Raw genomic sequence first — 72,089 nt, 5'->3', positions numbered from 1 at the left:
ATCTTTTTCTAGACAGATAACTTACTACCCCTAGCCTTCCTGCATATTTACATTAACACATTGCAAACATGGGTCCCCAACAAAAATGTAACCCGAACACTCAGAGGTTTTAACATGTTCACACACCTCACAATTGTACTTTACCACTTTGACCCCGTGAAGGCATTGAGACACTTGGGAATGGACATGAGCCTCTGGGGACCAGGCACAGAGCGCTGTGGTTTGGGTTTAGAATGCCCGTAAAGTTCCATGTGTTGGAGGTTGGTGGTATTGGGAGCTGGTGGAAGTCTTAGGAAGTGGGGTGCAGTGGGAGGTTCTTCAGTAACTGGGGGAGTGTCCTTGAAGGAGGTGATGGGAACCCAGCTCCTCGGCCTCCCTTCTTCACTCCCACCCCTGAGCTGAGCAGTGTGTTCTGCCTCTGCTCTGTCACGGCACCTTCTGCCTCAGCCCCGAGAGCAGTGGGCCAACCACTCCAGGGCCACAGGGAACCTCTCCTCTGTGCAGCTAGATATCTCAGGTACTTGCGGTAGTGCTGGAAGCTGGCTGGCTCAGCCCCCTCACATCTGTCTCCACATTGTCGGCAGGTGTGTGTGCACCTCCACCAGCTGGGATCCTGTGGAAAGAGCACTATCTGCAGACATCTGAGTGCATGGGATGTCGGTGTTTTTCTGTACCCATCCTCCTTCCATCTCTGCTGCCACTTGCAAAGGACCCACTTCCTCACCACGTGCCACATGTAGGTACTTTAAGGAAGGCAATTTTGTCACTCATACTCAGTGAAGTAGTAGTGTGCGAGAGAGGCAGTGTGTGGGTGAGATAGAGCGAGGCGAAGCAAGGGCCCTGGAAAGGGTAGAAGCAGTGGAGAGTTGTGGAGAGTGGTGATAGAGAATGGGGGAGCAGTGTCTGAGATTGGGGTCCCTGATGACTTCATGGCTGTGGCATGCTTGGGCTGGGAAAGTTTCTGTGCAAAGGTGCAGGATGCCTAGTTGCTGTGGGAATGCCCTCCATGAGGAGGGTCTTTGAGAGAGTGATCACAGCTCCTGGGCATAAGGGAACTCTCTTGCTAAAGATCCACAATGTTACACCAGCCCTGCTGCAGGGAACCCGGCAGCATAACAGAAACCTTCAACAATGGACTTTCTTGAGAGCTACACAAATCTCCTAACATTGCAGTTGCAACTGTAGAATGTAACTGAGGAATGAGCTGCGTAATGTTGCTAACTCTGTAACTTTCATGAATACAAAGAATAATGCTTGGGTCGTCTTTAATCTGATTAATGAGACATATATAAAGAAGGGTTGCTGGTATAGTTCTTCAGGCCTGCTTCTCTATGGGGAGCAGCATTCCACTTGTACCCCACTTTATCTTCACATCGGAGTCCATTAGTCTTTATCCATCTTATGCCCCTTCGCCCTTCACTGGAACTTGCCAGATTGGCGCAACTGCTGGTGGCAGTTGGATGTAAAGAATGAGAAGCTTGAGCAGAACCATAAGGATTGAATTGTTTACAAACTGCAACAAGAAGATCAGCTTTAGCATTTCCTGTTTCCAAAGGACCTGGAAGTTTGCAAGGAGCTCTAATGTATCCAATAAAGTAAGGATATTGATGTGCTTGGAGTTTTTTGTTTTTTTTTTTTTGGTGGGGTCAGAAATAAATGAAACAATCTTTCAGATTGCATATGCTTCTATGTGCACTCCATTCCCACTGTATAAGCACTGACTCTGTAAATATTAAATTATTCATTAGCAAAATGGCTTAAAGCATTAATGAGAGCCTGAAGCCCAGCTTTTTGTGCAGATTTGTAAGAACTCAGCACCACTTCATATGAGCCAAGCTAAAGTAGCCAGTATTTCATGAACTGGAGCCATCAATAAACACAATTAGTGCCTCAGGTGTAAGGTGGAGTAGGTATAATTCTTGGAAAAATAAAATTATTTTTTGCAGCAAACTGAATAAGTCTGCTATGAGGATAATGATTATCTTCTTGGCCAGGAAAATCATCAAAAGCTATTTGCCAAGCATGTGAAGTTTGCCAAAGCCACCATTGCTGTTGAGCTGAAAAAGGCACTACGATAAGAAACAGCTCAACTCACACTAATTGCAGAACCTATTTCTTCCTTTAACAACAACCTGAGCAAAAAGATCATGGAATAATTTTAAAGTATTTTGAGGATAGTGAGAAAGATGAAGCCTTTCTATAACTTCTGAATATTGTCATATAACACTTGTAGGAGTATGAGTAGTAGCAAGCATTAAGATATCTATTTCTTTAAATTAACTCTAGTAAGCTGTGTATTTTTGATAGCAGTTTCAAAAAGCAGCTTTTACTTTAGCAGTGAGCTGTTGAGGTGAGGCCAGAGAGGGATCTTCACACAATGTAGCAAACAAAGGTCTCAGAGCAGCAGTAGATAATTGTAAGCAGGCATTAACCAAGTAATATCTCCTGTTAACTTCTGAAAATCAATTTGAAAGTTTTATGGCTGAGTCACACACCTATAATTAGGCTGTCTAAATATAAAAAGGAGAGGCCTTTAGTACTTTTAACAGATGGCAGTGATGAACCCAGCCTAATTCACTGTTAAGATTGGGAGCCATCTGGTCACAAAGTTATGAAAAGTTAATTTCTGTTTTACTATAAATTACTGAGATGTCTAAACTTGTTTGGAATGCCTGTCCTTGCCTTGAACTCATCCCTGCCTGGCTCTCCTTGACCAGATACCAACCCTCTCTAAAAACTTAGTAGGTCCTCATAAATCTTGGCTTCCCCTGACCAGATGACAGCCCTCTCTGAAACCTTAGTGGATTCTCATAAATCCTGATGTTGGGATCTGAATTTACTCTCTACCTTGAAATATCATGTCATATAGATCATTAACCTGCCATTTGTCTTTTTATTATGCTTGTCAAAATCCTGTTATCTGTAAGTTCTCAAGATACCCCCTTTTGCAACTTTTTGTGCTATAAAACCTTGTTCCTGGAGTGCTGGGGTGCTGTTCTCTGGCCCAGGGTTTTGGGTGAGACAGTCCTGGCCAGCTCTTGTGTACACAATACAAGCTTGCTTTATTTGATTTAAAATTGGAGTTTGTGGTCTTTTTTTTTTTTCTGAGTTGTTGTTCAATAGACAGTTCTAAAGTTTACAGAGAAAATAAAAAATGAAATTTAACAGAATAAAAACATATTTAGATTGTACAATACTATGAGACAATAAACATTATATTTCTAAAATCCCCAAACTTTAGTTATATATTAAGGTTTTTTAAAATTTATTTTAAGATTATATTAAATTTATAACAAAAATATATTTTGTGAACTTAACTTTAAATAAACTTTTGTGGTTTTATTAACGTGGAGTAAGGTGAGAGGCAGAGTATTAACCCAAGTGAATTTGTCTCTTGACAAACTCTAGGTAAGGTGTTTTATTTCTGAAAATAATTTCAATCTTTTTAAAAAATATTATTTTATAAGTTTTTATGTATCATTTTTTGAGTCTATGTGAATTAGTTAGCAAATTAACATTACATCTGAAATAAAAATCAAACAAATCAAGAGAGCCTCTAACACTTATGGGAAAGATGCAAAATATGTTACCATCTCCTACTGTGAACATTTAAATAAAATAGGCTTTATTTATTGTCTATGAAAATATATATTTAAGTTTAATTCTCAATGTGGAGAGTAACACAGAGTTTAATTATTTGTGACAGATTATTTTATTTAATTAAAGAGTATTTAAATCACATATATAAATTTTTATCTGAATTTGTTTTTTATAATAGACCACTGTTATAGAAAAATTTCATTTGGAAAACACCAGGTTTGTAAAATGTTATCCTAAACCTTATTTTTTAAAGAATTATATATGAATGCTTTTAGAATGCAAAGAAATCAGCTAACAGCACCATAATTACACTGGTGTTTTTATACTAACCAAGTTTAACTTTTGAAGAAAAATAAATAGAGTCTGAAAAGTAGCATAATACTCTAATAATTTATCAGAGTTGGACAAACAATAATTTCTTTAAAACATATTTTTGACTAAAACTTCACAGACATAAGAAATCATCTTGATAAGTATGAGCAATTTAATGTTTTAAAAGACCCTTATTGCTTTATTATTTAGAGGATTAAACTTGGGTTTAAATAGTACGTTAATATTTTACTTGTGTCTGGGGAAAGGATCAATATTTTATTTTTTCTCAACCCCTTTTGGAAGCTTATAAGCTTATACTATGGCTCTCCATCTTTTGATTTGGAAACAACAGTCCTAAGAGTTTGACTGCTTGTTCTTGAAATGTAACAAATGCTTGTCAAAAAAGCAGTTTTGTGATCTGTTTTTATAAGCAAGTTCCATGCCAGAGACCCTGTTCAAGGCCTCTAGCCTCATAGATATTTGTTTTTGAAAAGAAAAACAATCCTTAAATAACTTTGATTGTACTAATTATATATAACCAATTTAGTTACAAATAAGCCTTTTACAAATTAACAAACGTTTTTATCTCTTACTCAGACTTTAAATCTCTTTCCCTTGAGAAACCTTGTATTTATTTCCCTTGACAAATTTTATCTTTTTCTCCACAAATCTTATATCCCTTCATAAACCTTCTTACATCTCTTTACTAGCTGTTGATTCTTTTTAAACTTTACATTCTGAAACAATCATGATAAAATGTATGAGGTATTTCCAATTACTGCTTGCAGTAAGATAAATATTTTATGTTGTTCACAGTATTTTAATTGAAATACAGCTGAAACTTTTTCCATCCTTTGCATATAGAATTACCCCTGTTCCAGTATCAGAGGCAGAGTGTGTGAGGGAAAGAGCTGCATCAGGATCCAGGTAATGAGCATACCAGGAAGTCAATTCTTCTGGATCTAAATTTGTCCAGAGCCAAAGACACATGGAGAGGAAGAATAATTCCTGGAGTGTGAGCCGACCTTGGAAACTGAGGCAGGGTCTCTTCCCCCAGCCCACGAGTCCCTGGTGGTTCCTAACGCACAGTGACGTGATTGCTGGTGTTCAGTGCAAGTGACAATGAAAGCTGGACTTTGAGTGTTAAGGACACAGCTTTGCAGTCCATGTGCTACCCAGCCTACATTCGATAAATCATTGCTAACATGTAGGATCATGGACCTCCTCAGCACACCTCCATGCTTAGAGTAAGACTGGAATAATCTACAGGAATCACCACATAAAGAGTTTGGATACCGTTCAGCTGTTCATCATCAAAGACCAGAAAGTCCTGCAGGCACATTGTTGTCTCTCCCTGATGGGTGGGTGGGTGGGGGGCTCCTTCTGTGGGCCAGCAGCTCCGTGGGGCTCACCCTTGCAGGCACAAGCAGAAACATGTGGTATGTTCATAACACCAGCTCCCCCAAGTCCTCCCCTGAGTTCAGAGCCACCAAACCATCCTCCTTCTGGTGAGCACCATTGTTGTCTCTTTTTACACCCTTCTTCTAGGTACACAACTCTTTTAGTTATTTATAATTCCCTGACTTGACCCTGGTGAACACAGGGCCAACAGTCTCGGGGTGTTTCCCAGATGCAGGCCCCTTTTATGCATCCATGCTCTGCTGTTCCTGGATGGAAATAGAAAAACCGTGAATCAGGCGTGAAGCATGTACCTTGCATGTTTCTACACAAGTTTTAGGTGTTTATTGAGTCACTTCCATAGAACATCCTGAGCTCAGTTATGCACAGCCCCATTCCAAGCGTGGTGGACAGTGAGACTGCATCTGCTGCCACAATGAACTCTATCTACAGCCACAAGAAATGAACTTTATGTCCTGATGAACTTTATGTCCTGATTGTGAAAGGAGCCTCGAGTTTAATGAGAAATTCCTAATTTCAACACACTCTACTATCTTTTCCCTCTTTACATAAATGTTTTTTTTTCCTTTTTGAGAAATTTTTCCTATTGTAAAACCAGAAAGATGTTCTAAGTTTCTTGAAAAATTTCATTTTTTAATCTTCAAGATATTGAGCAGCAATTGTCAAGTTCATGGTCTAGTGGAGCCAGGGCTTATCCAGAGTCTGGATGTCACATGATGTGATAGGAAAGCAAAAACAGCCCCAACCCCCAAACAAAACAAAACAAATCCAACAAATTCACCAAAAGTTGAGAGCTATTGAAGCTGAATGGTGGAGGAATGAGGTTCTTTATATTTCTTTTCTGATTTTCAGGAATTCCAGAGTTTTTATTAGAATAATAAAAGAAAATAAAATTTAAATGTGAAAAAAATCCTTAAAATCAAGTTGTGGCTGTGTTTCCGAAAAAAAGGTTTGATTTGTTACATGGTATGGTTCAGGATTGGTATATCTTTCCTACAACACAGATAATGTTTGTACATCTTTTCTTTTTCTTTTCTTCCATCTCTCATTGTTGTGCCCTCTTCCTCTCTCCTAGTGTTTCGCACAGTACACCCAGGGTCCTATCTTGTTTTGAAACTCTAATGGGCATTGCATTCCTTATTAGAGTGTTTCTCTGACATCGTCCAAGTCACTGTGGTTATTCCATGTCCCAGGATTACCTTCTGTCTTTGAATCATAAGGTAAGTTTTATTAATGCTCAGCAGTAAACTAGCAAGCAGCTGAACCTTCCTGTCAATCATGCTGCAGCATTCAGAAATTTTTGGGTCTGCCATCTCAGAAGTCTCCACAAGGTGGCACTCACGGGCTTTGTCAGTCAGCTCCAACTTACAGCCCCAAGGCAATCAAGCTCTCCCCAAATCATGTCTTAATGTGGATTTTAGGGGTTCAGAGGTATTAAGAAAGAGGCTGCCTTTTGCATTCCAGGCATGGCCTGCATTTGTCTGTGACTCTGTTCCAATGTGATCTTCTTTGGTGCAATTTTTGGGGGGAGCAGCTAGCAACATTCCCAGATGTGGAATATGCTCCCTGTTTGCTTCTAGTGTTAGGGAAAGACAGCAGTTTATTTCCAGGTGCCCATGGGATGCCCAGCAAGTTCCCAGTGCTTTGCCCATTGGTCCTCTTGAACATGGCAGGATTTCCTCACCAGCCTCCTTGGGCGTGGCATCCCTATTTTCTTTAGGCAGTCCTACCTGGATTGTGCTTTATTTTCTGATATGATGTCTTCAGCATAGTACATAATTACACTGAGAACTGAATCACACTCAAAGGCCTTTCCAACCAAATTGTGGTGACAAAAGGCTGAATTCAAGCCTCTATGGCAATGTGGTCAATATTAACTGCGATCCTTCTCACCTGAAGCTGAATGATAGCCGGCTTCTGAGATCAAGGAATTACAGTGTTCTCAAGGTCCGTCCCTGAGGACCAGAGTCCTTTAGCCTTCTGGTGGCTTTGCGTGCCAAGCCACTTGGGGCACAGCACCTGCCCTGGGGTTGTAGCTTTGTTGCAGCCCCAGCACCTTGCTGTGTATTTGCATGGGCCATCCATGTTTTGTACGCATTCTATAGAGAATGTGTTGCTACAGGACTCTAGCTTCTAACAAGACATTAATTAAAACGCAAGCCATGCCCCACCCACCAGGTATCTTGTACTACACCAATGGCCATCTTGATTCATTAGCCAGACCATCTCCCATGGTGACTCAAGGTCACATTTCTCATTATCCACTTTGTTTCTTAGGTAGTGGATGATTGAAATTAACAGCTTCCAAGGTTGCATTGAAGTCCACAATGACAACAACATGTCCACAGCCTGTTAGCCTCTTCAGCCTTCCACAGCTCTCCACCATGTCTGAGTCCACGCAGGGTCTTATTAGATCACATAGCACAAATCCCACCCACCCTGACCTCCTTGCTCTACAGGGTGATGACCTGAGATGGCAGCTGCCTCTCAGCGACCCCAGCTTCCTCTCTCCTTCTGTTTGCTTCCCATGGAGCTGAGTGGTCTGAGTTTGTAGGAAGAAAATTCAGCGTCTACACAAAAGCAGCTTTGCTCTTGCCTGTTGGATGAGGTTTCTGCTAGCTGAGCAGTTGTTTCCACCTGGTCTCAGAGAAACGCATGAAGGACATTACTGAAGTAACAAAGCCTTTCTCACCTCCATCCAAAACACTGTCTCTCTTGGGGACTTCAGGACAAGGTCTTCCACTATTTCATTTATGACCCAGTTGTCATGGTGTCTTAGTCCTTTAGCCACTGCAAGAAACAAATACTTGAGTGTAGGTGATTCATAAAGCTATTTGACTTATGCGTCGTCTGGCTGGGGGGTCCCAATAGCATGGTATTGTGGTCCCCGTGTGGACTCCTCCCTTCTCCTCCTCCTTCTCTTCTGGCCCCCTCTGCCCTTCCTGTTTCGCCTTCTCTCTTCCTCTGCCTCACCGTGCCTGCTCTGCTTTCTTTCCCCGGGTCCTTTACCCAGTTCTGCCCTTCCCTGCCGTCTTACTTTTGTTCCTGTACCTTCATTACAGCACCTTTGCATGCCTTGATGAAGGTACTATCATGGAAGGCCCTGTCTAGGGAGGGGCTGCTCCATGAGGTGAAATTCCTGGAAGTTCCTGAAAGATCAGGAACATCAGTTTTTAAGTGATAATATGGTATGAATTTGAGAGCACCGTGAATGCCAGATTGTAGATGTAAAACTGTCATCTGAGTCATCATGATTAATGCAGTCAGGTCAGTTTTATGCAGATTTGTTGGTATCAGAGATGAGCACTGGATTATTCCAAAGGACTGCTGTACCCCCTTGACCGAGAGTCAGGACGAGCAGGTGTAACACAGGGAGATACATTTTCATGGGAGGAGACGGATAGGTCACTGAGGACCGCTTGTGAGGTACAAACAGCAGCAGAGATATCTGTCACCTCTCATCTTAAAAGAAACTGCCATGATATGCCAAAGATAAAGGGCAAAGTTTATTTTTGGAAACCGAGGACAACAACCATGAAATGAACTGATCAAGTACGAGCCAAGAGTGTGTATGTGTAGGATTTACATTTTACCAACTGAAGTGGCATCTTGTACTTAGAATGTATCGGATTTCACCTTAACTAAAAAGGAGTTGTGTTTTCACGACCCTCAATGAACTGTGCTCCTCCTCTCTAGGCAAGCCTCTCTGACTCCTTCGTTGAATGGTGTCTGTATAGCTTCAGGTGGACAGGACTGCAGCCATCTGGGGTCAAAACCGCCATGGCTGCTCCCCAGTGGTCTTATTTGAGTTAACCAGTAACAAGGGACATATAGACTCAATGTGAAGGCTTTGAAAGTCTTTATTCCCTTTCTGGAACATCTGTAGTAAATCACACTTTCTGTATGTAGAAATAGGAGGGGACCCATCTGAAACCAGGCTCAGACGTTGGGTCTGATGGTGGCACAAGGTCCCCATGTGGGAATCCCTGCCGCTGTGCCTTCCCTTTCCTCTTCCTCCCCTGGCTCCACTTGTTTACTATTCTATTTTTATCGTGTTTCTATTATTTTAATTGGTGCATGTGACTTTATGTGAATCGTGGGGAGTTGGTGAATGATTCGTTGGGTTGGTCCATGGGCATGGCACCACTTGGTAGATGAGATTTCCCAGGACTTCCCCAGGCCCTTCCATCCCCCTCCCTTTCAGTCCTTCTCCTCAGCTTTACTGGCCTCCCCCTGGTCATTCTGACACTGTCCTTCCTCTGTCCCTCCCCTTTCCCTTTGGTGTCAACCTTCCCTTTGGTCTCCTTTCTCTACTCCACTGGTTTCCCTCTGTCTCCACGAAATCCCCCTTTTCCTTCCTTATTCCTCTGCAGCTCTCACCTGAGAGAAAACATTCAACTCCTGATTCACAACAAAAAATGAAAAGGGCTGGGGCTGTGGCTCATGGTAAGCACCCAGATTCAGTCCTCAGTCCCCCCTCAAAATAATAAAAAGAAAGAAAGTGGGAAAAGGTGAATTTATCTATTAATAAGGAAGACAATGACAAAGGGACAATAAGAGGGACAAAAACCAAGGAATGAGCAGACAAGCAGGTGTGAGGTCCCACACATCCAACCCCTATTTAATCACATCCCACCTTTGTCAAACCAACAAGAAATAGTGAGTAAGTTCAGAAGAAAGTGGTGAGTATGAGAGTGAAATTGTACAAATGTATCTATCTTTCCAAACACATCCATGCAGTGAGAACAAGTACACAAAATATTGTAGAATGCAAAAATAGTAAAATATAGTGAAATGATACTTGAATTATTTTAAAAGTTAAAAAATAAAAAATGGGCATATGAAGAAAAAGTTCAAAAAGATAAGAAAAAAGACAGAAAAATTCTTAGTAAGATATAAAGGACTTGTTTCTGCTGAGGGGGCCATAAGTATTGGCAGGGATGGATTTTCCCTTGTTGATTTTCAGCTCTGTAGTCCTTGGGTCAAAGCTGGGGTTGTTTTACTCACTGTGTTTGTGTTCTTCTCCTACACCCCAATCCTTTTGCCTTTGAGTGTCTAAATAAGCCAGATGTAGTAGATTTAGCTTTGTTTCTCCCATCCTAGGGTGGGGTAGATGGAAGGGTGGATTCCTGTACTAGATAAGTGTGTAGTCCTGTTCTAGAGGTGGTGCAGAATTCTAAATGAGCATCATCCAGTAGGTGGGTTTCAGTGCTGGCTGACTTTTGAACTCTGTCAGTGGGTATTTGAGTTTTGATCCATGTCCCTTTTCACTGGGTCCATGCCAGTTTGAGCTGGATGTCTGGATCGCAGTGACCACTGGTAAAACCCACTTAGGGACTTAGGGACTAACCTCCACATGTTTTCATCCACTTCTATGAATAGGAGTTATGGGATATCAGCTCTCAAGTGCACGTGCTCCAGTGTGGTCATTATAGGTGTCTCCACCATAGCTTTTAAGGGTTGCCTTATTTAAACAGAGTGTTCTCTCTCCCTCTCCTTCTTATTGGGAGCCTGTGTGGTCCAGGTACAGTTTTCTTTGCACCCATTACCTTCACTCTGCTTCAGGCACACCCGGGGGATCATCCTAGGTGACTCCTGGGTTCATTGGTGACGTTCTTTATGACTTCCTGTTCTTCTGTCTCTGCTGCTGCATAGCATTGATAAGTGGATCAGGCACAGCACCTGGCTCCTGTGATGGTGATCCAGGTTCCCAAGAAACTAACCACCCATGGGCTAAGGGATTTCAGTCAGTTTTCACACCACCACTTCCTCCACCAATTCTGGGTCCTTTCAGATCAGCCTCTCTCGATTCCTCTAGTCCCCCAGATCCATTAATAAACACAGTTTTATTCCCAATGCTTTTTGTCTCTCTCTCTCTTTAACAGAGTTCTCCCCTCCCTTTACCAGCCATTACTGCCACTTTTGCAGACAAGTTGACATGTCTCCAACATGATATTTTTAAAACTATGTTCAAAGTGTCTGACTTTCCTTTCCTCTATGGTTTCTTTTTCCGTCCAGTCTTCAGTTTCCATGAGTTCCCTTAATTACCTACCTTACTGAGGATTAGCCTTCCCTCTTTTAAAGTCTGGAGTAAGGGACTACTGGGAATTTCATCCTTCTGCTAACCTGCTTTTGCTATTGTTGGTGTTTCTCTGTGAGTTCTTTATAGAGTCTAGATATAAATCCATGTCAGAAATGTAGCCGCCAGGACCATTTTTAAAAATTATGTTTTTTTTTCATTTTCATTTTCTTTGAAGTGCAGAAGTTTTGTTTCTTTGATGATATTCTGCCAGTTCATTCTTGGTTTTATTTCTTGAAGTTTTATAAAGGAAGTGACTCTGCCTGTAAGTTGAAGGGTTGGCCCTATTTTTCTTCAAACAGCTCACAGTTTCTGATCTAATTCCTAGACATTTGATCCACATTGAGTTTGGCTTTTGTGCAGGGAGAATTTAGGGATCTTTTTCATTCTTCTACTTATGGATATTCAGTTTCCTCAGCATGATTTATTTAAAAAGCTGATTTTTTCTGCCACACATTTTTGGCCTCTTTGTCAAGAACCAGATGACCACATCTGTGTGGGTGGGTCTCTGTGTATTCTAATCCACTCATTTTCATGCCTTCTTTTATGCCAATACTACCTTATCTTTTTAAAGTATACCTCAGCAGTATACTATTAATCAAGTATTGCAATGTCCTATCCTTTCTCTAACTGATTTTTCTACTATTGGTATTTTATTCTTCCATGAATTTTAAGATTATTTTGCTAGATCTGTGCAGAAAATCGTTGGCATCAAAGGTATTTTAATGGAAAATGCATTAAAGTAATGAAGGGGTCTTTCACCTCCTTGGACAGATTTATTCCCAGGGTTTTTCTTTGTGGCTATTGTGAATGGAATTATTTTCCAAAACCAGTAGAAGACAGGAAATAATTAAGAGCAGAGCCAACATTAATGAGAGTTGAAAAAATGAAGATCAATGCAAAAAAGTGATGCTTCTTTGAAAAGATAAGCTAGATTCATAAATCAGTGGCCAAACTAACCAAAAGAAAGAGAAAGATCCATATCAACAGAACTGGAATTCAAAATAGAGATATCACCACAGATCTTTCTGAAATCCACAGGATCATTGGGGACAATTTTGAAGACCTACATTCCAATAAATTGGGAAATCTAGTACATTGCCAAATTTATAGGAACAACTGCTTAACTTTCCACTCTGCTGTACTCATATTGAACAAAGAGAATATAAAAAACCTCAAGAGACCAATATGAAGCAAGGGGTTTGGAGCAGCGATAAAATCCCTCCCAATAATAGAAAAGAAAATGCTTAGAGTAGATGGAATCTCAACTGAATTCTTCCAAAATTAAAAGAAATAAAATGGGACTTCTCATTAAATTTTTTTCCTATTAAATATAAAAGGAATCAGTTCTCAGTTTTTTTCTATAAACCCAGTATCACTGAGATTCCAAAACTGATGAAAACAAATCTAGGAAAAAAATTGCAGAACATATTTCTTATGAATAGATGAAAAGTCCTTAAGAATGTATTGGAAACCACATTCAAAACCATTAAGAAGGTTGTACATTATGACCAAGTCAGTTGCATCCCAGGTATGTGAGTTTTACTCAAATATGGAAACCAATAAATGTAATTCATCACATAAGAAGAATTAAAAATTGTAAAAGTGATGAGATCATCTCAATTGATGTAGAAAAACCTACAAGAATTCAGCATTCATTCATGCTAAAATTATTGAAAAAATACTAAAGGATAGAAGGAACTTTCTGATTATCATAGGTCAAACCCAAAGCTGACATCATATTCAATAAGAAAAATTGAATGCATTTTCTCTAAAATTGGGAATAAGAAAAAGATGTCAACTGTACCACTTCTGCTCAATATTTCATAAAATTTTAAGCAGAGCAATTAGGCAAAAGAATGAGTTTAAAACAATACTAATAAGAGAAAATAAGTTGAATTATCTCTATTTGCAAATGACATGGTACTATGTATAGAACATCCCAAAACTCCACTAAATGATTTCAAGAGCTGATAAAAAAAATCACTGAATGAATGGAATATAAAATACATATACAAAAATTAGTATCACTTCTGGTTTGTTTTTCATTTCTTTTTTTGGTTGATGGCCATTTCTGTCTAGGCAATTCCTCTTATAAATTGTCTTATTTTCACCCTATATCTATTAAAGTGTTTATATTCTCTTCTATGAGAGAAACTGTGATTTGCATATATCATCTGAAATTTTTGTAATTCCATATCTCTTTTCAATATTTAAAATTTTACTTATGAATAAAACCACATAACAGAATATTTGCCATCTTAATTTTATTTTATTTTTATTGTCATTTCACTATATAATTGATTAATCTATATTTGTATGTTTGAGAAAATATGTGATTTGAGGGTCTCCTTAAAAACCTTTCATAATAATATGTCTCATAAGCATTTTTGAATTTTAACTTTAGTCAAAATCATATTCATACAATTTGTCATTTTAATTATCACACATCTTTTTTCAATAATGTTAAATACGTTCAAATTCTTACCCAGCATATCTCTAAGTTTCTTATTCTCAAAATCAAAACAGAATACCCATGAAAACAAAACTGCTTAACTTTCCATTCTGCTGTTACCTGACAAACACTCTTACTATTCTGTTTCACTGGGTTTCATTGCTTAAGATAGCCCACGTATGTGGACACATCAGTACTTATTTTTGTAACAGACTCATTTTTCTTGGCATAATGACCTCAAGATATATCCCTATTGCAGATGTTAGAAGATTCCCTGAATTGTTACAATTGAGTAGTCGTTATTGTTTGTGTATTGCAAATTGCTTCAATTAGTGTTCAAGGAATTTTGGGTTGTTTCCACCTATTGGCTTTTAAGAATATTGCTTTAGTGAATGTGTATACACAAAGATCATTTTTTCACTATGTCACTGTCTTTATATTTGTCTGACAGTATTAAACAGGTTTGGTTACTGTAGTGTTAATATTTTGAATCTGGAAATGTGATGCCTCAAACTTTGATCCTTTTTTGAAAACTGTTGACCTCTTTGTGCTCCCTTGAGATACCACATGATTTTTATGTCACTTTTTCTATTTCTTCAATAAGTGACATTTGGTAATTTTAAGTTGAAGGCGAGGATCATTTACTGTGTTACCCAAGTTACTTTGCCTGTTTATAACATGATTTTACTAATTATTTGTAAGCCCATAGTTGAAGCGTTCAGCTCAGAAAAAAAAAATATCCTTTTACAAGTATTACTGCTCCTTGACAATAAACCTGTTGTCCCATGGGCTGTGAAGGAAGTGTGTCATGAGGTAGATGTTGTTTTCATACCTGCAGACACATTAATTTTGCATCATGTATCAAAAAACAATGATGAGTTTTAAGCCTTCTTATTTAAAAACTGCATTTTATAAAACCCTGGGTATCCTAGATAGTGAATCCTCTGATAGAAGTGGACAAAGAAAATTGGAATGCATTTACCACTCTAGATGCCATGAAGATGTTCTGTAAATTATGGGAGGCCAAAACATCAGCATTCACAGGAGTGATAAAAGTTATAACCTTCAAGGAGGACTTTAGATACATACACACACGTATAAGGGCTTTTTATGAAATCACTAAGAAGAAAATCCTGTCATTTCTCCCACCATGGGTTAACTTGGAATACAAAACATTTAGTAGAACAGGCTAAGCACAAACAAATGTCACAAGATCTCATTTTTTATGTTGAAAGAAACAACACAGCCTTATAGAAGTAGACTGCAATGGTAGCTACCTGGAGCTGAAGGTTTTGGGAGAATTTTGGACAAAAGATTCAATGCCATCTTGAAGTAGGAATAAGTGGACTAGAGGTTTTGTACTGTAGTTAACAATATGTTTTCTTTTCTTAACCTGCAGAGATGTTGCATGTGAAGTATTGGCACCAAGAAAATGCTAACCTTATGATGTAGTATGGATGTTAATTACATAGACTACTCACCCCCTGGAATAACTGTGCTTTAAAACATTAATTTTTACCCTCAGTCAAAATATAATTCACAAAGAGTCACTATTTTTAGAGCCATAATCTAAGCCCCTGCTTCATCTAGACAAGACAGGCATCAAACACCAAGCTGGATATTTTTTTTGCCTCTTAAACTTGTTGATTTTTTCTTTTTTTGAGGAATGAACTCCAGGAAATGAATTTCCCTCTTTAAACTGCTTTTATTGTGTCCCATAGATTCCGGTATGTTGTGTCTGTATTGTCGTTTATCTATAGAAATTTTTTGATTTCCTCCTTTATATCTTCTGTAACCCATTGATCATTCAGTAACATATTGTTCATTTTCCAGGTGATGCAGGATTTTTCCTTCCTTCTTTTATTATTGATTTCCAGTTTCATTCCATTATGGTCAGATATGGTGCATGGTATTATCTCCACACCTTTATATTTACTGAGAGTCGCCCTATGGCATAATATATGGTCTATCTTTGAGTAGGATCCATGTGCTGCTGAGAAGAATGTGTATCCACTTGATGATGGTTGATATATTCTATATATGTCGGTTAAGTCTAGGTTATTGATTGCATTATTGAGTTTTATAGTTTCTTTGTTCAGCTTTTGTCTAGAGGATCTGTCCAATGGCGAGAGTGGTGTGTTGAAGTCCCCCATAATTATTGCGTTGTGGTCTATTTGACTCTTGAACTTGAGGAGAGTTTGTTTTATGAACTCTGCAGCACCATTGTTTGGTGCATACAAATTGATAATTGTTATGTCTTGATGGTGGATGGTTCCTTTTAACAGTATATAGTGTCCTTCTTTATCCCTTTTGATTACCTTAGGTTTGAAGTTGACTTTATTCGATATGAGAATGGCCACTCCTGCTTGCTTCCGAGGGCCATGTGAGTGGTATGATTTTTCCCAACCTTTCACCTTCAGTCTGTGTATGTCTTTTCCTATCATATGAGTCTCCTGAAGGCAGCATATTGTTGGATTTGTTTTTTTAATCCAGGTTACTAGCCTATGTCTCTTGATTGGTGAATTTAAGGCATTAACACTTAAGGTTACAATTGAAATATGGTTTGTACTTCCAGTCATGTTTATTTATTTATTTATTTTAGATTGGCTAGTTTTCCCTCTTTGGTTATTTTTCTTCCCCTTTACTGAGATACCTCCCACTGTTAGTTTTGGGCGCTATTTTTCAATTCCTCTTCTTGTAATATTTTGTTCAAAATGCTTTGCAGTGCTGGTTTTCTGGCTGCGAATTCTTTTAGCTTTTGTTTATCATGAAATATTTTAATTTCATTGTCAAATCTGAAGCTTAGTTTTGCTGGATACAGTATTCTTGGTTGGAATTCATTATTTTTCAGTGTTTGAAATACGTTGTTCCAGGATCTTCTCGCTTTCAAAGTCTGTGATGAAAAATCAGTCGTGAACCTAATTGGTTTACCCCTAAATGTAATCTGCCTCCTTTCTCTCGTAGCTTTTAGTATTCTCTCCTTGTCCTGTATGTTAGCTATCTTCATAATTATGTGTCTTGGAGTTGGTCTATTATGGTTTTGGATGTTTGGGGTCCTGTAAGCTTCCAGGATTTGGCAATCCATTCCATCTTTCATCTCTGGGAAGTTTTCTAGTATTATCTCATTTAGTATGCTATCCACTCCTTTGTACTGATTCTCTGTGCCTTCTTCTATCCCAATGACTCTCAAATTTGGTCTTTTGATGAGATCCCATATCTCTTGGATAGATTGCTCGTGAGATTTCAGCATCTTTTCTGTGTTGACTATATTCTTTTCAAGTTGATAAACTTTGTCTTCATTATCTGATGTTCTGACTTCTACTTGATCTAGTCTGTTTGTAATATTCTCATTAGCGCTTTTAATCTGATTTACGGTTTCTTGCATTTCTATGATTACAACTTGATTTTTTTCAACACCTCTATCTCCTGATAAAGCTCATTCTTTGCAGATTGAATTTGTGAGGTTAGTTCCTCTTCAAAATATACTTTCAATGCTTGGATTTGCTGTCTCATGTCTTCTCTAATATTCCGTTCCATCTGAATTAGGTATGCCTTGATTTCTTTCCCTGTCCATGTTTCTGATTCTTCTAGGTCCTCCTGTATATTTAGGTTGTCCTGCATTGTTTGTAACCCTTTTTTCCCTTGTTTTTTCATATTGTTCATGTTGCTTTCCAGCTCTGTTTGACTGCTTTGTAACTGCTTTCTCCTATACATTTGTTTTGGCTTTGTATATCTATGTTGTCTCTCTTTTGTGGTGGGAGATTATGCCTAGAAATGTTGGGCTTTGTTGTGCTTTAAAGCTGATTCATTCAATTCATATAAGGCTTCTAGGTTCTGTATGCATCTAATGATTTGCTGTTTGTTCTTAGACTATATGTTTAGGTTGGGTGCTCTGGTGGTACGATGGTTAGTATGTCTTGGCTACTTTAGAAGATTGCTCCACTGAAGGTGGATACTACCAGGCAATTGGATCAGGGTGTTGGTAGTAGCTAGGTATTTAGGAGTCTTATAGACAGCCTCGAGACATTCACCTATTTGCATTTAGACAATTACACACAATGGAAGATGTAATGCTTGGGATGAGAGTTGGGGGGTAGGGGAATGAAGGTGCTGTTAAAAAGAAAAAAGGATAGAGGGAGAGATAGATTAGAGGGGAATGAAAAGAACAATAAAACTTGAAATGGGATAGAAAGAGAGAAGGAAAAGGGGGGAAAGGAACAGGGAGAGAAGAAGGAGAGAAAAAAATATATCGACAACAGCAACAACAACAACAACAACAAAAATTAAAGTCTTAGAGATCCACCTTCTTCTCTTCCAGTAGGTGGAGCTGTGCCCTCCAAGCAGAGCGTCTGCTCTCTACCTGCGGAGAGCTATCTCTGTAGGGCGTCTCCTGGGGGTCTCTCAGACTTGTCAGTCCAGAGCCATTTCACTTCTCCAGCTCTTAACCCCCTTCCTCCTGTCAGCCTGCCAGCCAGGTCCTGTTCCCCAGAAGTGATTCTCCAGAGATCTAGTTACACTTGCAGCCCCACCGCATGTCCCTTTTAAGCCCCAGTACTGTGGTAAACTGGCGGCTAAGACCTTGGGGGTCAATGCTGGTGATATGGGGGTCTTGGGGTCTGGGATCCCCTCTGCTTCCCTACGGACACGACCCCTGAGAAGTCGATGAAGTTTCCTGGCTGCTTGTATCAGTATGGGGAGTCACGCACCTGCTAAAGTGGATTCTGCTGGGAAGGAATTCCGCCGGCTGAACTCCGATGACGTCACCTCTCTGCTATGGCGGGCCCCAGGCTCCTTGCTGGAGTGTCCGAGGGGAGGGGTGGGACTGGTCCAGCCCGGTTCGCCTCAGCTCCTGGCTCATGGAGGCTTGGCTAAAGACTTCTTCCTGCCAAACTGTGTCTCAGCGTCTAGCAGGACCCAGTCACGTTGGCTGCAGGTGGGTGGACGGATCTGCAGCTGTGCCCGCGGTGCGTGGAATATGGCTGGTGGATCTGGAACTCCGCGTCTAGTAGCAGGGTCCCGCTCGTCCGGGTCACAAAGACACTTCAAAAAAATCCTAGTAGCTCCCGGGCGGTCTCTCTTCAGTGGAATTTTGCTAGGAGAATCTCCGTTGGTAGAATCCAAGAGTTATCCTTGCGACTTTATGACCCCATCACTGGGAGTGCATTAAAAGCGCAGCTTCTCTGCCCGCCGCCATGTTGGATACATAAGTGAGCACTTGCATTCCTAGGGTCCTTGCACCGTGGCGTAGGCGGGGTCCGTGTAGGCCAGCAGGAATAGTGGGCGCCCCCTCTCTTGCTGAGCCCTGCTAGTCCCCTTCCGCGCTCTTCTGGTGGGCCGCATTTGGCCCCTCGGCTGTTAGGACTGTTAGCCGTGGGGGCAAGATACGGGGCGTGCTGAGGATGGGAGAGGTGTACTGGCCCCTCTGCGGGCTGCGGACCCCCGACCCCCACCTTTAACTCAGTGCATCCTCTCTCAGCAGCAGCACCACCTCTGCCGCTGAGCACTCGAAATTCTCTTAAACTTGTTTTCAGGATGTCATGCTAGAGTTTTGTTGTCTGTCCACTTGAAAGTTATTGCTATCATTTTTCTTCAGGTTGCATAAACTTCCCCACTGGGTCTGTCTCTGTTGCTGTAAGAATCAGTTTCCTTCAGTTTTAGGACCTGTCATTCAAATATACCACTCTTCCCCTAAGCACACCATGTTAGGGCAAGAATCTTCAGGGAACCTTCCAGAAAGCTCCAAGTGCACACATGTTCCAATGTTCTCTGTCTCCTGAAGAACAGGAATGAGTGGAAATGTTCTCCTAATTGTGCCATGCAGATCTTAGCAGGAGGAGGCTCTACTGTGGAAATGTCACGCTCTCCTTCCCTGTTCTACATGGCTTTTATTGATGCTGTTATCCACTGCAAACCTGTAATATCAACTGTCCCTTTGAGTTTTCAAAAAGGAAATGATGCATATGTCCTTTTTCTCCACATCTTCCATAGCATTTTGTAAATTTTCACTTATGTAGTAGTCATTCTACATGTTAAATAGGGATGTCAATTTAGTTTTGAGTTGAGTTTGAAATCCATTCTCTTGGCACTTTGCAAGAAGGAAATGTACACTTATAGTATAATATCTCTGTTCAACTTGTTCTTAGTTTCAAGGTGACATTGTATATCCTTTTCCCAAAGATGTTGAGCACTTTTTTTCCATAAATTTATTTGTAGCTTACTTCCTTTCATTTTAAAAAATGTCTATTCATACTATGGGATCATTTATTGAGTCAATTTAGATTAAATCTGAAGAGTTTTGTGTTCTTTATATATTCAGGAAATTAGTTCTGTTTCTCAAGAATAGCTAGCAATGACTTTTTTCTCTGTGTTTTCATCACTCCATGGATTTTTTCCTTTGCTGTGTAGAAGCTCTCTGACTGCAGTGGTTTATACCTTTGGACAAATTCTGCTTTTGTGCCAGGGAGATTCTTGTCCTATCTAGAAATCATCCCTGGGTGAATAGTTTCATCACTTTCCTCCATGATTTCTTCTATTGCATTCAAATATTCTTGTCCTCCCTCCAGGTCTTAGACCTGCTTTTTCTCTCTTTCTTTCATTTATTTATTCCAGCACTTGGGATTGGACCCAGGGCTTCAGCACACCAGACAAGCAGGCTCCTCAGAGCTCCCTTCAGTTCTCTGATTCATTTGCAGTTGACTTTTGTACAGAATGAGGGACGAGGACCTTGTTTCATGCCTCTAGATGGGACTATCCAGTGTTCCTAGAACCTGTTGATAGAAAGCTTTTCTGTGCTTTGAAGTTTGTTTTTGGAACCCTTGGCAGAAATCAACTGCCTGGAGATGTGTGGGTTTATTTTTGGATTTTCTGTCACATTGGGCTATGGTTTGTTTTTTGCCAATATTATGCTGAGTTTCAGGACTGTTTTTTTGTAGTTCTGTGAAGTGTGATGTGAGTCTTTTTACTGGAAATTGTATTCAATCTAGATTGCTTTGTTCATCGTGGCCATTTCAACAGTGTTTTCCAATCCATGAAAACAGGTTGCCTTTTGACCTTTGAAACACTTTTTCAGTTTCTTTCTTCAATGTTTTCTAATTTTCACTGTAGAGGTCATTCAAAAAGTGAAGTATCATTTTTCCTTTTATTTTTCATGATCAAAGATTTTAGTATTTCCCTGTTGTTGAGAGATTAATATAAAATACTTGCAAATTATACAGAAAATCTAAACCTCATTATCACTAAACTTCATGCAGTTGACACACAGAGAATTCTCCAAAAACACCTGCAGAATATTCCTTCCTTGGAAGTGTCAATGCACAAAGAATTAACTAAAAAATGAACAAATATTATAGTCTCTATTCTTACAGAATGTGATTTCTGACCAAAGTTAAATCGCTTTACAAATTAAGAATGAGATCTAAAAATAAAATGAAATTAAAAAATAATTTATACACTTCTAATTAACACAAAAAAATTACAGAAAAATTTGAAAGTCAAAGTAAATAATGCAAAATGTATTAAAATTTGGGAGACACAGATGAAGTATTTCTTTTTCTTTTTCATTAATGCATTGTGATTAGACATAATAGTTGGGTTCACTTTGATATAATCATACATGGCTCTTGAGATGCTTATGAATGTAATTTTTTCTGATTTCATTTTTGTGTATAAGAAAGCTATATCTTTTCATATGTTAATTTTTATGTATTACTTTATTGAATTTAAAATTTCTAATAGACTTCTATCCAATTTCAGAAAAAATTATACATACACACACATACTAGATAAATAGAGAGTATTTTCTCATGTGGAAGCTAAAGAGAAAAAAAGAAATGAGAAATCTCAAAATAAAATGAGGAGCAGTAGAGAACAGACAGGGAATCAAGGCATAGGAAATAAGGGTGGGAAGTGGAAGCATAGGGAAAAATTGAAAACCAATCATGCTGTGTGTGTCTGTGAGCATATCTTAATGAGAGTGTGTATTGCACCAGAACTGTGGAGGACAGGGACCATGGGAAGGGGGTTCAACAGGGAAAGGAAGTAGTGGGGAAGATATTGAGACCCATCATGCCAGGCAGACACATGAATATGTCTGAAGAAACCCCACTAGTACATATAATGATAATGCACCTAGCAAGACATAATAAATGATAAGATTCAAGGAGACAGCTATGCAAATTCCCTCAATATTGCTAACAAATGTGTATGCAAATCAAACATCAGACACTGCACCTCAGAAATTTGTACAACTATTGTGCCAAACAAGAAAAAATTTTGAAGTCACTGATTTTCACCTTTATTATTGTATCTTCATATTCAAGTTTAATTTTTGTTCAATATATTTTACAAATATCAATGATAGCATAATAAGAGTCATAAGAATTACAGGAGAATTAGTACCCATATCTAAGTGTATTGTACTGATTAAATCAGAACATTTAGATTTCAGTAGAGTGCACTGAAACATCCTGTGTTCACACAGTTTCTGCTCAGAAAACATTGCATTAATGAATGTATATGTGATGCTTTTCCAAAAACACACCTCCTCTGACAAAACTGCCATCTCCATCATTTTGTGAACTTTTCATCCCAACAAAAAAACGTGGTATTTAGGATGGTGACTAGAGGTCTTCAACGGGAAACAGCAATGCATGTGTTTTCCTTCAGAGGATATGTTTGGGGGAGACAGACGAGGTGACCTGTGCCTGTTTCATCTAGCTTCCTGCTATTGACAATGAATCCAGTGGGTGCTAGAGCATCACTAACATGGAACTTGTTATGAAAACAATTCTCAGGCTTCATTCCAAACCTGCAGAACCACAGTGTGGGAGAGAGGGCTGTGGGCATCCCATGATTGACAGCACATGGAAGCTCTAGAGGCATGGCTTTCCTAAAGAGTCTCAGCCAGGGCTCCCATCAAGATCCCTTGTCAGGGCCAGGAAATGCGTTCAGCTGTTTCATGACCACAGATTAGTCTATGATTCTGGGTAGAATCTTCAATATTGAGATAACTAACTGTCAGGTGAAGGCAGAGAGAGCACAGGCAAAACCAGGAGGGATTCTGGCTACATTTGGGAGACGTGAGTCTAGCCTTCTTATGAAGAACAGTAAGAGGATGTGTTGTGCTTGGCTGTTCTGGGGGCAGGTCTGAACAGTGCAGAGCTCCAGTGTTACAGCAGATATTTTTGCCTTTGCAGGTAATAGAGTTCAGCTGAAGGCAGTAAGAAGAAACTCACTTTAGTTCACTAGAGGGGAACTCACTGGTGTGAGAACGGAGATGAGAGCAAAGCCTTTTCTGCTCAGTAATACCCTTTTAGGATGGTGTGGTGGGAGCAGGTGTGGGTGGTTTGCAGATGCCTTTAAAAGATTCTAAAGAGGAAGGTGTGGTTAGTCAAAGTCATCTTGCTAGGGAAGGAAACCCAGAGCAGGAGGAGGAAGAGGAAGAAATGTCAGCATCTCAGGTTAGTTGGTCCCAGGTCGGAGCCCTTTTTCAATTGTCCTGCTGTGCAGTTACATATTTATAGCTTTCTTAGCTGCTTCTGATATCCCTGCCTAATATCTGCTTCCAATTACTTGTTTTGACTTTCTTTTCATTGTAGTCAAGGTTACCTCTTCATTTATGCATTCATTTATTGCTCATCTTGCAGTGTTGGGGATTCAGCCCAGGGCCTCACATGTGTTAGCCTAGCTTTCTACCACTGAGGAGATTCCATGCCCCACGTTCACTGTTGAAACACTTCTCCCCCATACAGCAGAGCCTGCTCTCAGTCTCTCTTGATATTGCACAGCTTCTTTCTTTCAGGAGAAAGTCTCAAAATGAATTTATCAAGTGTGATATGGCAATTGCTTCTGGTAGGACAGACGCAAATGGAAATATATTGACATCAGCTCCTAGTGCGAACACAGTTGAGTCCTCATAGGTCAGTGATGAATGCATACCTAGGATGTAGGTCCATGTGGATGTGCCAGGGGTTTTGGTCTGCAAGTCTTAGAAAAATTCATGCTGAAAAGGAATGAAATTTATTGCCTAGAAGAACTCATAAATTTATGTGAAATTGGGCAATTAAGGGACTTACTCTCTCAGGTCTCAGAAGAGACCAAATATTGAAATTTGGTGAACACTTGTCCTAAACTTTACATAAAATGATGTTTTAATAGTTGATATGGATTGTGGTTTACTCTTTTAATATCAATTTGCCCACTGGTACCTTGGCAGGGGTGCTTGCCCTCTGTGTCCGTCACCCTTGACTGCATGTTGTTTGAGTCTATGTGGACTTCACCTGGTGAAGGGCTGTCTGCCACATATCTGGTCATCTTGAAAAGTGCAATAATTTTCATTAGTCCCAGGGGTGCTCTGCCATTGAGCTCCACCTCCAGCCCCTTTTAATTTTCATTTTTGACCAGGGTGTGCTGAATTGCTGAGATTGGCCTTGAACTTGCAGTTCACCTGCATCATCCTCCTGATTTGCTATGATCACAGGCATGTGTAATCACATCCAGCTAAGGATCTTTTAAAATATAACACATTTAATTATGCAGGATTCATGGGTTAAATTTTCCTTTTTTAGAATTTTATGTCTGTGTATTTTATGGGAGGGGGATGATTTCCTCACATGAGAGATTGTAAGTTTTCTCTTTATCCTTAGGAAGGATAAGGTGGAAACGGAAAGCTGACCTGCTAGCCTCACCTGGAAGCTTCTTAGCAATGTGAAGACTAGGCACAGCCATCCATCTCCTTGAAGTGTGGCCAAATTTTCAACATATCTAATGTGGAATCTGTGCATATCAATATTGGAGAACAATGCTTTTTTAAATATTTACTTTTACTTGTTCTTTTTAGTTAAACATGACAGTAGAGTCAATTTGGACATATTTACAGAAACATGGAATTTATCTTATCCTATCTAGGATCCCAGTCTTCTGGATGTAGCATGCTGTGGAGATTCCCTGTGGTGTATTCATGCATGTACATAGAAAGTTTATGTCAGATTCAATCCACTGTATTCCCTATTTCTCTACCCCCTCCCTTCCATCATTTCCTTTTGTCTAATCCACAGAACATACATCCTTTCCTCCTCTCCCCTTTTGTTATAGCTTAGCATCCACACATCTGAAAGAGTATTTGGTTTGGGGGATTTGGGGAATTTGGTCATTTCCTTAGCCCAATGGTCTCCACAGCCATCCATTTATGAGCAAATGTACATAAAGTCATTTTTTATGGATAAGTAATAATCCATTGTTCACATATACCACTCATTCTTTATCAATTTTTCAGTTTAAGGGCACCTACATTGGATGTATATGGGAGCTATTGCAAACTCAGCCACTGTAAACACTGATATGGCTGTGTCACACTGTAGTATTCAAATTTTAACTATTTGGATATATTCCAAGGATTGGAAAATCCAGGTCAAATGGCGTTTCCATTCCTCGATTTTTGAGGAATCTCCACACAGCATTCTAGAGTGTTTACACTAATTCTTAGTCTCATCAACAGTCTTTGAGTGTTCCATTTCTTAACATCCTCACCAATATGTTTTTTAACTTGTATTCTTGATAAATACAGTCTGACTGGAGTGAGGTGTAAGCTCAGTGTGGTTTTAACGTACATTTTCTAATTTCCAGAGATGTTGAACATGTTTTATGTACTTGTTGACTTCATATTTCTTCTTTTGAGAAGTGTCTATTTAGTTCCTTTGTCTATTTATTGATTGGGTTATTTGTATTTTCGATCTTAAGCTTTTGGGGTTCTTTATATTTTCTGCAAATTAATGACTTATCTGAGATTGGGTGGCAAAGTCATTTTTCCCATTATGTAGGTGCCGTGTTCACATTCTTGGTTGCATCCTTTGCTATGAAGAAGCTTTTGATTTTGATGACATCCCATTTATTGTTTCTTTTTCAAATTAACTCCATGCACTTTACAAGGCTTGTTGAGGAATTTTGTTTCTAAGCTGACATGTTGAGTGATGGTCTGCATTTTCTTCTAGTAGGTGCAGGTTTTCTAGTCGAATGCTTGTGTGTCTGATGCACTTTGAGTTGAGTTTTGTGGAGGGTGAGTGATAGGGGGTAAATTTCATGCTGCTACATATGGATTTCCAGTTTTCCCAACACCATTGTTTGAGGAGGCTTTTTAAATCTCCAATGTATGTGATTTGCACACTTGTCTAGTGTGAGATACTTGAGTTTATGTGGGTTTGTCTCTGTGACTTCTATTCTGTTTCAATGGTCTTCATCTGTTCTGGTGGTTACATCATGGTGCCTTTGTCACTATACGTCTGTAGTCTAAGGTCAGGTATTATGTTGCTTCCTGCTTAATTTTCTCTCTGAAGATTGGTTTGGTTATTCTGGGGCTGTTACTCTTCCAAATGAGTTTCATGACTGCTTTTTCTAATTCTATAAGGAATGTCATTAGGATTTGAATAGGAATTAAAATTTTGAGTAGCATTCAAAATTAAAAACTAAAAATTTTGGTAGTATTTAAAAATTAAAAATTTTTGTAGTATTTAAAAATTAATTTTTTGTTCATATGGACATTTATACTATATTAATTCTGCTTATTGAAATCATGAAAGATGTTTTCATCTTCTTAGGTCTTCAATTCCTTTCTTTATCACTCTGTGGTTTCATTGTAGAGGCTTTCACTTTTTTATTTATTTATTTATTTATTTATTTATTTTTATTGGTTGTTCAAAACATTACAAAGCTCTTGACATATCATATTTCAGACATTAGAGAGGCGTTCATTGTGTTTGTTAGATTGAGGCTATTTAAATGGAACAGTTTTCCTAATTTGTTCTTCAGTTGTTTCTTCATTGGAGTATAGCAATGCAATTGATTTATGGGTGTTATTTTTATATCCTGCCACTATGCTGGTTTTGTTTATGGGTTCTAGAAGTCTTCTGGTGAAGATTTGGGTCTTCTAAATCAAGAATCATGTCATCACAGAGATATTTGAAGCTTTTCTGTACTTACTGGTATCTCTATAATTTTTTTCTTTATTTTCCTAATTGCTCTGGCTAGAATTTCTAGGTCTATTTTGAATGAAAGTGGTGAAAGAGTGTATCTCTGCCTTATTCCAGTTTTTAGAGGGAATGACTTCTGTTTTTCTCCATTTAGAATGATGGTGGCCTAGGGTTTAATTTACATACCACTTACAATGTTGAGGTAAGATCCTACTATTCCTAGTTCTTCTAGTGTTTTGAACATGAAAGGTGGTTGGAGCACACTTCAAATTGACCATTATTTTTCTGCTTTCACAACTGATCCTGTATGATATAAAAATGTCTTTCAAGAAATATATTCCTGCGTTGATGTCTTGGTTTTATATTTGATATTTCATAAGAGCATAGGATTAAAGCTGATTTTGAAGAAATGATGCCATCTGCATTTTATGTCTTTATGTAGTGTGTTAGTGAATCTTATTACATTTAAGATTTATTTTCTAAGTTAGGTGGTCTGCTTTCCATTGCCATAACAAAATTCCTGTGACACATCAACTCAAAGGAAGGTAGATTTATTTGAGAAGATTCATGGTCTCAGTGCATGTTCAGCTCCATTGCGTGGATGCCTTTGTGGAGGCAGAACATCATGGAAGGGAGCCACAGTAGAACAGAGCAGCTCATCTCATGGACTCTGGACAGACAAATAGCAGGGAGAGTAAGGAAGGGCAAGGAATAAATACACCATTCAAAGAATCAGTTCAGGTACATTTGTCTATCTAGACCCAAACTCTTAGGTTTCCATCTCCTCCATACAGCCCATTAATTATGAATCCATCAATTTACCTGTTCCATGCTAGAGCCCCAATGATCCAGTCACCTCACCAAAACCCACTTGTGAACACTGCTGCCTTGGGTACTACGCTTGATACACTGTAGCTGATACACGTGTCATCTCACCTTGGGGTGGTAAGGAACTCTGCTGCAGGACACATGACCAAAGTATGATTTCTTCGCAGGGTGTGCTGACATTCAGGGATGTGGTCATAAGGTTCTCTGAGGAGGAGTGGAAGTGCCTAAACCCTGCTCAGCGGGCTTTGTACAAGGATGTGATGCTGGAGAACGTCAGGAACCTGGTCTTTGTGGGTGAGAACACCTCTGTTTCACAATGCTTCACCGACACATCCTCAGGGCAACTGCCTGGCTTTGCCAAACATTTCACAGGAGAGAATACTCTGTATGAAGGATCTCAGATATCGATATCCAACTAAAATTGGAAATTCCTTAATTTGAAAACATCTTATCTTACTCACTTTTGGTCATGGTCTGCAGATTTTATTCTATGTTTCTGGAACCTGGAGTAACTTAGCATATAACACTATGGCACACGTCCTGAATTTGCATTTCTACATAATAGCGGCACATGAATAGGATTCATTTTTATTTGTTCCTAATTGCATGGACTTTGATTTTCTCTCATTTAATCTCCAGTAGTTCCTCTTAACCTCCCCTCCTCTCTAGCCCCATTCCATTTTCTCTACCTTGCTCTCCTTGCCTCTGTCTTTCTATTCTTCACTAGTTGGGATTTATAGATGCACTTAAATGTGAGCTTTACTGGGCTCTATGCCTCCCTTTTCCATCTTATCATCCATTCCCTCAATCCACTTTCTCTACTCTGCTGACCTCCCTGTATTTTATGAGGTCCCTTCATTTTTTCACTTATTTTACTCTTTATTTCATCTACAAGACTGAATATTTTACTTTTGAGTTTGCATATGTCATTTTGCTTGCTTCTCTTCAGTTTCATACATGAATGCAAAATGCAATTATTTTCTTTTTAATGACTGTTAACTCCACTGTGTGTGTGTGTGTGTGTGTGTGTGTGAGAGTGTGTGTGTAAACCACATTTTTTGTCCATTCATGGACTCATAGGCATGTGGTCTGGTTACATAAACTGCTGTCATGATTTTTGTTGCTATACTGAAGTGCCGGTGTCATGATAATTGTAGGTTTGGGGTAAATATGAAGGAGTAGTCACATGGTGACTCCATTCCTTGTCTTTTCTGGATTCTACATGCTTCCAGAGTGGTCATACTTCCTTGCAATACCCTTACTCTTCTATTCTCAGTCACATCCATTATTTATCTGAATTCTTAATGATTGTCATTCTAACTGCAGTGAGTTGAAATCTCAATGTTGTTTTGGTTTCTACTTCTCCAGTAGGTAGGGATGATAATCATATTTCAGAGAATTTTTGGTTATTTGTATTTATTCTTTTGTGACACATCTCTTTGCACATTGACTCATTTATTGATTGAATAGTTTGATTTCTTGGTGAGGTTTTCTGTTCTTTTTTTACTCATTGTGTTTAATGATTTTGTCAGAATCATACTTGGCAAAACATTCTCGCATTCCCTGGTTCTCTCTTCCCACTCTTAATGATTTACTTTACTGTGCACAGAATTTTTCAATTTTTCAATTTGATTCTCTCCTACTTGGTTTTATTTTCTGAACTTTTATGAGGCTTGCAAAGAAAGTTGGAGCCTGAAGAAATAAGATAGAATTTTGAATCCGTGTTTTCTTTTAGCAGTTGCAGGATTTTGGTATAATTCCTAGATTGTTTATCAACATTGAGTTCAATTTTCTTTTGAAGTGAGAAATATAGGGATATTGTTTCACGTTTCACTTATGTATATATATTTACTGTAGCCCTTGGTTTTTAAGAAGGCTACCTTTTCTCCCTTTGTTTTTCAAAACTTTGTTAAGTATCAGATGATTAAATTTATGTGAATTTGTGTCCATATCTTCTATTTTATTCTACTGATCTAACAGAAATGTTAGATGACATTTTGGTTTTATTTCTCTGGAAATTTTTCTTAGTGTTTGGATATGGATTATGTGAAGTTTGTATGGGATTTTTGGTAGTAATGCCCTCTTCAAACATCGATTCTGCCCATCAAGAACATGGGAGGTGTTTCTCACTTCACATCTTCTGTTTCTTCCTTCAGTTGCCTTTCACATTCCTTGAGGAGGTTTGCATCTTCCTTGTTAAATTTATTTCTATGAATTACATATTTTATGAGGTTATTGTGAATGGAATAGTTTTCTTCCTTTTCCTGCAGATTCATTATTAGAGTATAGAAAAGTGTTTGATTTAATATGTAGTATTGATTTTGTTCCTGCACGTTTGCTGAATGTTTTTCATGAGTTTTACCAGGAATGAGTGCTAGATTTATTGAAATGCTTTTCCTGCATTGATTGAGATGATTCTTCTCTTCTTTTCCTTAATTCTGCTGGTGTGGTCCATTTATAGTTACTGATTTGTGCATGTTCAATCAAACACGCATCTCAGAAATAAAATACATTTGATTTTGATCTCTTTAATATGTACTTGGATGCTGTTTTCAAATATTTTATTTATTTTTTTCTATCTATGTTGATCTGGGATGCAGGCACTGAAATTGTTTTTCCTTGATTTATATTTGGTTTTGGTATCTGGGTGAAATAGGGTACATAGATTCAATTTGGTAGTGTGTCCTACATTTGTGTTTCATGGAAAACTTGAGGAGAACTTGTATTAATTCTCCTCTAAATTTGTAGATAAATTTCACTGAGAATCCATTTGATCCTGATATTTTTCTGTGTTGGAAAGCATTTAACAGCTGCTTCAATCTCATTTTTTGATATTGGTCCATTTTATATTTTCTGTGTATGTAGGGCACATTTGGGTAGGTTTTGTATGTATAAAATTTGTCAATTTCATCTAGATTTTCCTCTTTTTTGGAATGTACATATTTTCAAAAATGTTTTTAAGAATCTTATAAATTTCAGAAGTGTTTTTCATAATTCCTTTTTTTTGTAATTTTGCTGATTAGGATCTTTTATCTCTTTTAGGTTGGTTTGTCTATGGGTTTAAAATGATGTTCATCTTTACAATAAATGAACTCTTTATTGCATTAATCTTTACATTTATATGTTTATTTCCAATTTTATTAATTTTAGTTCTGAGTTTTATTATTATTTTTTCTTCTTATTTGAAAGAGTATTTTCATATTTTTGGAAGGGCTTATGTTGTCAGAGTTGATTATTTCTTTGGGGTCTTTCTAAAACTAGAGTTTGAGATGAAACTGTTTTTGCTTCTGTTGGCTGGCAGGGCCTGTGCAACCCTGAGTCTTCTGCAGCCAAGAAAGACTTACATTGTTAGCAGCTAGTCACAGTAGGAGAAGCCTGCAGAATCAACTCTTAGGGCTGTGGCTGACAAAACCTGATTCTTCTCCACTACCCCTAAGTGGCATGCGTCAGGTCTCAGTTTTGTATGACTAAATGGGGACAGTGCCCTCCATCATACAGTAGACTCCAGTAGCTTACATCAACTTCTCTCTAGCTTCTTCCCTTTAAAATTTGAAGAATAAGATGGCACGAGAAAAAAAGAAAGCAAGAGTGAAAGCAATAGGTTGTATTTGAGTGTGAAGAACAGGAGTGGACACTTGCAGGGGGCAGAGAGGATCCCAGTAGTGGTTGACCTGATTGTGCTAGCCTAGGGTTTTATTAGCTCTTGGGTCATAGTTGTTGGTACAAATTGATGCAGATCAGAGTTTGTAAAGCTCCTATGGCTGTTGGTTCACATATACTCTAATGAGAGTTTGGGAAAATATGAATACCATGGAGTTTTCTTCCAGTCTCATTCAGGTCTAACCCACTTTTGTTTTCCCACTGCTCATTGGAAAGCAGGAGGTTAACGTCCTCAGTTCATGGATATTCGGTATTGTACCTGTGCTGTTGAGTGGAGCAGGCTTCCACAGCAGAGCCAGGCCAGGCTTCCTCGGCGGGACACTCTGGTGTTGCCAGGATTGCCTCCCCCTGGTGTGTTGGTCCTCAGGCCCATGCTGGCATGACCTGCCATGGCTCCTGCTCCAACCATGGGGGCCACTGCTCTGCTGCTCTGGGATGACTTCATTCTTCACTCCTTAGGAAGTGCCCCAAGCTACCTTTAGGGAGAGGGGTAATGACCATTCTGGCTACTTCAGGCTTAAAGGGGACCTTGAAAGAGGGATGGCAGTCATGCTCTTCCTATGGAGACCTGTTTATAGGTCATCAGTAGTAGGAGAGCTTGGGTTTGGAATTTGTTAGGCCATTTCTTGCTTGGGTATATTGCATATTATGGCAGGTCAGAGGTTCATGTTGATGGCTGGAAAAGAACTGGATGCAGCATAATTGAGGCAGAGATCAGGTTAACACAACAATAAACATGGCAGTAATGCCTTTTATGTACAACACTTACACAACGGGCATCTACTAGCCAGTCCCTGCAATCCGTAAATATGGGTAACTAATTAAAGCTTAATCACGGCATAGCATACAAGTGGTTTGTGAGTGGAGGCTATTTAAGACTTTGGAAGCATTAACAGAGTTGTTAGAACACACACACACACACACACACACACACACGCAAGCAATTCAGTTTTACTGTGGACATTGAAGTCTATGGAAACATTATCAGAGTTAATGTTGTGTGTATATGTCTATGCCAATATACAATTATTATACATATATGAATATTATATATTATGTACAAATGATATGTTTTATGTATTGTTATTTGTTATAATTTATACAATATATACATATATATTTCTATGTATGTTAAACAGATAAAATATTCTTAAATATATATAATTTAGTTTTCATAATTTCTTACACATACTCCTTAGCTATATTTGCTATATCAAATAATGTCTGATTTTTAAAATAACTTAGTAAATTTCTGTTACCTGTTTGATACAAGGATTCCATTTAGCTGTGTTATGTCTGGCTCTCTTGGAGAAGTTGACCAGGAATTTCACATATGTATTATATCTTTTGGGAATTCTTTTTAGTTATATAAAACTTTAGGATATATTTTGACAGGATCACAAAGTTTGCAATATAATCTGTAAATTCAGTTTCCAAAACCTCTGCCAACTCTCTCCATTACCCACACTCATCACTTTACCTTAATGATCTTTATGCAATTTATTTATAGTTTTCTTTTTAAATTAGTGTCTTGTGGACATGCTTGATGTTGGGATTCACTGTGATATATTTATGTATGATTATATGAAATTTCAGTCATTCTAATTCTACTTTTCTCACTTTTTCTTATTCTTTTTCCTCAATGCCTTTCATTGTTTTCTAGATGATTATTTGGACTAAATAATCAATAATCATATCAGTGAGAAATACTGGGTTTACTTATGTAGCAATTTAGGAAATTTGTAGACCTCAAATTGTCTTAGAACAAACTTGGGACCCTGGCAGAGCCACTCATGATAGCTATCAGGCAATGTTGTATAATAGCCTTCCCTTTATTACCTCCCTGGTTTCCTCACTTTTGAGATCTGAGACAGTGTATGTTTCCAGTTACAGGTTACATTCCTGGGCAGGGACCAAAATATGAATGTTTTTTCCTTAATTCTTTGAGTCCTTTGATATAAGCCTCCAAGTTTCAGTTTTCAACATTGAGCAGAACAGTTTCACCAGCCTTGAAATAGGGGTACTGGGTTTGAATTTGAATCTATGTAATTTTACAGTTACCCCTTGTTTAATTAGAGTCAGTAGCCACACTGGAAGTCGGCACTATTTTCATCTGTCCCATAGGTGATGGCTTATTTTCATAATTGAGGTTGTTTTCCTAGAAGTAGTAGTACTGCTAAACATTAACAAGTTAGATGGTTATTCCAAGCCAGCAGATATAAGTCAGGTTTAAAACTGTTGAATGCATAAAAGACAGTACTGCTTACACAAGAGAATTTCTTGATAAATATGAACTAGGTATATCTGTTAACAGACATTCATGAAGAAATGTTTAGTTTAGAACTTTAGGTTACCCTTGAAAACCAAGATATCAGACAAGGCTAGATCCCTAACTCAGTTATTTCTGCCAAAGAAGCCCATTTAAACAATAAACATTGGACTTTCTATTTTTGGTATCAGGAATTAAACCAGAGGCAATTAACCACTCATCCACATACTCAGCCCTTTTCACTTTTATTTTGATTCAGAGTTTGCTAAGTTGCTTAGGGCCTCACTAAGTTGCTGAGGCTGGCTTGGAACTTGCAATCCTCTTGCCTCAGCCTCCTGAGATTCTGCAATAACAAGTGTGCCCAACCTCACCTGGGAAATTTAAACATTGAACATAGAAACTAACTTGGCATAACTGGCTGCCTACCTTGAAAAACAGGTAACTTAGTAATGTCAAAGTCATCTTTGCTTTAACCAATTTAAATTGTCATTGTTATTGACATTTTCCTTAAGTCACCTGAACTGAAAGTACTTGTATTCATTTTTAAATGTGTGAGCCAATTTTGTACCATATAAGTGATGTGTGGACTCAACCATATATGTAGACATGACATTCAATAGGAAAGTGTGCACAGATTTACATAAAACAGACAGGAAACAAAGATTTCCTAGCTTTTTACCAGGTATTTTATTTCTACTGATAATGGACAAATTATACACTGTCTATCAGAATCCTTTAGAAATTCAAATATTCAGCCACAGGTTTGTGTAGTATGACCCAGGCAGAGAGAAGGCTTTTGCAGTCTGAGATGGACACTTATCCTCCATGGTGGTCAGTTCCCTTCCCTCATCACCAGTGTTTAAGAAAAGAAAAGAAAACAACCAAAAAGCTATATTTGCTATCATAATCATAATTAGGGCCACAAAATTTGTGTTCTATTTGTTGTATAAAGGAAGAGCCAGGGTTGAGGCTTAGGCTTGGGGATAGAGCTCTTGACTAGGAGGCACAAGGCACTGGTTTGATCCCCAGAACCACATGAAAAAAACAAAAATTTTCACAAAATCGTATGTTTGTCTACAAATAAAATTTTAAAAAGGAAGACCCAGGGATGTAACAGGCTCCAAGTTTCAGTCCCAGGGGAGAGAAGTAGGTGATGATCTCTGCTATCTATATTTAACCTAGTGGGTACGGAGGCAGTGGACAAAATGTCTTGGAGCCATTACAGTCATGAGATGCAGGTTGTTTTCTTTCCTAGTGAAATCGGCAGGAATGAAAATGCAGGAAATTGGATCCTCCTCATGATTGGGAGCACTCCAGGAACAAGAACAGAGTTTGAGTACTAAAAGACACTCAGGGACTTGTGAATTCAAAATAATATTATTTGAGTGTCCTAGTAAAATAATTGGGGTGTTGGGGGGCATAAGAAACCTGGTTCTATAATGTTTGGGTGGTGCACCTGAGAGGTAGAGTGGAGAGAGACAGAAACTGCTTCACTCAGACTCTGGGGATTGGTGGTTTCAGGTTTTTCCAAGGACCTCAGGTCAGACTAAGGCTTTGTCTCAGGATCCAAGGTACCAGCACAAGAGGGCACCCTCCACTCAGGCCCAGTGAGTCAGAAAGTGAAAGAAAGCAGCAGATGCTTGAAGTGAACTGTCAGACTCTCCCATGTTTCACAGAGAGAAGCTGAAGCAGAGCTTGGCAATCACTCCTCCATCAGGGACAAAAGGGGACTTTATATGACTCTCCTTATAAGCCTGTCACAGATGCCTCTGGACCAGGGGTCCCATTAGGAACTTTTCATTGGTGGACAGGTGTCTGGTATTTTAGGTAGAAACAGAGGTTTTTCTAAAAGGATTAGAGAACTGTAGAAAAGAAGGAGACAGTTCTCTTGGTCCTTTTCACTTACCCTTTTGAAGAGGTCAGTGATGGGTTCCATAAAATGAAACCAGAGTTGGAGGTGAAACTCAATTTTCTTCTGTTTGTGGGTGGGTCCTGTGCAAGCCACAGGTCTCTGCAGCCAGGAAAGTCCCTTTTAGTGTTTGCAGCTAATCACAGATGACATGCCTGCTGTCATCTGTTCTGAAGGTAACAGGCAGTGAAGCCCAATCCTTCTCCACTACCATGAGAGGCATATTGTAGTTCTCAGTCCTGCAGCTCTAAATGGGGGGGGGGGCTCCAGTGTTGCACTAGACTCCAGAGGCTCACTACCAACTTTATTCCAGGTTCTTGTCTCCCACATTCAAAGAATGAGTTTCCCTGAAGAATGGAAGGCAATAGTGAAATGAGAAGGTTTATTGAACTGTGAAGAATAGAAATAACATTGGCAAGGGCAAGAGGGGTCTCCAATAGGGCTTTCCCCATGAGTGTGGTAGTCTGAGGTTTATGTAGCTCTTGGGTCATGGTATTGGTTCCAATTAATGCTAATCAGAGTTTGAAAAATTACCTATGCTATTGATCCAATTTTATGCCAAATTGTGTTTGGAAAAGTACTTACACTATTGCTCCAAATTGGTGCTAATCAGGGTTTGCAAATGTAGTAAGACCATTGGTTGGTCCTGCCATCCAATTCAGGTTTGTCCCATTTTACTTTCGTACTGGTCACAGGGACATGGAAGGTTAATGGCCTTCCATCATGGATGTTCTGGGTTCCATCTGCTGCCCTGTGTGGAGGGGGCACCCCACTGGGTCCATGCCTGGTTGCCTCAATTTGTCAGATCAGAGGGCTGTGGCTAGCCTAGCTCCTGGCTTGCCACACTTCAATCCTGAACTGGCACGGCAGGCTCCTTGCAGTGCAGGCCCACTCCAGCCCACTGGGTTGCAGCTCTGTGGCTCTGGGTGGCTTTATTTCTGTTTTTTCAATGTCAGTATTCAGTGCTATGAAGTATCCTCTTAGAACTCTCTTAATATTGTCCCAGAGATCTTGACACCTTGTATCTCTCTTCTCATTTGTTTCTGGGACTTCTTTTGTGATTTTACAGTAATTTCTTCTTTGATCTATTCCTCATTCCTCTCCAAGTGATAGAATGATTCCTCTTCTCTGTCCTGTTAATTTCTAATTTCTATTATGATGTGATCATGTGGCAGATAGTTTCCTTATTTTTCTATATGTGCTAAACTTGATTCATGTCCTCCTACATATGACCTACTTTAGAGATGGTTTCACCTCTAAAAGGACAAAAGGACGGTGAATTTGGGTCCTTAAGGATATAGTATTACATAGATATCTGTTAGCTTCATTTCATTCATCACGTTTTTTAGTTCTGAAGGGACTGTATTTAGCTTATGTCCTGCTGACCTATCTAGTAGTGAGAGAGGTCTGTTGAAATCGCCCAGTAGCATTCCATGGGGTCCACCTGACTTATTATATTCAGTAGAAGTCTTATTTATTTTTATTTTTTAGGTAGAATACCGGCATTGAACTCAGTGGCACTCGAACACTGAGCCTCATACCCAGCACTATTTGTGTTTTACTTAGTTACAGTGTCTCACTGAATTGCTTAGCGTCCTCCTTTTATTGGGGCTGGCTTTGAACTCTTGATGATCCTGTCTTAGCCTCCAGAGCCACTGGGATTACAGGTGTGTGCCACAGCACGGGGCAGAGTTTTTATTTTTTATGTAGTTGGTTCACCACTCTCTGGGCATAACTATCCTCATTGTCTTGTTGTGGGTGATTCCCTGAACCAGTGTGAAGTGCCTTCTTTGTCTCCTGTGATAATTTTCGCCCACAGTCTACTTTCTCTCATAGGGGAGAGCTACCCCTGCCTTCCCTTCAGTCCCCATTTCCACAGTGTATGGTCTCCGTCTTTCACCTGAAGCCTGTGGGTGGCTTTGCCTGTAGAGTGAGTCTCTTGTCAACAACCTATAAGTGTGTCTTGTTTTTAATGCTGTCAACCTGTGTCTTTGGAGAGTTTACATCATTACTTGAAACCTACTGAGATGATTTTATTTCCTGCCATTTGATTTGAATCTAATTTTTATTCTAGACATGATTCTCCTCTTCTTAATCATTCTTCTTGTGAAATTCATCCCTATATTGGCTTTTTAATTTTTTATTTTTACCCATTTCTGTATGAAACATGTCTTCAAGTGTGTTTGGCTATGTACACTTGTTGACTATGATTTCCTTTTTATTTCTGCTGATCATGGAAGGTATTTCTTCTACAATTTCTGAAGGATAATATTGATTGACACAGCAATCTTGGTAAGCATCACCTTCCCTTAAGGGCTTGGTATATATTATTCCAATCCCTCCTGACTTATAGGGTCTGGACTCAAAAAGATGTTTAAATCCTAATTTGCTAACTTCTAAATGTGGCTTTAAAAACTGTATCTTTTTTCGATAGATTAGGCATGTGTCTTGGAAAGGGTCTTTTTGATGTGAATTTAAGGGTGTTAAGTATCTTATTCCTAAGGCTCTCAAAATTTCCTGACATTAGTTCATTGAAAACAATGCACACCTGCTTAGTTAGAATTTGGCACCATCTGCTACACCACCAATTCTTAGATTTGGTCTCTTAATTATAGACCAGATTTTTAAAAAATATTTTCCGTGTCACTGTCTCTTAACATCTTTATTGTTGGCTATATTTTCAAGATTATTATTTTGTGTTTATATTTTGAGACTGTCTTCTATGTTGCCTAATCTATTGATGATGCTGTCAATAGATTTTTTTATTTGATTTATTACGTTTTCATCTCTCATATTTCTTTTTAATTTTATTTCAGAATTTCTGTGTTTTCATTGAAATGACTTTTCATTTTTTGCATTTTCTTCACTTCTACATTTCTTATTTCCTGTTTTACCTCATTAAGCTATTCAATTGTGATCTTTCTAAGTTCTTTTTAAAATTTATGTTTAGTTTTTAAGATAATGCTGAGGAAATAAAAGAAGGACTAAATAAAATTGTAAAGTAGTAACAAATTTATGCTTTCTGAGAATCTTTCTTTCTTATATGATATATAATCTTTGTTATTGTTGTTAGGTACAGACGACAGTCAATTGTATTTTAATATGGAATACATAGTTGGGGTGCAGCCGATTACAATTTTCATCCAATTTTTATGGTGGAACATGATGTTGAGTTTTACTGGTCAAGTATTCACATATGAGAATAGGAAAGTTGCCCATTTCATTCTACGATCTTTCCTATTTCCATCTCATCTCCCTTTCCTTCATTCCCCATTGTCTAAACCAATAAACTTCTACACATACCACCTATTCTCTGTTATTTTGTGTTAGCAACCACATAGCATAAAGAACACTTGATCTTTCATTTTGTGGGACTGGCTTATTTCACTTAGCATGATATTCTTCAGTTCCATCCATTTACCAGCAAAAGTCACAATGTCATTCTTCTGTAAGGCTGAGTAATATTACATTGTGTGGATGTGTATATTTATCTATATCTATATAGATACATAGAGATATATATCTCTAGATATATAGATATCTATCTATAATAGATAGTAAGATATATATAGTATATATATATCGATATCTACATGAAGATATATACATATATAAATATATCCACAACTTGTTTATCCGTTTTTGTATTGAAGGGCACCTAGGTTTGTTCCATAACTTGGCTATTGTGAATTGTGCTGACTTTACATTCATACGGCTGCATCACTGAAGCATGCTGATACTAATTCCTTAGTCTATAAAATGAGGAATGGATTAACTGGGTCAAATTGTGCTTCCATTCCAAGTTTTCTAAGACATTTTCATACTGCTTTCTATAGTGGTTGCACTAATTGGAAGTCCCTTCACCAATGTGTGAGTGTGCCTTTTCCCCCCATGTTCTTGCTAACAGTTATTGTTCCTTGTATTCTTGATAATTCCCATTGACTAGAGTGAGATGGAACCTCAGTGTAGATTTAATTTGCATTTTCTAAGTGCGAGAAATATCAACCATTTTTTATACATTTACTGGTAGATTGTATTTTTTCCTCTGCAAAGTGTCTGTTCTGTTCCTTATCCCTTTTATTGATTGTTTTTTTAATGTGGTTTGTATTTTTGTGTTCCTTATGTCTCCTTGAGTTTAATACTGTAACTGAAGTGTATGTAATTAAAATTTTCACCCTAATTTAGAATCTCTCTTTTTTCTCTCTTTTTTTATTATTAGTTGTTCAAAACATTACAAAGCTCTTGACATATCATATTTCATACATTTGATTCAAACAGATAATGAACTCCCATTTTTACCCCATAAACATATTGCAGATTCACATCGGTTACACATTTACTTTTTACATACTGCCATACTAGTGTCTGTTGTAGAATCTCTCTTCATACTATTGATTGTTTTCCTTGCTGAGAAAAAGCTTTTAAGAGGAATTCTATCCCATTTACTGATTCTTGATTTTATGTCTTGCTCTTTAGGAGTATTGTAAGGGAAGTCAGTTTATAAGCTAACATGGTGGGGACTTGGGCACACTTTCACTTCTATTTCATGCAAGGTCTCTGTGCTAGTGCCAAGTTCTTGATCCAATTTGAGTTGATTTATGTGCAGCATGACAGAGAGGGGTGTTTAATAACATTTTGCTACATATGGATTCCCATTTTACAGCACCATGTGTTGAAGAAGCAATTTTTTTCCAATGTGTATTTTTGGCACATTTGTCTTATATGGGATAACTATATTTATGTAGTTTTTCTTTTACTGTGTCTTTTATTCTGTACAATTAGCCTACATATCTACATATGTTTTGGTGCCAGGACCATGTCGTTTTTGTTATTATGGCTCTGTAGTATGATACAAGGTCTGGTATTTGATGCATCCTGCTTCACCTTTCTTACTGAAGATTGTTTTGGCTATTTTGGGTCTCTTATTTTTCTAAATAAATTCCATGATTGCTGGTTCTAATTCTATAAAGAATGTCATTGGGATTTAAATAAGAATTGCATTAAATCTGTATGAAAATTTTAGTACTATAATCATTTTGATAATGTTAATTCTGCCTATGAAAAAGAATGTGAGATCTTTCCATCTTATAAAGTCTGCTTTAATTTCTTTTTAAACTTCTGTAGTTTTCTTTATACAGGGCTTTCATCTATTTTATTAGATTTATTTCCAAACATTTTTTTCTTTTGAAGATATTGTGAATGTGGAGGTTTCTCTAATTTCTTTTTCAGTGGATTCATCACTGGTGTATCAAAATGCATTTGATTTATGTGTTAATTTTGTCTCCTGTGACTTTACTCAGTTCATCTACTAGTCTCAGAAATTTTTTCATGGAATCTTCTGGACCTTCTAAAGATTTAAGCATGTTTAATTTTTTAGAGAAAATGCTTTTAATATTTCTTCATTTAGAATGAACCAGGCCTTGATTTTAGCCTATATGACTTTACAATGTTGGATTATTTTACTACTCTCCCTAGTTTTTCTAGGGTTTTGAACATGAAGATGTGCTGTATTTTGTCAAATGCTTCCTCCACATCTATGGAGATGATCATATGATTCTTGTATTTAAGTCTGTTTATTGGAAGAATTGCATTGATTGATTTCAACATGTTGATACAACTTGGCATCCCTTGAATGAACTATTCTTGAGCATGGTGAACTGTGTATTGAATATGTTTTTGTATGCCATTTGCTAGAATTTTATTGAGAACATGTGCATCTATGTTGATCAGGTATATTTCTTTTAGGGTAGTTCCTCTCTTTGCTGGATTTAACTTATTTTTTAATTATTCTTTATGAAATACAGTATTGACTCTGATTTCTACTTCAGGCTTTCTAGTAGTGAATTCTTTTAACTTTTGTTTATTGTGGAATAATTTTAATTTATCTTTGATTCTGAATCTTAATTTTGCTGGTCATAGTGTTCTTTTCTGGCATCCATTTTCTTTCAGATATTGGGTTCTATTGAGTGGTGGGTATTAGGTTTTGAACCCAGGGGTGCCTAAATAGTGAGCTGGATCCCCAGCCCTATTTTGTATTTTATTGAGAGACAGGGCCTCAGTGAGTTTCTTAGGGCCTTACTTTTGCTGAGGCTGCTTTGAACTCATGCTCTTCCTGCTTCAGACTCCTGATCCACTAGGATTACAAGGATGTTTCCTGTGATCTTCTAGATATTGATATATAAAATTGCAAAACCTCCTAGCATTGAGGGTCTATGTTGAGAAATCAGATGGGTTTCCCTCTAAATGGTATGTGTTGCTTTTGTCAGGGAGCCTTGAAAATGTTATTCTTAGTCTGCATGTTAGTCATTTTTATGACATTGTGCTTATTTGTGGGTCTTTTGAAATTTTGTATATTTGGGGTCCTGGAAGCCTGCTGTATATGATTTTTCATTTCATTCTCTTGGTTTGGAACATTACTTGGTTTATCTCTGTTTCTTTGGGTGTGGAGTTATTGATCATTCCAGGACAAGACTGATATAATTCTTGGAAGGTCAGTCTAATCATTGGTGTGTTCAGATACCTACTGTATTTCTGCTGGTTCAGGGAAAATGGTCCCTGATTATCTGTGAGTTAGCAGTCAGATTACTCCTGTTATGGGGTGCTGTTTTGTGTGTCCTCCTGAAGTAAAGTTCTGAGTGTCCAGCACTGTCAAAACTACTGTGGGTTCCCTGGTGTGTATTTGGTAATGTGTGGGTTGTAGCACTCTAGATTATAAGCATAAGTATCCTTAAGCACGTTTTCCTATTTCAGTTGCAAATAATTTCCCATCCCTTCCATCCTCCATTTCCTGATCCATATCTGCTACTTTTGTGGTCTTTCCTTATCTAAGTAACCTATTTGTTTATTTATTTATGCATTGTACTTGTCTATAAAAATGAAATACAGTGTTATATTTTCAAGAATGTAGATAGCTTAATTTGTGAACCATGATTTCATTATTTTTTTTATTCTAGTTTGAATGAAATGAGTTCTTGGATTATAATCTAGTTTCATTCTGTATTTACAAAATTCTCAACTTTTATTTATAGTTGCATTCTTTAGCATGAAAATTACTCTATTTTGTATTTTTTTATTTGATAGTTGATTTCATGTTTTTTTTTCTTTGTTTGTTTGGCTCTATGAGGATCACTGAGCTGTTTATTTTGCATTGTTCACATATCTCACCAATCACCATTTCTTTAGAATTTAAGTCAGGTAATTTATGTAGTTGCCTACATTTGGCAATTTTCACCATATTCTTTGAATAATTTTGTTATCTATTTAGAACTTTAGGCATTTGAAAAATCCCATCTGGAGTTTTTTTTATACATTTAATAGTAGAACAGTTCTTCAAAAATGAACAACACATCTACTGTAGTGATGAGTAAAACCAGAACTGAGTTTACCAACTAGGAATGAATTCAGAATGTAGAAGAGATATCTGCACTCCTATGCTTGCTGAATGATTATTCATAATGTGAAATATTAAAATTTTATTTGTAAGTATGTAAGGATAAATAGTAAATGTACACACACACACACACACACACACACACACACACAAATAGAGAGAGACACACATACACAGAAGCACATAGAATGAAATGAAATGCTGTTATAAAAAAGTGAATTTTAACATTTATGGTAACATGGAAAAACTAAAACGGTATAATGCTTAGAGAAGAGAAAAGGCAGAAACAAGAAAATATCTCAAGATCTCAAATTTACATGGAATGTAAAAATGGTGCTGTCATGTCATTTTAGAATACATTAGTGGCAAGGACTATTGGGTTTGGTGGTTTGGAAGATTTCACAGAAAGAATATAAAATGGTAGCATGAAAGTAGGAATAAGATGAAGACAGTTGTTTTCCCAGAACCAACAATATGTATTGAACTTGAAAAATAATAACACAATGAATCTGAAACAGTTATCAAAAAATGCTATGCAAATATTATGATGGGATACATATAATAATTAAATAGATATATTACTGCACAAGTTCCTTTTGCTTTTGAAAAATCAATCTACACCTGGAAAGTGAATATAGTCTTATGTGCCAATTGGAAAACAATTAGTTAACCAAAAATATACTTCTAATAATCTAGAAAATTTCTTCATCCACAGAAAAATGACACCAATCAAAACTAGTAGGGACTTTTGAAACTTTATAGCCTGATCTCAAGAGGTCTCATTAAAATATTTGTGTCTGTAGTTTTTCATTTACAAAGGACTATATCCGTATTGTAAAAGAGTTTGGGTGTCAAATGGGTTCTTTTTCTTGTAAATTTGAAGAATAAAATCCATAGTCACAAGGGTGAGAGCATCATAATATGACTTATTTAGTGAAAAAAGGAAGAAGGAAATGTAAGAAGAAAAGAAAAAAGAATAAAAGCTCACAAAATGGGAGCATTCCCAGGAGATGATTTTAAAAGGTGTCTCTTATCTATAGGTTTTTGTAAGCTTGATCTTTCCCTATACATGATTGATTAGGCATGGGATTCAGAAAGGGAAACATCACCTCTAATTTGCCTCCTTCCACAAGTCTGTAGAAGAGTGATTTCTAAATTACATTGACAAAAGGTAAAAACAGAGGGTCTATTGTCCCAAGAGAATGTATATTGTAGGGTTGGCCATTTCTAGGAACTTGTAAGGGGGCTGTCATTGTGGTCAGCAACAGCTGGATTTAGGAGCTCGATTTCTCAATCCTCTTTCTTCATTTCTTCTCTGAGACCCTTTTCATGGATGTGTATTGCTGATCTACCTTTCTTTCTCATTGTGTCTGCATCAACTTCTACCAATGAAATTCTTTCTGTTCCTTTGAGAATCATTTTCTCACGTTTGATCTACTCAAGACATCTTCCAAAATAAACCCATTTCCTTTTGGCATATTATATCTGGGACAGAATTTTCAGAAAGCACCCAAGTAGGCAAGAAATTAGATCCATTTTTTTGAACTGTCTCTTCATTGTATTCTGCTAATTTTTAGGGTAAGTATCTGTGATGGAGAAATGGAAACAACTTTCTTTCCCTCTTTTTGTGGCTTGTTAAAACTGTTGTCACCTGCAGCCTTGAAAATACAATGTCTAGAGTATTCAGTAAGGCAATATGTTCAATGTTCAATGCATACATTTTAAGATTATATATTTATGGAGGAAGGATGCAGTCAAGGTTTTTATTTTTTCATCTTCCTGGTATTCTCAGGTTGATAGAATTTCACACATTGCATTGGGATGTTCAGGTGAATCCAGTAAGAAGGATAAATTCTAACTTTCGTTTCTTTCATTTATGTCTTCCCTGTAAACTCCTGGATGCTTACCAGAGGAGAATACACAAGGTTCATTCCAACAAGTGAGAAATAGAAGATATGAAAATAAGAATCTTGAGAATATACAATTCATTAAACATGAAATTAGGAGAAAGTGTAAAGGGAAGCCAGAATGTCATGGACCTTATCACTGTGCAGTGGCATCCTCTGAGAGGACTGGAGGAGAAGATGAACATCATGAATCTGCCCAAAGTAATGACTTTGTGTCAGGAATTCAGTTGGATTCATTTGCTTCTTGGAGTAAGTGTGTAGGTGCACTTATGAAACATTCCTTCACTGAGAATAACAACTTAGAAAATCAGCAAGGAAATGTAGATCAAGATGTAAAACATCATTTGAAACATTGTGAATTTGGCTTGAATTGTTATTCAAATATTGCTGGAGACAAGAGATTACAATATATGAGAAAAAAATCTCAATGGGACTTGTGTGATAATTCATTCATCAAAGGTTCACTATTTCTGCATCAAGACTTCCTTCAGTTCTGTTACAATGTCTGCAGTTTGGATAAAATTCAGATGGCCAATGCCAACACGGTGATGCTTAAGAAAAGAGAACACATTGGTAATTATGAGAAAATTTGCATCAATGATGAAACTGGCGTAGTATTTGCTGATCGATGCAACCTAAGAAAAGTGGAGGGTAGTTCTGTTGGACAGGAGAGCCATGAACACAAGGAATCATGGGAAGACCCTAAACAGGGATCAGATCCACCTAACACACAGACATCTCCTTTTACACAGAACCGTGACAAGTGGGAGAAATGTGCAAAAGTCATTGATCAGTGGCCAAAAGCTCTTACCCATCCTAATGACCAGATAAAAGAGAGATCTTATGATTCTAAGAAATACAGTGAACTATTTAATCAGTTCTCAGTGTGTACAGAGCATGAGAAAATCAATACCATGCAAATGTCCAACACACATACAGGTGAAAAATATATGGAAAGCTCTGATGAGTCATCAAACCAAATTGGACCTAATACAATATTCACCCAAGAAGATTCATGGAAAATCAAGGAATGTGATGAATCATTTCCACCATGTTTAAATCTTGAACAACAGCAGAACATCCAGAATGAAGAGAAACTTTATGTAATAGAAGATTGTAAAACTTTCTTTAGTAGTTCCTCACATAATGGGGTGCATAAGACTATCCATGCAGGAGAGAAACCCTACAAGTGTAAAGAATGTGGCAAAACCTATGTTTTTTCCTCAGAACTGCTTTGTCATCAGAGAATCCACACTGGAGAGAAACATTACAAATCTGAAGAAAGTGGGAAATCATATATGTGTTCCACACAATTTGTTCATCCTCAGTTACTCCATACTGGAGAGAAACCATACAAATGTAAACATTGTGCAAAGACCTTTAAATGTACCTCAAGCCTTGTTATTCATCAGAGAATCCATACTGGAGAAAAACCATACAAATGTAAAGATTGTGGCAAAGCCTACATTTGTCCCTCACACTTAAATATTCATAAGAGAATGCATACAGAAAAGAAATCCTACAAATGTAAAAGTTGTGGGAAGGCTTTTGCTAGTTCATCATATCTTGCTGTGCATCATAGAATACATACTGGAGAGAAACCCTATAATTGTAAAGATTGTGGGAAAACCTTCATTTCTTCCTCAGAACTTCATAGGCATCAGAGAATCCACACTGGAGAGAAACATTACAAATGCCAAGAGTGTGGAAAAGCCTTTATTAATTCTTCACATCTTACTACTCATAAGAGAATTCATACTGGAGAGAAACCTCACAAATGTAATGAGTGTGGTAAAGCTTTCCTTTCTTCCTATAACTTAAATGTGCATAAGAGAATACATACAGGAGAGAAATCCTATAAATGTGATAGTTGTGGAAAGGCTTTTGCTAGTTCATCATATCTTGCTGTGCATCAGAGGACCCATACTGAAGAGAAACCTCACAAATGTAATGAGTGTGGCAAACCTTTCTTTCGTTCCTCATCCTTAAATGTGCATAAAAGAATACACACAGGAGTGAAATCCTACAAATGTGAAAGTTGTGGAAAGGCATTTGCTCATTCCTCAAGTCTTGCTGTACATCAGAGAATCCATACTGGAGAGAAACCTTACAAATGTAATGAGTGTGGCAAAGCTTTTACTTGTTCCTCAGCCTTAAATGTGCATAAGAGAATTCACTCAGGAGAGAAATCCTACAAATGTGAAAGTTGTGGAAAGGCTTTTGCTCATTCCTCAAGTCTTGCTGTACATCAGAGAATCCATACTGGAGAGAAACCTTACAAATGTAATGAGTGTGGCAAAGCTTTTACTTGTTCCTCAGCCTTAAATGTGCATAAGAGAATTCACTCAGGAGAGAAATACTACAAATGTGAAAGTTGTGGAAAGGCTTTTGCTCATTCCTCATCTCTTGCTGTGCATCAGAGAATCCACACTGGAGAGAAACATTACAAATGCCAAGAGTGTGGAAAAGCTTTTATTCGATCTTCACAGCTTGGTATTCATCAGAGAATCCATACACCAGAGAAATCCTAGAATTGTAAAGATTGTGGCAAAACTTTCATTTCTGACTCACGTTTTCATAGGCATCAGAGTATCCACACTGTGTAGAAAGTACAAATGTGAACATTGTGCAAAGGCATTTATTCATTCCTTACTTTCTGTTGTACATCATAGGATCCATACTAAAAAATTTAAAAAACTCTAGTTGAAGAATGTGGCAAAACATTTCACCACAGGTCTCACTTGAGTAATCATTGAATAATATATACTGGAAACACATAGTTTGATTTCAAAGAATGTGAAAAATTGATTAATAAGTGCTCACATTTTATTTTATATCAGATAATTCCTACTAATGAGAAAAATTGAAAACATAAAATATGTGAAAAAATTTTAAATACAGATTCAACCTTATACAAATCCCAGAAATTGTACTACCTATATTCATACAAGATATGCAGGTGGAAAGGCCTTGGAAAAATATGCGCAGTAGGGATTGCAAGAAGCTACATAGGGAAAATAACATTTTTACGTAGAATAAATCTCTGGATCTATTTCAACAACCAGAAAACTACAATAGCAATACAAATTTTCATGCTAGAAATGACTAAGGCACTGGCAACTTTATGCCATATTCTAATCTAGAGTATTTTAAATAAAAATGCAAAATCAACAATTGCATGACTGTAGTGTGTTTCAAAGGATCAAAGACAAAATCTTTTTGTCTCTATGTTTATATCAAATAGATCCATTTTTCTCTGGACAATTCTGCTATTTCAAAGTGTATGTAATAGAGATTAATTTCACCCTCAAATCAATTTTGACTATCTTATTTCCTCATAATTACATAAAATCTCAAGGTCAATTTTCTGCATTTTAGAGAGAACTTTGCATGGTACAGAGGTACCATTAACATTCATTTTCAATAGTGATTAAGGTAAAGTATAACATACATCTAAAACATCTCTAATTTGGCTTGCATTGTGTTTGAATTGCAACTGAATGCAGGCCATTCTGCAGTAGGAATTGAGAGCCTTATTCCTCAGCATAAAATTGTGAAAAGAAATTCAGAATTAGTGAAATAAAACATATCATCAATCAAGCCTTAAGGAGAAAACAACTCGCCAGTGCATGAAAATTTCGGTAAATATACATAGTGAGGTATGATTCTAGTCTGCCACATTAGTGGGCTTAAGAAGAATTTTAAATATCTTTAACTGTCAACATGGAAATTTGAAAGTACTTGAGGGAAATGTTTTTAAGTATATATCATCTTGATATTTCATATCATGGTGGCCTATTTTTAATGGACAATGCAGAAGTACAACATCACTACAGCAGAAGAAAGTTGATGGTTCCTCATTGCTGGTGAGGTGATATTTCATGAGGCATCATGTGATGGACTTTACAAACTTTTATTTAAAATTAAACTATAACTTTTTTTAGTTAATAAAGTGTAATGTGTTTTTAATTTTAATATGAATTTCAGTTAATGAAGTCTTATTTTGCACCAACATTAAACATTCCCAAATTATTTCAATCTGTTGGAAACAAAAGTGATTTTAGAGGCTGTACCCTCATTACAGGACAATACAGTGGAATCTTTTCTCCCATATTAAAATCTTTTTCTCACATTTAAAACTCAAATGAGAGGGAAATATTTCTTCAAATCACTTATACAAAGATGAATTTCAGGAGTGTGAGAACTACAAATGAACAAATTTGTGTATGAGTGTTTTTCTGTGTGCATAAGCCTAGTATTGAAAGAAAAGATAATACTGAAAAACCAAGTATTTTGGACGAGTAGAGACTTACTAGCTGACTAGTTTCCTCCCAGGTGATCAAGTTAAAGAGTTCCACCACTATATAAGAGACTACTTTCTCCCACACTCCGTGTCTCAGGTTCAGAACCTCTACACACAAATCCTGTCCTTGTCGACTTGGGGATAACTGAGTAAGAAGTAATATGTGATTTAACATTCCAAAGTTCATGACATGTTGCTTTTGTGGACAGCTTGGGGTTTGAGTCATTGAGATAGGAGGCTGAATTTTTTTTCTTTGATGTCTTTGTCTGGCTTTAGAATCAGCATGATATTGGTGTCATTGAATGACTTTGGAAGTCCCTCTTTATCTATATCATAAAATAATTTGAGGAATATGGTATTAGTTCTTCTTCAAATGACTTGTAGACATCAGGTGTATCCCCATCCAGTCCTGGGCTTTTCTTGGTTGGAAGGCTTCTGATGGCATCTTCTATTTCATTGCTTGAAATTGATCTGTTTAAGTCCTATATTTCATCCTGGTTCAGTCTGAGCAAATCATATTGCTCTAGAAATTTGTCAGTGCCTTTAATGATTTTTATTTATGGAGTATAAATTTTGAAAATGATTTCTAATTAGGTAGTATCTGTCATGATATTTTTTTTTCTCATCACAGATGTTAGTAATTCATGTTTTCTCTCTCCTTATTTTTCATTAGCATGGCTGTTTATCAATTTTATTTATATTTTCAAAAAACTAACTTTTTGTTTTGTTAATTTTTTCAATTTTGTTTCATTTCAATTAATTTTAGCTTTGATTTAAATTATTATTTAATCTTTTACTGATTTAGGTGTTAATTTTGCTTTTTTTACTAGGGCTTTGAGATGTTACATTATATCATTTATTTTTTGAATTTTTTTCTTTTAAGTAATGAACTCTAAGGGAACAGACATTCCTCTTAGTACTGCCTTCATAGTGTCCTACAGATCTTGACATGATGTATCAGTGTTCTCATTTAACTCTATGATTTTTTAAAATTTTTTGATGTATTTTGCAACCCATTGTTAGTTAAATAGTCTATTATTTAGTCTCTAGATGTTTGAGTAGATTTTATTTCTTATTAATTTATTAATTTCATTAATTTTTATTTTTTATATAATCATTTTTAAATGGAGACAAATTGAAGGCATTCCCTCTAAACTCTGGAGCAAATCATAGATGCCCTCTTTCACCACTTCTATTTAACATAGTTTTTGAAACACTGGTCAGAGCAATTATCCAGGTGAAAGATATTAGAGGGATATACATAGGAAAAGAAGAACTCAAATTGGTACTATTTGCTAATGATATGATCCCCTACCTAGAAGACCCTAAAAGATTCACCAGAAAAATTCTAGAATTAATAAATGAATTCACCAAACTAGCAGATTATAAAGTCAGTACCCATAAATGAAAGGCATTCCTGTAGATCAGTGACAAATCCTCAGAAAGGGAAAGAGGAAAATACCTCATTTACAATAGCCCTCCATATTACTTGAGGGTCAACTTAATGAAAGAGGTGAACAATACATATAATGAAAATTACAGAGCCCTAGAGGGGGAAGTTAAAGAAGATCTTAAAAGATGGAAAGATGTACCTTGCTCTTGGATAGGTAGAATTAATATTATCAAAATGACCATACTACCAAAAGCAACATACAGATTTAGTGCAATTTCCATCAAAATCCCAAGGACATTTCTCATAAAAATAGAAAAAGCATTCATGAAATTCACCTAGAAAAAGAAGAGATCCAGAATAGCTAAAGCGATTCTTAGCAGGAATAGTGAAATAGGTGGCATCACTAAACCAGCACTTAAACTATACTACAGAACAATAGTAACAAAACCAGCAAGGTATTGGCAAAACACAGACTGGCAGACCAATGGTACAGAAGAAAGGACATAGAGACTAGGCCACAAAATGGCAATTATCTTATATTAGACAAAGGTGCCGAAAACATGCCTTGAAGAAAAGAAAGGCTCTTTAACAATGGTGCTGGGAAAATTAGAAATCCGTATGCAACAACATGAAATTAAACCCCTATAGTTCACATGCACAAAATTCCACTCAAAATGCATCAAAGACCTAGGAATAAAACCACAGACCCTGTGTCCAATAGAAGAAAAGTTAGACCCTGATCTCCAGCATGTCAGATTAGGCTCCAACTTCCTTAATAAGATTCTTTTGGCACACGAATTGAAATCAAGAATCAATAAATGGAAGGAGTCTAAGTAAAAATTTTATTTTTTATAGTATCATTTATTTTTAATTTTATTTCATTATGATGTGAAAGAATACAAAGTAGTATCTCAATATTTTTGTATTTGCTATGGTTTGCTTTGTGGCATAATATGTAATCTATTTTAGAAATGAATTTAAATGCTACTTAGAAGAAAGTGCATTTACTTGTTGATGGATGAAATATTGTATATATGTAAGTCAAGTCCAAGTTATTGATCGTATTATTGAGTTCTATAGTTTCTTTTTTCAGCTTTTTTGGGGGGAGAAGGAGATCAATTAAGTTGAAAGAGGTGTGCTAAAGTCACCCAGAATTGTTGTGTTGTGTTCTATTTGACTCTTGAACTTGAGAAGAGTTCCTTTGATGAATGTAAATGCTCCATTGTTTGAGGCATATATATTCATCATCGTTTTGTCTTGTTGATGTGCTGTTCCCTTGAGCAATATAAAATGTCCTCCTTTATCCCTTTCAATTAAGTTTTGCTTGAAATGTGCTGTATTTGATATGAGTTTGGAAACTCCTGCTTGTTTCTACAGTACACGTGAGTGGTGTGTTATATTTTCCCCAACCTTTCACTTTCAGTCTGTGGATACCTTTTCCTATGAGCTGAGTCTCTTGGATGCACCATATTGTTGAATCTTTTTTGTTAGTTTGTTTCTGAAACCAATCTGCCAGTCTATTTCTCTTGATTGGTGAGTTTAGGACAATAACCTTCAAGGTATTATTGAGACACAATTTGTATTCCCAGCCTTTAAAAATTTTATTATTTGATTTGACTAGTTTCTACTTTGATTAGCTTTTACTTTAGTGAAGTACTTCCCTCTGGTGATTTTCATTGTTGTATTTCATTTCCTCCTCATAGAATATTTTTCTGAGGATATTCCATAGTGCAAGCTTTCTAGCTATAAATTCATTCAAATTTTGTTCATCAAGGAAGTTGTTTATTTCATCATCAAATCGGAAACTTAATTTTTCTGGATATAAAATTTTTGATTGGGCTGGGAATGTGGCTCAAGTGGTAGTGCACTCGCCTGGCATGTGCAGGGTGTTGGGTTCGATCCTCAGCACCACATAAAAATAAAATAAAGATGTTGTGCCCATCAAAAACTAAAAAAGTTTCTCTCTCTCTCTCAAAAAAATTTTTTTTGGGGGGTTGACATCCATTTTCTTTCAGAGCTTAGTATACTTTGTTCCAGGATCTACTAACATTCAGGGTCTGTGTTGAAAAATCTGCAGATATTCTAATTGGTTTCCTCCTGTATGTAATCTGATTTATTTCTCTCATGGCCTTGGATATTCTCTTTATTCTAGACATTTTCTCTAAAAAGTGTCTTGGTGTGGATCTCTTGTGATTTTGTACTTTTGGCCTCCTATAAGCCTCTTGTATTTGGATTTCCAATTCCATCTTCATGTTTGGAAAATTTTCTGAGATTATTTTATTGAATATATTCCTTTGGTTTGGAAATCTATGCTTTCCTCGATCCCAATAATTCTTAAATTTGGTCTTTTTATGTTATAACATAATTCTTGAGTGTTCTCATAATTTCTTACCGTCTTCATTGTGTGATCTACATTCTTTTCAAGATTGTAAATTTTCTCTTGATTGTCTGAGGTCCTTTCTTCCAATGGTCTAATCTGTTCTCAATGCTTTCTTTGGAGCTTTTACTTTGGATAATTGTGGGTTTTTTATTACATGTATTTTTTCAGAACCTCTGTTTTATTATTGAAGTAATCCTTTGCTTCCTGTATTTGCTTGTGTAGCTCTTTATCAAAATATGGTGTACTGCCTTATTTGCTCACTTATCACCCTTTAATTCACAGAACATTTTTATTTTGTAAATCCTTCTCTGTCTTGTCTTCTCTTGTGCTTTCCAGGGATATAACAATGCAGTATCTGGATTTGTTTTGAGCACTTTTCCCCACTGTTTTATCATGTTGTTTTGTGTCCTCCCTTCTAGAATGTGGATCAAGGTGTGCTGTTTTTACCCTACAGGCTCACAGTGCCTCTCAGGGTTCCAGTATCTCTCTTCTGAGGGAAAGATAATATTAACTTATCCCAATACAAACAATAAATAACCTTAAACCAAATAATTGTTTTTCAGATGTTTACAATCTTGTCACAACATAGAGAAATATTTAGTTCAATCATTATCTGCAATATAAACAGTAGGTTTGTAAAAGTATTTACAGTTCCTGATGGTGGAGAAAGAACTAGGGAGTGAGGTTAAGGATGGAAAGTTGAGGGGCTTAGAGTTGGGATATAGAGTTCTTAGACCTTAGGGAGTGTGAGAGAGGAATCTAGAGAAGACAGTTATAGCAGGGGAAGAAAGAGGAAGTGCTCTTGGGGAGACAATAAGTGGGAAGACTGTAGAGGACATGCAACAAACTCACGTAAATGCTAAGCAAAATAAAAAGTGTAAAAATAGGAGATAAAAGGATATACAACACAACTATAATATACTATTCAGGTATCCCAGACATCAGTATCTTAATTCATGAAAAGATTTTGGTTTCACAAATGTTTGGCTGTGAGGGTGGGAGAATAGAGAGGGAGGAAAAATGAATCTAGAAAGAAGAAGCAATGATTGTTTTCAGTGAAGATAGGTGTCTTTCCTTCTTTTCTACTTATCCAATAAATGGGGTGTCATTTGTTTGCTAGTATGTCCATTCTCAGGATGCTGAAGGTTACAGGTTGGGAGGGTTGGTCTTGTGTGCAGGGCATCTGGAAATCGGGTATGGCACCAGAAGTCCCCAGTGGGAGACTGCTGTCCAAGGATCTCCTTTGGTGCCAGCTTCTGTGGATGTGGGTGCCTGGTCTTATCCCCTTACATCGCCTGTACCTCATACTTTCTGGACTCTCATCTCTAAACACTATCACACTCACCCTCTCTATTTCTACTGCCTAAAGACAGACCTTTCTCTCTAGAGGTCTTGTGGGGTGCACTCTGGGGGCTGTGACCTTGTTTTGGAGAGCTATTTTGTATTGGGCAGTCACTTTGCTAGGTTAGTGGCTGCTATAGAGAGGGGGCTTTTGGGGACTATAGTTACCTGCCCAGCTGGTGTCCCAAGTTGGGAGTTGCCCCAACTAACATTGAATACAAAAGTGTCCTGAGATGAAGGAGGCTTCTTTAAGCAACAGAATGGCAGGCAGTGGTGTTGGATGATTTGTTCAGAGACGGAGCTCTATGACATATATTCTTATGACAGTCTCTGGACTCAATGCAGACACTGTGGGTGTCACCAGGGCTAACATAGTCCAGCCTGTGGTACGCGAGTGTGGGCAGTGCTGTCCAGGGCCTGCCTGGCACATTTTAACATTGTTTATAGTATCCATTGATTAGGCATTTTTAGGTTATGGATGTTGGGTAGGATCACACAGTAACCTTCTGTGATAGTTTTCCGTGACACTGGTCAGTAGAGTTTGTGAGTGTTACACAATTTGAAATAAAATTTTAAAAACTTAGCTGTTTGCCATGTTGAGGAATTCAAAATTAAAAACATTTCTCCTTGCAGAATCTACAAGTGGTCATGGTCATTGGTACTCTCCTGAGTAAAGACAAAGATTCTCACAGCCCCAGCAACCTAATGGCCATCACATAGGTAGCATCTCCCTGATGCTGTTGCAGGATCCTCCTCATGTGACCAGGGTTACACTAGCCCAGGGTGCTCCACATTCCAACCAGGTTGTAACCTTGAGAGTCCAAGAGCACAAGGTGACTGGTGAATGCTAGCCCTGGTTCTCTACTCCCTAAGAGACATGATGTCCACGTAGGCTACCTTCAGGGCTGTAGACTTACTTCTGAACTGCTCCAACACTCAGACAGATTTATAGGCAAAGACACCATAGGTCCTCACTATGAACTCTCCCTGATACCAGCTTCTGCAGAAGTAAAAAAATATGTGGGTTTTTCTTTTTGAGGCCCATTTCAGGGATCTCTCTGCATCAATAGAATGGATCTCTGAACATGGGAAGATGAAGAACCAAGACTATGGTGGGATGGGCTATGTCCCTTTTGTGACTTGTGTCTCTGACTTAACAATATAGGCATGAATAGATTCAAATCTGTGTTTTAAGAAAGAGGAGCACCTCAGATTCATTCAAGAAGCAGAACATGTATTAAGTGCTACAGAGTCTCTCCAGCTCAAGCCCAGCCATGGGTGCTGTTTCCTCAGAAAAAAGGAATGATTTCCATCAGGTGAAGCAACTGCCAAGCTTCATTCAGCTTGGCAGAGCCTATGCACTCAGGACTAGAGGCCCACAATTACATGACACAGGAACAAATTGTTCCATAGGATTGTGAAGGGTTATGTGACAACCAAAAGGATATGAACCTAGAGTTCTAATTTAGCATCAGATTTAATTGATACCATCACAACTGACACCAATATGAATCTTTCACACTTCCTTGGGTCTCAAAAGGGTTGATTCAGAAAGTTAAAGGTTATTAATGCTCTTCCTTTCCCCAAATCTCTTCGATATAAATTGTTCACTTTTAGCTTTTGGATTGTTTCTTGCCCTCTACTTTTATAGCATTTCTGTGTCTCATTCAAAACTATAATTTTACCTACATTTTTGTGTTACCATGAATTTATTTACATATTTTTTTCCAGAAGAGCCAGGTAAAAGATGGGAAAGAACATTTAATAAAAGAGCTAATTTTGAGTCCCACCAACTGCCTGTTACCTGGGATGCCACTCAGGTCAGCGAGGTGTTCTTAGGGAAAAGAAAGACATGTGCCAGAGAAATTGGCAGGTTGAGTTCTCCAATTTGGTATATAGTTTATATAAATTCCCACCAGTTCTCCTTTTCTGAGAGTGGGTCAAAATGAGATAATCTTTTATGAGTCAGGGTTCAAATTGTCAAGAGCCTAGTAACGAAATAGTAAATGACCTTCATTTCAGTATAACTACAGTTGTGCCATTGAGATAGCTGTCTAAACCGCATCACAAGGGGCATTTGAGTTGGAGATTGCTGCATTTGCTAGAGGGTACCATTGAAGAACTCAAGTTTTCCATGGGCACTAAGAGAATTTAGCCTAAGTATATTCAAATCAGAGTGTTCCATTAACCTTCCCTTAAAAACGGGATTCTCTATCATGTTCCATTTCATCAGCTTTCCCCTCTCAGGAGACTGTTGGTTACATTTAACACATGAAGAGTGAGCCTGGCTTCTGGCTTTAAAACAAGAAGAGCACAAAATACCTACCAGATGTTGGAGAGGAGAGGTAGGAGGAATGCGGGATCAAGAGTGAGCCCCCCTCAGGAGAGCATGCCAGTGGAATTCCTCACTAAATATTCTCTACCTGCTCCTCTCCCAGACCAATACTCTCCATGCTTGCTCCTACTGTCATCTGAATGCAGGGAACTGTTTCAGATGGGGATGTGGGCCCTGGTGTGCAACAACAGTATAAAGAATGTAGTTTCACCCACACCCCCAACATCTCAAACAGATTCAACATTTTCTATGGAGCTGTAGATATGTTTGTATGTGGACAGAGGGATTAGGGTGCAGATGGAGTGAAAAACATCCTGCTACCAAGAACAGCAGCAACAAGCCACATCACCTTTTACTTTTCAGCAGCCTGTTTACTACTCTGATTGCATGCACATAATGATGAAGTGCTTCTGACTAACTCAAGGTATCACATCAGCTCTGAGTTATTTTATTCTTTTGCTTTGCTTTCCATGAGAGAAAGATTCATATTGTAATGCAGATTCGTATTGCTCATTTTAGTCCTCCCTCTCACACAATAAATTCATTACCACATCCAAGATGTGAGAGGTCTTGCTCTTACTTAATATGTGGATGAGATAATTGGCTACTTATCTCATGGATCCTGCTTATAATCACAACAATGTATGTAAGTAATATGTCTTCTTACAGAAAGCTTCAATTCTCTCAGCATCCATCATAAGCAACAAAGAAACAAAACATCATAAGTCCTAAGATTTGCCCTTTCCAAAAGTCAACAATGTAGCCTGTTAGTTGAGTGTGTACTGGAGGAAGGCATGAGATGAATGAGTCTGTGAGGAAATAGCTCACTGTTCATTGCACAGATGAAAGTAAGGGCTTTGGACTTGGATGTTTGCTCATGTTTACCTGAAGTGACAAAGAGAAGATGTGAAGAGGAGCAAATCAAAGTTTTATCCACAAACAATTACATTATAATTAAGGAATCAAAAGTTTAAGAACTATCAGTTGGGCACAGCTGCATACTACACAGCTGAACCCTCAATTTGGGAGAGAGGTAATGGGTGATTAAGAAACACACACAAACATTTAGAGAACTCTGGGATCAGGTGGGACACTGACCACTGATGGAGGAATGGTGACCTCAAATTAGCACTGCACATTTGATATGTAGGATTTCATAGCCAGTTAAAACTATAGGTGCATTTTTCTTTGTGCACTAAAAAGTACAGAGATAGAAACATTTTTATAGCTATCCTACTGTTGCAGTGATAGAATTATTATTGCACTGCAGTGCTGTTATTATTCTACTGTGCTCTGGAAGCCAATTGTCCAGAGTTTCTGCAAACCAGGAAAGCTTGGAGTTTGCAGTCCTTGATAGATATTGTGGTTATATTGCTATGCTTAAAATTCTCTATTCATGGCAGCTGGTGTCTGAGCTCAAGGTCAATACTGATAATGTTTGATACGTTAGCACAGAACTTGCTCGTATAGGGCATTAGCTACCACAGCTCCTGGGCAATCTTATCCTTCACCTTTTTTCACAGAAAGGTCCCATAGCAAAGCACAGCCACTGTTCTGAGATAATCAATAACCACTATCCAAGTCATGGCTCTCCACATCTCCCCCTTTCATAATTCTTATATGTAAATGGTCTGATATTATTTGGAACTTTTGGATTTCTCCTCAGAAAATGCAGCATCCTGACAGCTCAATAAAGCAAGATTAGCTTTACACATGTTGGCTGTAAATCAATACCTCCTGATGGTGAACCATGTGCTCAGCCTCATGCATCAGGTTCTTTAGTTGTTTCCATGTTGATAGTTTGACATTGTGGGTCTGCTGAGTTTCCCCTGTATTTCATCCTCAGCATCTTGCTTCCAGTGGAGATTGGATCAGTATCTCAGATGTGGGCTTCAGTCATTTGAACTGCAGCTTGAGATTATCCTTGGTGATTACAAAGAGCAATCTCAGATACCCAGATTGTAGGTTCATCTCCTTATGGAATGACACAAGGATGGCCTCTACCACATTATCACGGGATCTGGTCCATTCTGTTGTCCTGTTTGTAGTTTTCTCTAACAAACAGATCTACCTGGCCTATGGCATTGAGAGTCATGTATCATTCACCTGCAGAATATCCGTAGGCACCAGAATTAAACAAAAATAAAAACAAAGAGCAGGATTCAAACAAAATTGAGGGGTTCTATAATTCCCACGTTTTGTTTGCACTTAACTGACAATTGAAACTGCTATACAATTGCCTGGCCTTGAGAGTTATAAAGAATATCCTTTTGGTAATGAATATGATATTGATCAAATATGTTTCAAAATGAGGAACTGTATAAGCTGAACCGTTCTCATTTTCAATATGTAGAGGAAATCTCAACATTGCAAAAGTAACCAAACATTGGAAATGACTTCATGTGTATTTTCTCCCATTTGAGCTGTGGTAAAAATGAAGCAAGAACATGTGTTGATATTAACATTGATGGAACACTGTTTGCCAAATTTAGGGGTGTGAGTTAATCCATCTGCCACAGCTGGTTTCGTGAATAACCATGAGGATTAACATCGGTAGGTCAAACTGGAGTATGTCCTACACAATGAGAAACTTGGTGAAGAGTTTCCTGAGCGTGTTCCCAGCTAATGTGGAATTTTGTGCATAGGCTGAAAGCACTCTGAAGATTCTAGAGATGCTTGGGCACAGTCATAAAAGAGGACAGCTGCTGACAGCCTGCAGCAAGATGATCAGCTAGAGTGTTTCCTGTTGTCACAGGGACTGAAAGTTTGGTGTGAACTCAGATGTGTCCAATAAAACAGGGATACTGAAGCCCTTGAATTGTTTTCTATAGGGTAGGGAATAAATGAAATAACCCTTCTGTATGTGCATATCCAGTGGTGGCTGTGTGATGTGCATGGCAACACCTACTTTATAGGCACTATCGTTGTAGGTATTAACCATCAGCAAAGTGGGACAAAGCACAAGCAAAATCTTGAAGTTCTGCCCATCATGCAGAGGCACAGGAGGTTTGTACCACATTAGTAGGAGCAAGGCTATAGTAAGCAGGGTTACCCGAGCTACAGCCATCAGTAAAGGCATACATTGTGGGGGAAGATAAAGACTATGGTAGCAAATTGGATAAGCTTATTAGGAGAATAGTGATTTCCAACATGTCCAGGAAAATTAGAAATACTCACCCACCAAGCATGTGAGGATTGCGAGAATCAGCCCTGTTGTTGAACTGAAAAGGGAACTACAATGACTCACCTCCCACCAGTTGTATGACTCGACTTCTGCCTTTAATAAGAAGCTCAGCAACAACATCATGAGAGGGGGTCAAAGATTTTGAAGGACAGTAAGCAAGATGGAGCCATTTGATACCTCCTAAAGACAGTCACGTGGTTACTGGGGTATGAGTAGAAGGGATTATCTGCCAGTGTATCGGCTCCTGTTAATTAAATGTCGTAAGTTGTGCAGTCTTGAGGCCAATTTCAATCCTTACTAATGCAGCCTTTCTACTGTAGTGAGCTGTCATCAGAGCAGAGAGATATCTTCATATAAGATGTCAAATAAGGGGCTGAGCTAGAATGAATAATAGTAAAGTGGAACATAACCAGTAATTATCTCCAAGTAACTTCTGAAAATCATTGTGGGAATGTAAGACATCCATTCAAATTTGCATGTTTTGTGGATGAATCCTGCATCCTTCGATTCAGCTGCCCCAATGCTGAAAAGGAGAGGCTTTTTCAATCAATATAGAGCTGTACACAAGAGTATTGTGAGAAGAAGGGTTTCCAAGTGTGCAAAAAGTTTTTATAAAATTTCTGAATTATGAATGGGACAAAAGTATGTCATTGATATCATGAATAATATGTGCATATGTATGTGGCTTCTGCATGGCAGGAATTACTCAGGCGCCAAAAGACTGACATATGGTACAACTGTTGGACATTTCTTGTGGTAAAACCTTCCAACCATACCTTCTAACTGGCTCCTGAAACTAATGACTGGAACACTAAGTGCAAAGTGCTAACAATCAGCTAGATGTAAGGATATAGTGCAACAGCAATCCTTTAGGTCAGTTATTTAAATGATAATGAAAGGGCATACCCGTAGGAGATGAAAGTCTAGGCTACAGATCAATTTCATTGTACAGTTAGTTGCTCAGAAATCCTGTAACAGCCTCCAATTGCCAAATATTTTCTTAATTACAAAGTGGGGTTATTCCATGGAGTACAAGTACAATTGCATGTTCAGTATAACCAGATTAAAGCTGTCCTTGTACAATCATATGAGCCTCCTGAAGCTTTTCAGCAGTGAAGAGCCATTGATTAGGCCAGACATGGTCATCTGACAGTCAATCACTGTTTTCTACTGCCTTCTATGTGGGAGAAGAGACTGAGGCCCATACTGAAAAGGTTGATCAGGTGCATCCACAGTTACATGCCTTTCTCATGGGTTTCTTTCAAATGTATTTGTGAGAACCAATCCTTTATTCAGCATCTGGGAAGTAAACACAGAATGAGGACTCATCAGTAAGACCCCCATACTGCTTAGTACATAGTGGCCTTCTTAATATATTGGCAAACGCTTAAGAAAATAAGGTTTGAAAAGTCATGTATTACCTTCTAAGCTTTGCAATTGAAAATAATGAACACTCTGTGGAGCCTTAGAAATATGACCTACACGTTTCAAGTCAGTGGAAGTCCCTGTGTAAGGACCAACCTTTAGGCCAGACATAGCAAACACATCTGCCCCAGTGTTTATAACACCTTTAAAAATCTTTCCTTTTATAAAAGTTCCAATTGAAGATGTTTTTCTCTAGTTAACTGAGCCCAGTGTGCCCTAACTGATGTCCCAAAACTTTTATCAACTCTGGGTTCATTTGACAAAAATTTCCCTGTTGATCGATCAAGAAGGCATGAACAGGATTTAAGCTTTCTTATTTTTGTTGAGTATTTGAAGAAGGGAATTGGTGCTCTGAGCCACATATTTTATTTCCCCTGTAATATCTGTATCACTTTCAGCACTACTTGAAGTCTGTTCATGGTGGGATTACCCTACTCCAGTACAATTTCCACTGTGCCAGAGGGCAAAGAGCAATACACCAGGACTTACAGCCTGGGGCCCCATTTCTGTCAATACAGATCTGTCAGTGGGAAGGAGACAGTCCTGCACCTCCTCTCTTGTCCATTTTAAAGTCCTGGATATAGGATACAGGGATTGGTTGGATTGTATGAAAGTCTTGGATAGAGTGGCAGTGCCCACAGTGCTTAGTGAGGATGGAGCAGGCACCAATGCCAGTTTCCCTCAAGAGGAGGGAGAGATTGTCCATCCACATTTATCTCTGATCTGCACTCATTAGCCCAGTGTCTACCATGATGGCAACATGGACACAGCCCTCATCTTCAAAGTGGTGCCCATGAAGATTGGTCCCGTTTTTTGGCTAGGTGGATGCTGACAGTCCCTGGCCAAATTTCCAGGGTTATTAAAGTTGAAGGACCCCCATTTGCAATTTTAATTCATCTAGGCAGGCTGAAAACCTTCCTTCAAGGCTGAGACCATGGCCATTCCCTGGACGTAGGTACTACCTATGTCAGCACAGAGATGGATAGTCAGTGTTTCCTTCTTTTTCTAAGGATGGATGACCTCCTGACATGTCTCACTGACATTTTCAAAAGCGTATTGTTTAGGAAGTAAATTACTAGCTTCTGGGTCCCTGATCACTCAACTGACAGTTTGAAAAAACCTTCCACCCAAATTGCATAAGGCTCAAGGGGACCCTGACTAATTTTGCTGATATCCAGTTTATTCTCCTAGGTCGACAATTCTCTCCAGGTCTCTTGGCACTATGATCACTTGTCAATAAGTTTGCAGATCTAAACTTAACTGATAGCCTAGATCAGCATATTGTCCAGTTCCAGTCAGCACTTCCAGGGTGATATGAACTCCATGAGCCCAATTCCTCTCAGCCTGTTCTGCACTAAGCGCCCTCCAATTGGATTTCCACATCACATGTCACCCCCCGATAAAGATGCTTTGGCCAACATAAGTCAATCCCTGGGCAGTAAGGCTTCAGTGGTAGGAGTTTGTGATAGTTTTTGTACAATTTGAGCTGTGGGATCATACAATGAACATGCAGACTTAAGGTTCTTGAGGATTTTTAAAGAATGGTCATGTGATCAAATCGACTGACACGATTCATGGGGCCAGCTTGTTCAAAATCAGGATACATTCAAAATCCCCAGATGTCCTCCCCAGCTGCCCTTGCTGCCCAGAGACCCCAATGCAATGGTGACAACATGGTTGACATAGGTTTACATATCTTTAATTTAGTCCTGGGCATGGGCCAGGACATGGGAGCAGAAAAGGGAACTCACATCTTGAAGAGAAAACACTTCAGAACATACATTTTTGTCTCAACTACATAACTTCAAACTCATTCCTATAAAACTACTTTTGCAAGTGACAACGAGACCTAGAATTCAAAGGTTAAGGATATAGCTTTATAGCCAATGTGCTCACCAGGCTACCTTAGGGAAGTCATAGCTAGCACTCAGGATAAGTGGTGTCTGCCCAGTACACCTCCATGCTTCTAATAAGACTGGCATAAGTCTCCAGAAATCATGACAGAGTTTGGACACAGTTAGCTGTTCCTCATCAAAGACCAGAAGAATCCCGCAGGCAGCATTGATGTCTCTCCCTGATGGGTGTGGGGGGCTCCTTCTCTGGTCTGGCAGCTCCCTGGGGCTCATCCTGTGCAGGCACTAGCAGGGAATGGGGCACATTCATAAGATCAATGCCCCAGGTCCCCCCTAGAGTCCAGAGCCACCAAAACCATCGTCCTGCTGGTGAGCACCTTTGTCTCTTTTTACACCCTCTCTTCTAGGTACATGACTCTTTTGGTTGTCATAATTATCATACTGACCCTACTGAGCACAGACGCAATAATCTTGAGGTGTTTTGAAACATTTATAGGCACTGCATTCCTTATTCGAGTGTATCTTTAAATCAGAGGGAAAATTTCTATTACTGCCTAGCAGCAAGGTATAATTGGATCCAGGTGTACATCATGCTGCAGCATCAACAATTTTCTGATCTGTGATCTCATGGGTGGCCACAAGGTGGCCTCACATGCCTTGAAGTACTCCACCTGTGTTATAACTGAGTGGTCTCTCACAGGGTACTGAGCCATGGGGGACTTAGGTCTCTCCTTGCGAAGGATCCTGGCATTCCCATGTTGTGACTGCCCAAGGCATGAGATCTCTGCCCTCACTCTAACAATGGGACAGCTCTGGTCTTTCCAGACTTGGGTGTTACCTGTTAAACTGGGACAGCCCACCTCCTACCTTATTTGGCAAAAGAACATTTTTACAAAATATTCTGGAGCCCCCTTGTGTCAATAAAGCACACACAGGTCTCTGGCTCTCTTTCCAGTGTGTAAGTTCTAACATTAAAGTGCCATCCCAGCCCTGATTTTCAAAAACATTTCTGTGTCTTTCCATCATCTTCTTTTCCCTTAGCCTGATTTTGCTGCCTGCCTACCCCACACAGATGAACCTCATTTCTACCACTAGTGTGGGACATGGGCAGGAAGCATTGGGATAAACTCCACTTTACAGGACCAAGGAATATCAGGTATTTTCAAAATCATTCCAAACGTGGATCACAGGGGTTGTAGGTGTCAAGAAAGAGGCTGCCTTTGGCATGCTAGGCATGACCTGCCTTCATCCCTGCCCTGGATCAAATCTGACTTTCTTTGGGTGAAGTTCTATGGGGAGCAGCTGGCAACATTCCTAGATGTGGAATATGCTCCCTGTGTAGTTGTAGGGTAGAGGAAGACAGCTGTTCATTTCAGATACTCGTGGAACTCCCAAGGGTTCCCAGTGCTTTGCCCATTGCTCCTCTTGAGTGTTGCAGGATTTACCCACCAGTCTCCTTGGGGCTTGCACCCCTACTGTGTATAGGCAATACTGTATTGATGTGCTTTGATTTCTGATATGATACCTTCAATATAGTATATATTGACACGGAGGACCTTTGGAACCAAATTGTGGTGACAGATTTCTGAATTGAAGCCACCATGACAACATACTCAAGATAAACTGTGATCTTTCTCACATGAAGCTGAATGATACCTCACTTCTGAGATCAAGGCTTAGAAACACATCATTTTCAAAATCAATCACTAAGGACCAGTCACTTTGAGCCTTCTGGTGGCTTTGCATGCTGAGCTACTTGGTGCACAGCATGTGTTCTGGGTACTGTTGATTTATCCACCCCTGTACTTTGCTGTTAATTTTCATGGACGATCCACATTTTCTATGTATTATTATACAAAGGATTTAATGGTCCAGGATTCTAGCTTCTGGGAAGCCATCAATTAAATGTCCATTATTTCCAACCCTGCAGGTATGCTATACTTCTTCAATGATAATTTTGATCACTAGACTGACCATTTCCCCTGGTAATTCAAGGTCTCAATTCCCATTATCCTCTTGTCTCCTGAGGTTGTGGGATGAGTTGAAAATTAACTACTTCTGAGATAACAATGAAGTTCTCAATGACTACCATGTTTTCCATAGGCAGTCAGGCCTTTCTGCAATCCAGAGCTCTCCACCATGTCTGAGGTAAGACAAGACCTTATTGAATCCCATAGCAGCAAATCCAACCTTGACATCCTAAACAAAGAAAATATTTTTGGAAACTGAGGATACCAACTATGAAATAAATTAATCAAGTGAATAAATGAGGAGTGTGTGTGTGTAGCATTTAATTTTACCAGAGAAATCACATTTTTTATTTAGAATGTATCAGATTTCATCTTAGTTCAAAATCAGTCACATTTTTACAACACTCAATGAACTGAGCACCTTCTCTGAGGCCAAGCCTCGCCCTACTCATTAGTTGACTGGTCTCTGTATCCTTCAGGTTGACAGAACTGCAGCCATGCTAACACAGGAATGCCCTGGCTGCTGCCCAGTGGTCCTATGTGCTTTCTTTAGGTAAGTTTTGTAGCACAGTATAAGTGGGCACAACCATTACAATGGTGGGGGGGTTTACAGCTGGACCCTGTGCCAGAAATATGCCTGAGCCTTTGAAATTAATACAGAATGAACCACGTATATTTCACCCACTATGAAGTCAATTTGTCCCCATATGTCTCTCCCCCTGACTCCATCTGCTGGGATCCAACTTTTATCATTGTTGTGGGCACTGGAGAATTGAACCTAGGTTTATGTCCCTCTGAGCTACATCCTCAGCCCTTTTTAATTTTTTAAAAAATTTGAGACAGGTCTTGCTAATATGCTTAGAGCCTCACTGAGTTGCTGAAGATTGTTTTGAACTTGCAATCCTCCTGCCTCAAATTTCCCAGTCACTGGATACAGGCATGTGTCACTGCACCAGGCAGCCCAACCCTCCTTGCTGTTGCCCAGGACCCGAGTTCTGTAAGTCCACAATGTACTGCACTTTGTACAAAGCCAGATGTGCCTGTTTCTCTTCTTTGGTCTCATAGAATCTTGGGGCCTGTCTTCATATGCGGTGAGGGAATTTCTTCAGTACAGAATCTGAGGAAATTGATTTCCCATTGTAGTATGAAATAATGCACACTTTGGGGACTACATATATTCATAAACTGCCTTGAATTACTCTATTCTTCCTCTCCCTCTTGAACACTTTTGTTGTAATAGTGAAAGTAACCCTGCAGTGTAGCGTCAGTCTGCCTTGCTCCCAACTGCCTTTAAGAACAAGTACCATGTGATTACATTCATCTACGCCATTTTTGTTTCTGAATAAGGTCCACGGTTGCATTAGTCTTGATGTCTTGATTGACATGAGGCAAAACCAACAGAGTACATATCAGATATATAAAGATTGTTTGGAAATTTTTAAAACTTAAGAATAAATGTAAGCATAGCATTTTTACAAACCTCCCTGTGAACCCTTCTGTACATAGGATCACATTCATGAGTTACCCATTAAGAATGAGCATATGTACGTTAAGTCAATACTTTAGGAATTTGCTGTCACTTTCTGGAACATTTGTAGTGAATTTACATCCAGAAACAGGATGGGCCCCATCTAAACCTAGGTTCACATATTGAGTCTGATGGCTCCCTACGTGCTCCAACGATGAATGAAAATGCATTCTCCTGGACCATCCCTTTCCTCTTTCCTCCACCAATCCCCTTGCTCCACTTGTTATTCTATTTTTATTATTCTTCTATTATTTTAATTAGCACATTATATTTTCAAGTTATCTTTAATTTTGGGGGGGTACTAGTAACTGAACACAGGACACATAAAAGCCCTATTTTGTATTTTACTTAGAGACAGTGTCTCACTGAGTTGCTTAGTGCCTCACTTTTCCTGAGGCTGGCTTTGAACTCAGGATGCTCCTGCCTCACCCTCCTGAGCTGCTGGGATGATAGGCATGCTCCATGGCGCTTGCCCTTGCATTAGAATTTTATTTTGTATTATGTGTGTATTTTAAATAGTTCATTTACACTTGTACGTAGACACAGTATAACTTGGTGATTTCATTTCCCAGGACTTTCCCAATGCCTTCCTGTCCCCATTTCTTCCTGTACCTTTTCTCAACTCTGGGTTTTCCCTCTAAAATTCTGTTTCATTCCTCTGGTGCTCTCCTTCCCCAACACTCCATCCTTCTGTATGAATTTCTTTCTCTACTCCACCTGTTTCCTTTATGTTTTCATAAACTTACCCTTTTACTTCCTTATTTCATTCTAGCTTCCACATGAAGGACAATATTCAACTTCTAACAAAAAAAAAGAAAAATAAATAAAGTGGGGTGGTGATGTGGCTTATGGTTTAAGCACCCCAGATTCAATCTTCAGATCCTCCCCAAATAAAACAATAAAAAAAGAAGTGAGAACAGGTAATCTGTCTATTCATAAGGAAGAAAATAAAGATGGGGTAATAAGAGGGTCAAAACCTAAGGAACGAACAATAAACAAATGTTAAGATCCAAACAACTCAATTCCATATTTAATTGTATCCCATCTTTGTCATATGAAGAAGAAATAATAAACAGGTTCAAACCAAAGCTATTAAGGTGAAAGTAAAATTATACAAATATATCTATTTTACCAAACATCCTTGCAATAAGAACACACACAGCAAAAACATCACAGAATGCAAATATAAAACAAGTATAATGAAATCATACTTGCTTTCTTTAAAAGTTAAAAAATAAAAAATAATGGGCATATGGACAAAAGTACAAAAAGATTAGAAAGATGCAAAAACTCTTAATAAGAAGTAAAGGACTTACTTCACTAGAGGTAGTCAAAAGTGTTGGTGTGGGTAGGTTTCCCATTGTTGAGGTTTAGGCTCTGTAGTCCCTTGGTCAAGAGCTGAGGTGGTTATATCAATGTGCTTGGGTTCCTCTCCTAAATACCAACCATTTTTCCTTGGAGGTAAGCCAGTTGTAGTAGCTTTTCCTTCGTTTCTCCTATCATAGTGAGGGATAGGCTCAGGAGGGCTGACCACTTGTGCATTCCTGTTCTAGAGTTGGTGCAGAATTCTAAATCAGAATATCCAGCAGATGGGGTTTAATGAGGGCTGACCTTCTGAACTCAGTCTGTGGGTATTTGAACTATGATCCATGTCCCATTTGACTGAGGAGATGACAGATGTTGCTGGATGTCTGGATCTCAGTGACCTCTGGTCCAATCCACGTTGCGGAATTAGGGACGACTTTCCAGAGGTTTCCATTCACTTCTATGAATACGAATTATTGGGATTAGCTTGTAGGGCATATCCTCTTTCTGCCCATTACACTTGTCTCCACAATCACTTTTATCGGTGCCAAATACAAGTGGGGCTCTTTTCTCTTTTCACTGTTGGGAGCCTGTATGGTCCAGGTACAGTTTGCAGTGCACCTACCACTTTCACTCTGGTTCAGGCACATCCTGTGGATCCTCCTAGGTGACTCCTGGGTTCATTGGTGACGTTCTTTATGACTTCCTGATCTTCTGTCTCTGCTGCTCCATGGCACTTATAAGTGGATCAGGCACAGCACCTGGTTCCTGTGATGGTGATCCAGGTTCCCCAGCATCCAACCACCTGTGGGCTGAGGGTTTCCTATTGGTTTTCATTTAACATTTTCCTCAAACATTTCTGGGTTCTTTAAGATGGACCTCTCTCTAATCCTCTAGTCCCCCCAGATCAATGAATAAAAACGGTTTTATTCACAGTGGTTTCCTCTCCCTCTTTAACAGTGTTCTCCCCTCCCTTCATTAGTCATTACTGTTACCATTGCTAGACAAATTGACATGTCCCCCACATAATATTTTTAAGCCTAAGTTCAATATTTTTGACTTTCCTCTTCTGTTTTTCTTTCCAGTATTAAGTTTTCATGATTTCACTTAATTACCTGCCTTACTGCAGGATTAGTCTTGCTACTTTTATTTAAAGTCTGATGTAAGAAACCACAGGGAATTTCATGCTTCCATGATGTGCCATCTTTATTTTGGGGGTTCTTATGCGTTCTTTCTATATTCTGGTTATAAATGCATGTCAGAAGTGTAGCTGCCAGAATATTGTTTTTAATCTTTAGGTTTTTTTCACTCTCCCTTTGTTCGAAGTACAGAAGTGTCATTACTGTGATGTCACCCTGACAATCCATTCTTGGTTTTATTTCTGGAGTTTGCAGGGTTTTATGAAGGAGGACACTGTGCCTATGAGCAGGAATGTGGATAGTACTTTATCTTCAAACAGTGCAAAGTTTCTGATCTGACCTCTAGGTCTTTCATCCATATTGGGTTTACTTTTTGTGCAGAAAAATTGTAGGGATCTATTTTCATACCTCTACCTATGGATATTCAGTTGTCTCAGCATGATTTTTCCAAAAGGGCTTTCTTTTTTTTCCATTTCCTGTGGGGAAGGTCACAGGTGGGTGAGCTCTAGGAAGGCAGGTGCAGGCAGAGGCTCCCAGAAACTTGGCCAGAAGCACACATGAGCACTCCCACTCAGACTTTACTAAGCAGGGAGGACTGGTTACAACAGGATTTACCACTGGCACACAGTAATAAATAAACACATAACCAGAGGGGAGGATAAAGGTGGCACAGCCATCGCTGACCACAGAGTGGGCAAAGACGCCCTTCCAAGCTGTGGCCACCTCAACACTGGGCAGGTACTGGGATCAGGAAGGGGTGGGGCTCTTGGTCACAGTCTTTGGGAAGGGGCATCTTCAAACTTGGCCCCTTAGTTACTGACTCGGAACCCCTGGCTGGTCCATTTGGATCCAGATTGTCAGGAGGCCACTGTCTCTGGGACTTTTAGGTCATTCTCTTTGGGACTGGAAAGACCAGGGGGTCATTATTCTTTGGTGTCCTGATGGGTCCACCCAGGACCTAGGACGTTCTCTGATCACTGTCATACAGCCTTCTGACTGGCACACCTGGGCTCCAGGACATGTAAGGGCCACTGCTCCTTCAGCTCCTACTTGGTCCACTCAGGACCCAACACTAGTGAACCACTGTCACGTGGCTTCAGGACTAGAGGATTATAGAGAGGTCCATCTGAAGGGTGAGGGTCTGGGTTCTGAGACCTCCGACTGCTCAGGAACCAAGGGGAGGAAGCCCAGGGACAGGCAGGGCTCTGGAGGCCCCAGGGAGGGAGAAGGGGCAGGGAATCTTCATTTGGCATCAGGCCCATGTTTCAAGGAGCAGGCTGCAGGGGAGGAAATAAGGTCACCTGGCTGGGTCAGGAAGTAAGGTCAGCCGACTGGGTCAGGCCTGGGGTTCCTTCAAGCTGTAGGGGCAGCTCCTGGAAGAGCAGAGAGCCTGGCCACTGCTGGGAGAGAGCAGCAGCCTGCAGACCCTCCCTGGATCCCAGTCCCCCAGTGCAGAGGCCAGGGTAGGGGGCTGTGGGCTGTGGAGACTCCAGCCCCAGGCCTCTACCTATAGGCTCAGAAAGGGGGAGGATGGGGCTGGGCAGCGGCTAGTGAGCTCAGTCCTCCAGGCCCTTCATCAAGTCCACGATGCTATCCACATAGTAATGGGGCACCAAGTCGTTTTGGCCGGCCTCCAGGTAGGCCTTGGACTATTCCAGAAGGGAGACACTGGTGATCGTGTAAAATGTTATCCTAAACCTTATTTTTTAAAGATTTATATATGAATGCTTTTCGAATGCAAAGAAATAAGCTAACAGAACAAAAATTACACCTGTGTTTTTATTCTAACCAATTTTAACGTTTGAAGAAAAAAATTAGAGTCTGAAAAGTAGCGTAATACTCTAAAATAATAATTTATCAGAGTTGGGCAAACAATAATTTCTTTAAGACCGATTTTTGACTAAAACTTCACAGACATAAGAAATTATCTTGATAAGTAAGATAAATTTAATGTTTTAAAAATGCTTATTGCTTTATCATGTAGAGGATTAAACTTTGGTTTAAATAATACGTTAATATTTTACTTGTGTCTGGGAAAGGATCAATATTTTATTTTTTCTCAACTCCTTTTGGAAGCTTAATTAACTATGACTCTCTATCTTTTGATTTGGAAACAACAGTCCCAAGCTTTTGACTGCTTGTTCTTGAAATGTAAAAAATGCTTGTGAAAAAAGCAGTTTTGTGGTCTGTTTTTATAAAGAAGTTCCATGCCAGAGACCCTGTTCAAGGCCTCTAGCCTCATAGATTAGGAATTTGTTTTTGAAAAGAAAAACAATCCTTAAATAACTTTGATTGTACTAATTATATATAACCAGTTTGGTTACAAATAAACCTATTGCAACTTAAATGTTTTTATCATTTACTCAGACTTTATATCTCTTTCCCTTGAGAAACCTTGTATTTATTTCCCTTGACAAACTTTATCTTTTTTCTCCACAAATCTTATATTACTTCATAAACCTTCTTCTATTTCTTTACTAGCTGTTGATTCTTTTTAAACTTTACATTCTGAAACAATCATGATAAAATGTATGAGGTATTTCCAATTACTGCTTGCAGTAAGATAAATATTTTATGTTGTTCACAGTATTTTAATTGAAATACAGCTGAAACTTTTTCCATCCTTTGCATATAGAATTACCCCTGTTCCAGTATCAGAGGCAGAGTGTGTGAGGGAAAGAGCTGCATCAGGATCCAGGTAATGAGCATACCAGGAAATCAATTCTTCTGGATCTAAATTTGTCCAGGGCCAAAGACACATGGAGAGGAAGAATAATTCCTGGAGTGTGAGCCGACCTCAGAAACTGAGGCAGGGTCTCTTCCCCCACCCCGCCAATCCCTGATGCTTCCTAATGCACAGTGACCTGATTGCTGGTGTTCAGTGCAAGTGACAATGAAAGCTGGACTTTGAGTGTTAAGGACACAGCTTTGCAGTCCATATGCTACCCAGCCTACATTCGATAAATCATTGCTAACATGTAGGATCAGTGGACCTCCTCAGCACACCTCCATGCTTAGAGTAAGACTGGAATAATCTACAGGAATCACCACATAAAGAGTTTGGATACCTACCGTTCAGCTGTTCATCATCAAAGACCAGAATAGTCCTGCAGGCACATTGTTGTCTCTCCCTGATGGGTGGG

The 72,089-nt window shown here is 38.5% G+C and overlaps 1 protein-coding gene across 1 annotated transcript; it reads left to right on the top strand.

The window, feature by feature from the left end:
- The first annotated feature begins 27,807 nt into the window (after window positions 1-27,807).
- On the top strand, window positions 27,808-47,321 carry LOC143638201 (uncharacterized). The gene is made up of 3 exons (XM_077105890.1): window positions 27,808-27,949; window positions 45,964-46,056; window positions 46,141-47,321. The coding sequence occupies exons 1-3, from the start codon at window positions 27,808-27,810 to the stop codon at window positions 47,319-47,321; spliced, it is 1,416 nt and encodes a 471-aa protein (XP_076962005.1).
- Window positions 47,322-72,089: the final 24,768 nt, after the last annotated feature.

This window comes from Callospermophilus lateralis, chromosome 18, assembly GCF_048772815.1.
Source record: "Callospermophilus lateralis isolate mCalLat2 chromosome 18, mCalLat2.hap1, whole genome shotgun sequence".
NCBI classification, from domain to species: Eukaryota; Metazoa; Chordata; class Mammalia; order Rodentia; family Sciuridae; genus Callospermophilus; species Callospermophilus lateralis.
Note: the sequence above shows the minus strand (reverse complement) of the source record. Positions and strands in the feature narration are given on the sequence as shown.

Coding starts and splice junctions, on each gene's coding strand:
- LOC143638201 (XM_077105890.1), top strand. CDS start 27,808: ATGATTTCTTCGCAGGGTGTGCTGACATTCAGGGATGTGGTCATAAGG. Junction 27,950..45,963: donor CAGGAACCTGGTCTTTGTGG/GTGAGAACACCT, acceptor CTATCCATGCAG/GAGAGAAACCCTACAAGTGT. Junction 46,057..46,140: donor AATCCACACTGGAGAGAAAC/ATTACAAATCTG, acceptor CTGGAGAGAAAC/CATACAAATGTAAACATTGT.